The sequence below is a fragment of the Manis pentadactyla genome, chromosome 6 (genome assembly GCF_030020395.1).
Source record: "Manis pentadactyla isolate mManPen7 chromosome 6, mManPen7.hap1, whole genome shotgun sequence".
NCBI classification, from domain to species: Eukaryota; Metazoa; Chordata; class Mammalia; order Pholidota; family Manidae; genus Manis; species Manis pentadactyla.
Genome location: NC_080024.1, coordinates 73237297 through 73305322, shown reverse-complemented (window position 1 = coordinate 73305322; position 68026 = coordinate 73237297).

The window sequence follows — 68026 nt, the reverse complement described above, 5'->3', positions numbered from 1 at the left end:
GTGTGAGAGTGTGTTAGGGTGTTTGTGAGAGTGCAGGTGTGTGAGTGGGAGTGAGTGAGTGAATGTGTATATGTGTGGGTGACTGTGTGTGTGTGCATGTGTGTGCCTGACAGTCTGAATATGTGGGTGTCTCTGTGTGTAGGTGTGTGAGTGTGTGTGTGACATTGTGTGAGTGTGTGTGAGTGCATGAGAATCTGTGTGTGTTGGTGTGTGAGTAGGTGTGCGAGAGCTTGTGGCAGTGTGTGAGTGTGTGTGTTTGTGACATTCGGAGATTGTGTGTTGGTGTCTCTGTCTGTGTAGATGTGTGAGTGCAGCACTGTGTGAGTGTGTGAGTGGGAATGTGTCTGTGAGTGTGTGTGGGTGTGAGTGTGTTTTTTTTGAAATTCTAGTTGTGTGTGTGGGAGTGATTGTGTGTGTGTATATAAGTGTGCGTTTGTGTGTGAGTTTGTGTGATTGTGTGTATGTGTGTGTAACTATATGTGTGTGTGTCTATGTGTAGGTGCGTAATTGTGTGTGTGAGAATGTGGGTGCTTCTGTGTGTAGGTCTGTGAATGTGTGAGTGTGTTTGTGAGAGTGAAGTTGTGTGAGTGTTTGTGTGTGTGTGAGTGTGTATACGGTGTGTGATTGTGTCTGAGTTTTTGTGACTGTGTGTGAGAATGTGAGTGAAGGTGTCTGTGTGTATGTGTGTGAATGTGTGAAACAGTGTCTCAGTCTTCGTGATTTTGTGTGGGTGTGTGAGAGTGTGTGTGAGCGTTTGAGTGTAGGTGTTTCTTTTTGAGGGCTTTTGTGGTTAATATATGTGTGTGTGTGAGTGTGTGTGTGTGTAAGTGTGAGTGTGAGTGAGAGTGGAAGTGTGTGTACAAGTGTGTTATTGTGTGTGATTGTGTTTGTGGGTGAGTTTCTAAGATTTGTGTGCAGGTGTGTGTGTCTGACGGTTTAGTGTGGGTGTGAGTGCATGAGACTGTGAGAGTGTGTGTGTGTAGTTGTGTGAGTGGGAGTGAGTGTGTGAATGTGTTCACGATTCTGTGATTGTGTGTGTGTGTGATTGTGTGTGAGAATGTGTGTGAGTGAGTCTGTGTGTGTAGGTGTGTGATTGTGCCGAAATCTATGTGATTGCGTGTTTTTGTGAGTGTGTGTGACAGTGTGTGTGAGTGTAGGAGTGTCTGAGTGCCTCTGTGATTTCTGTATGTGAGTGTGTGTGTGTTTGATGATGCGTTTGTTAGTGTGTGTGTAGGTGTGTTAGTGGGAGAGGGTGTGTATACGACTGTGTGATTGTGTGTGAGTGTTTTTGTCTGTGAGTGGGTGTGAGTGTGTCTGTGAGTGCAGGTGAGAGTGTGTGACTATTTGTGAGTGTGTGTGTGATTGCATGTGAGCCTGTGTTTGTGTGTTGTTTTGTTTGTGTGTGTAGGTGTGCGAGTGTGTTTGACAGTGTTTGAGTGAGTGTGAGTGCGTGTGTGTCTGTAAGTGTTTGTGTGAGTAGGGGTGTGAGTGTGTGTGACCGGGTGATTGTGAGTGTGAATGCGTGTGAGTCTGTGTGTCTGTGTGTTTGTGGGTGTGTCTACATGTGTGTAGGTGTGTGACTGTTTATGGCACTGTGTCAATGTGCGTGAGTGCTCATGTGTTTGTGTGTGTGTGTGAGTTTGTGAGTGTGTAGGAGTGATTGGAAATGAGTGTGTGAGTGTGTATATGAGTGTGTCATTGTGTTTGTGTGTGTGTGAGTGTGATTTTGTTTAGGTGTGTGTGTGACATTGTGTGAGTCTATGTGGGAGTGTATTTCTGTCTGAGTGTGTGTGTGTCTGTGAGTAAGGGTGAGAGTGTGTTAGGGTGTTTGTGGGAGTGCAGGTGTGTGAGTGGGAGTGAGTGAGTGAATGTGTATATGAGTGGGTGACTGTGTGTGTGTGCATGTGTGTGCCTGACAGTCTGAATATGTGGGTGTCTCTGTGTGTAGGTGTGTGAGTGTGTGTGTGACATTGTGTGAGTGTGTGTGAGTGCATGAGAATCTGTGTGTGTTGGTGTGTGAGTAGGTGTGCGAGAGCTTGTGGCAGTGTGTGAGTGTGTGTGTTTGTGACATTCTGTGATTGTGTGTTGGTGTCTCTGTGTGTGTAGATGTGTGAGTGCAGCAGTGTGTGAGTGTGTGAGTGCGAATGAGTCTGTGAGTGTGTGTGGGTGTGCGTTTCTTTGTGAAATTCTAGTTGTGTGAGTGGGACTGATTGTGTGAGTGTGTATATAAGTGTGCGATTGTGTGTGAGTATGTGTGTGTGTCTATATGTGTGTGTATCTATGTGTAGGTGCGTAATTGTGTGTGTGCAATTGTGTGTGAGAATGTGGTTGTTTCTGTGTGTAGGTGTGTGAATGTGTGAGTGTGTTTGTGAGAGTGTAGTTGTGTGAGTGTTTGTGTGTGTGTGAGTGTGTATACGGATGTGTGATTGTGTCTGAGTTTTTGTGATTGTGTGTGAGAATGTGAGTGAATGTGTCTGTGTGTATGTGTGTGAGTGTGTGAAACAGTGTCTCAGTCTTCGTGATTTTGTGTGGGTGTGTGAGAGTGTGTGAGCGTTTGAGTGTAGGTGTTTCTGTTTGAGGGCATTTGTGGTTATTATATGTGTGTGTGTGAGTGTGTGTGTAAGTGTGAGTGGGAGTGATATTGGGAGTGTGTGTACGTGTGTGTTATTGTGTGTGATTGTGTTTGTGGGTGAGTTTCTGAGCGTCTATGTGTGCAGGTGTGTGTGTCTGACCGTTTTAGTGTGGGTGTGAGTGCATGTGTCTCTGAGAGTGAGTGTGTGTAGTTGTGTGTGTGGAAGTGTGTGTGTGAATGTGTATACGATTGGGTGATTGTGTGTGTGTGTGATTGTGTGTGAGAATGTGTGTGAGTGAGTCTGTGTGTGTAGGTGTTTGATTGTGCTGGAATCTGCGTGATTGCGTGTGTTTGTGAGTGTGTGTGACAGTGTGTGTGAGTGTAGGAGTGTCTGAGTGCCTGTGTGATTTCTGTATGTGAGTGTGTGTGTGTTTGATGATGCGTTTATTTGTGTGTGTGTAGATGTGTTAGTAGGAGAGAGTGTGTATACGAGTGTGTGATTGTGTGTGAGTGTTTTTGTCTGTGAGTGGGTGTGAGTGTGTCTGTGTGTGCAGGTGAGAGTGTGTGACTATTTGTGAGTGTGTTTGTGTTTGCATGTGAGCCTGTGTTTGTGTGTTGGTTTGTGTGAGTAGGTGTGTGAGTGTGTGTGACCGGGTGATTGTGTGTGTGAATGCTTGTGAGTCTGTGTGTCTGTGTGTTTGTGGGTGTGTCTACATGTGTGTAGGTGTGTGACTGTTTATGGCACTGTATCAATGTGCGTGAGTGCTCATGTGTCTGTGTGTGTGAGTTTGTGAGAGTGTAGGTGTGATTGGGAATGAGTGTGTGAGTGTGTATATGAGTGTGTCATTGTGTTTGTGTGTGTGTGAGTGTGTTTTTGTTTAGGTGTGTGTGTGACATTGTGTGAGTCTATGTGGGAGTGCATTTCTGTCTGAGTGTGTGTGTGTCTGTGTGTAAGTGTGAGAGTGTGTTAGGGTGATTGTGAGAGTGCAGGGGTGTGAGTGGGAGTGAGTGAGTGAATGTGTATATGAGTGGGTGACTGTGTGTGTGTGCATGAGTGTGCCTGACTGTCTGAATATGTGGGTGTTTCTGTGTGTAGGGGTGTGAGTGTGTGTGTGACATTGTGTGAGAGTGTGTGTGACATTGTGTGAGTGTGTGTGAGTGCATGTGAATCTGTGTGTGTTGGTGTGTGAGTTGGTATGCGAGAGCTTGTGGCAGTGTGAGAGTGTGTGTGTTTGTGACATTCTGGAATTGTGTGTTGGTGTCTCTGTGTGTGTAGATGTGTGAGTGCAGCAGTGTGTGAGTGTGTGCGTGCGAATGAGTCTGTGAGTGTGTGTGGGTGTGAGTGTGTTTCTTTGTGAAATTTTAGTTGTGTGAGTTGGAGTGATTGTGTGAGTGTGTATATAAGTGTGCGATAGTGTTTGAGTGTGTGTGATTGTGTGTTAGTATTTTTGTATGTCTATATGTGTGTGTGTATATGTGTAGGTGCGTAATTGTGTGTGTGCAATTGTGTGTGAAAATGTGGGTGATTCTGTGTGTACGTTTGTGAATGTGTGTGTTTGTGAGTGTGTAGTTGTGTGAGTGTTTGTGTGTGTGTGAGTGTGTAAACGGGTGTGTGATTGTGTCGGAGCTTTTGTCATTGTGTGTGAGAATGTGAGTGAATGTGTCTGTGTGTATGTGTGTGAGTGTGTGAAACAGTGTCTCAGTCTTCGTGATTTTGTGTGGGTGTGTGAGAGTGTGTGTGAGCGTTTGAGTGTAGGTGTGCCTTTTTGAGTGCCATTGTGGTTATTATATGTGTGTGTGTGTGAAAGTGTGTGTGTAAGTGTGAGTGGGAGTGAGAGAGGGACTGTGTGTACGAGTGTGTTATTGTGTGTGATTGTGTTTATGGGTGAGTGTCCGAGCGTCTTTGTGTGCATGTGTGTGTGTCTGACGGTTTTAGTGTGGGTGTGAGGGCATGTGACTCTGTGAGAGTGTGTGTGTATAGTTGTGTGAGTGGGAGTGAGTGTGTGAATGTGTATACGATTGGGTGACTGTGTGTGAGTGTGTGTGATTGTGTGTGAGATTGTGTGTGAGTGAGTCTGTGTGTGTAGGTGTGTGATTGTGCCGAACCCTGTGTGATTGTGTGTGTTTGTGAGGGTGTGTGACAGTGTGTGTGAGTGTAGGAGTGTCTGAGTGCCTGTGTGATTTCTGTATGTGAGTGTGTGTGTGTTTGATGATGCGTTTGTTTGTGTGTGTGTGTAGGTGTGTTAGTGGGAGTGAGTGTGTATACGAGTGTGTGATTGTGTGTGAGTGTTTTTGTCTGTGAGTGGGTGTGAGTGTGTCTGTGAGTGCAGGTGAGATTGTGTGACTATTTGTGAGTGTGTGTGTGATTGCATGTGAGCCTGTGTTTGCGTGTTGTTTTATTTGTGTGTGTAGGTGTGCGAGTGTGTTTGACAGTGTTTGAGTGAGTGTTAGTGCGTGTGTGTCTGTAAGTGTTTGTGTGAGTAGGTGTGTGAGTGTGTGTGACAGTGTGATTGTGTGTGTGAATGCGTGTGAGTCTGTGTGTCTGTGTGTTTGTGAAGTGTGTCTATATATGTGTAGGTGTGTGAATCTTTATGGCACTGTGACAATGTGCGTGAGTGTGCATGAGTCTGTGTGTGTGTGAGATTGTGAGAGTGTAGGTGTGATTGGGAATGAGTGTGTGAGTGTGTATATGTGTGTGTCATTGTGTTTGTGTGTGTGTGAGTGTGTTTTTGTTTAGTTGTGTGTGTGACATTGTGTGAGTCCATGTTGGAGTGCATTTCTGTCTGAGTGTGTGTGTGTCTGTGTGTGAGTGTGAGAGTGTGTTAGGGTGTTTGTGAGAGTGCAGGTGTGTGAGTGGGAGTGAGTGAGTGTATGTGTATATGAGTGGGTGACTGTGTGTGTGCGCATGTGTGTGCCTGACAGTCTGAATATGTGGGTGTTACTGTGTGTAGGTGTGTGAGTGTGTGTGTGACATTGTGTGAGTGTGTGTGAGTGCATGTGAATCTGTGTGTGTTGGTGTGTGAGTAGGAGTGCGAGAGCTTGTGGCAGTGTGTGAGTGTGTGTGTTTGTGACATTCTGTGAATGTGTGTTGGTGTCTCTGTGTGTGTATATGTGAGAGTGCAGCAGTCTGTGAGTGTGTAGTGCGAATGAGTCTGTGAGTGTGTGTGGGTGTGTGATTCTTTGTGAAATTTCAGTTGTGTGAGTGGGAGTGATTGTGTGAGTGTGCATATAAGTGTGCGATTGTGTGTGAGTGTGTGTGATTGTGTGTTAGTATGTGTGTGTGTCTATATGTGTGTGTGTCTATGTCTAGGTGCGTAATAGTGTGTGAGCAATTGTGTGTGAGTATGTGGGTGTTTCTGTGTGTAGGTGTGTGAATGTGTGAGTGTGTTTGTGAGAGTGTAGTTGTGTGAGTGTTTGTGTGTATGTGAGTGAGTATTAGGGTGTGTGATTGTGTCTTAGTTTGTGTGATTGTGTGTGAGAATGTGAGTGAATGTGTCTGTGTGTATGTGTGTGAGTGTGTGAAACAGTGCCTCAGTCTTCGTGATTTTGTGTGGGTGTGTGAGTGTGTGTGTGAGCGTTTGAGTGTAGGTGTTTCTTTTTGAGGGCCTTTGTGGTTATTATATGTGTGTGTGTGTGAGTGTGTGTGTGTAAGTGTGAGTGGGAGTGAGAGAGGGACTGTGTGTACGAGTGTGTTATTGAGTGTGATTGTGTTTGTGGGTGAGTGTCTGAGCGTCTTTGTGTGCAGGTGTGTGTGTCTGACGGTTTTAGTGTGGGTGTGAGTGCATGTGACTCTGTGAGAGTGTGAGTGTGTAGTTGTGTGAGTGGGAGTGAGTGTGTGAATGTGTGTACGATCGGGTGACTGTGTGTGAGTGTGTGTGATTGTGTGTGAGAATGTGTGTGAGTGAGTCTGTGTGTGTTGGTGTGTGATTGTGCCGAACCCTGTGTGATTGTGTGTGTTTGTGAGCGTGTGTGACAGTGTGTGTGAGTGTAGGAGTGTCTGAGTGCCTGTGTGATTTCTGTATGTGAGTGTGTGTGTGTTTGATGATGCGTTTGTTTGTGTGTGTGTATGTGTGTTAATGGGAGTGAGAGTGTATACGAGTGTGTGATTTGTGTGAGCGTTTTTGTCTGTGAGTGGGTGTGAGTGTGTCTTTGTGTGCAGGTGAGAGTGTGTGACGATTTGTGAGTGTGTGTGTGATTGCATGTGAGCCTGTTTGTGTGTTGGTTTGTTTGTGTGTATAGGTGTGCGAGTGTGTTTGACAGTGTTTCAGTGTTAGTGCGTGTGTGTCTGTAAGTGTTTGTGTGAGTAGGTGTGTGAGTGTGTGTGACCGGGATATTGTGTGTGTGTGAATGCGTGTGAGTCTGTGTGTCTGTGTTTTTGTGGGTGTGTCTACATGTGTGTAGGTGTGTGACTGTTTAAGATACTGTGTCAATGTGCGTGAGTGCTCATGTGTCGGTGTGTGTGTGTTAGTTTGTGAGAGTGTAGGTGTGATTGTTAATGTGTGTATGAGTGTGTATATGAGTGTGTCATTGTGTTTGTGTGTGTGTGTGAGTGTGTTTTTGTTTAGGTGTGTGTGTGACATTGTGTGAGTCTATGTGGGAGTGCATTTCTGTCTGAGTGTGTGTGTGTCTGTGAGTAATGGTGAGAGTGTGTTAGGGTGTTTGTGAGAGTGCAGGTGTGTGAGTGGGAGTGAGTGAGTGAATGTGTATATGAGTGGGTGACTGAGTGTGCGTGCAAGTTTGTGCCTGATAGTTTGAATACGTGGTTGTTTCTGTGTGTAGGTGTGTTAGTGTGTGTGTGACATTGTGTGAGTGTGTGTGTGAGTGCATGTGAATATGTGTGTGTTGGTGTGTGAGTAGGTGTGCGAGAGCTTGTGGCAGTGTGTGAGTGTGTGTGTTTGTGACATTCTGTGAATGTGTGTTGGTGTCTCTGTGTGTGTAGATGTGTGAGTGCAGCAGTGTGTGAGTGAGTGAGTGTGAATGAGTCTGTGAGTGTGTGTGGTTGTGAGTGTGTTTCTTTGTGAAATTCTAGTTGTGTGAGTGTGTGTGACCGGGTTATTGTGTGTGTGAATGCTTGTGAGTCTGTGTGTCTGTATGTGAGTGTGTGTGTGTTTGATGATGCGTTTGTTTGTGTGTGTGGGTGTGTTAGTGGGAGAGAGTGTGTATATGAGTGTGTGATTGTGTGTGAGTGTTTTTGTCTGTGAGTGGGTGTGAGTTTGTCTGTGTGTGCAGGTGAGAGTGTGTCACTATTTGTGAGTGTGTTTGTGATTGCATGTGAGCCTGTGTTTGTGTGTTGGTTTGTTTGTGTGTGTAGGTGTGCGAGTGGGTTTGACAGTGTTTCAGTGTTATTGCGTGTGTGTCTGTAAGTGTTTGTGTGAGTAGGTGTGTGAGTGTGTGTGACCGGGTGATTGTGTGTGTGAATGCTTGTGAGTCTGTGTGTCTGTGTGTTTGTGGGTGTGTCTACATGTGTGTAGGTGTGTGACTTTTTATGGCACTGTGTCAATGTGCGTGAGTGCTCATGTGTCTGTGTGTGTGTGTGAGTTTGTGAGAGTGTAGGTGTGATTGGGAATGAGTGTGTGAGTGTGTATATGAGAGTGTCATTGTGTTTGTGTGTGTGTGAGTGTGTTTTTGTTTAGGTGTGTGTGTGACATTTTGTGAGTCTATGTGGGATTGCATTTCTGTCTGAGTGTGTGTGTCTGTGTGTAAGTGTGAGAGTGTGTTAGGGTGTTTGTGAGAGTGCAGGGGTGTGAGTGGGAGTGAGTGAGTGAATGTGTATATGAGTGGGTGACTGTGTGTGTGTGCATGTGTGTGCCTGACAGTCTGAATATGTTGGTGTTTCTGTGTGTAGGTGTGTGAGTGTGTGTGTGACATTGTGTGAGTGTGTGTGTGACATTGTGTGAGTGTGTGTGAGTGCATGTGAATCTGTGTGTGTTTGTGTGTGAGTAGTTGTGCGAGAGCTTGTGGCAGTGTGTGAGTGTGTGTGTTTGTGACATTCTGTGATTGTGTGTTGGTGTCTCTGTGTGTGTAGATGTGTGAGTGCAGCAGTGTGTGAGTGTGTGAGTGGGAATGTGTCTGTGAGTGTGTGTGGGTGTGAGTGTGTTACTTTTTGAAATTCTAGTTGTGTGAGTGTGAGTGATTGTGTGAGTGTGTATATGAGTGGGCGTTTGTGTGTGAGTGTGTGTGATTGTGTGTGAGTATATGTGTGTGTCTATGTGTAGGTGCGTAATTGTGTGTGTGCAATTGTGTGTGAGAATGTGGTTGTTTCTGTGTGTAGGTGTGTGAATGTGTGAGTGTTTGTGAGTGTGTAGTTGTGTGAGTGTTTGTGTGTGTGTGAGTGTGTAAACGGGTGTGTGATTGTGTCGGAGCTTTTGTCATTGTGTGTGAGAATGTGAGTGAATGTGTCTGTGTGTATGTGTGTGAGTGTGTGAAACTGTGTCTCAGTCTTCGTGATTTTGTGTGGGTGTGTGAGAGTGTGTGTGAGCGTTTGAGTGTAGGTGTTTCTTTTTGAGGGCCTTTGTGGTTAATATATGTGTGTGTGTGTGAGTGTGTGTGTGTGTAAGTGTGAGTGGGAGTGAGAGTGGGAGTGTGTGTACGAGTGTGTTATTGTGTGTGATTGTGTTTGTGGTTGAGTTTCTGAGCGTCTTTGTGTGCATGTGTGTGTGTCTGACTGTTTCAGTGTGGGTGTGAGTGCATGTGACTCTGTGAGTGTGTGTGTGTGTAGTTGTGTGAGTGGGAGTGAGTGTGTGAATGTGTATACGATTGGGTGATTGTGTGTGTGTGATTGTGTGTGAGAATGTGTGTGAGTGAGTCTGTGTGTGTAGGTGTGTGATTGTGCCGAAATCTGTGTGATTGCGTGTGTTTGTGAGTGTGTGTGACAGTGTGTGTGAGTGTAGGAGTGTCTGAGTGCCTCTGTGATTTCTGTATGTGAGTGTGTGTGTGTTTGATGATGCGTTTGTTAGGGTGTGTGTAGGTGTGTTAGTGGGAGAGTGTGTGTATATGAGTGTGTGATTGTGTGTGAGTGATTTTGTCTGTGAATGGGTGTGAGTGTGTCTGTGAGTGCAGGTGAGAGTGTGTGACTATTTGTGAGTGTGTGTGTGATTGCATGTGAGCCTGTGTTTGTGTGTTGTTTTGTTTGTGTGTGTAGGGGTGCGAGTGTGTTTGACAGTGTTTGAGTGAGTGTTAGTGCGTGTGTGTCTGTAAGTGTTTGTGTGAGTAGGTGTGTGAGTGTGTGTGACAGTGTGATTGTGTGTGTGAGTGCGTGTGAGTCTGTGTGTCTGTGTGTTTGTGATGTGTGTCTATATGTGTGTAGGTGTGTGAGTCTTTATGGCACTGTGTCAATGTGCTTGAGTGCTCATGTGTCTGTGTCTGTGTGTGTGTTTGTGAGTGTGTAGGTGTGATTGGGAATGAGTGTGTGAGTGTGTATATGAGTGTGTCATTGTGTTTGTGTGTGTGTGTGAGTGTGTTTTTGTTTAGGTGTGTGTGTGACATTGTGTGAGTCTATGTGGGAGTGCATTTCTGTCTGAGTGTGTGTGTGTCTGTAAGTGTGAGAGTGTGTTAGGGTGTTTGTGAGAGTGCAGGTGTGTGAGTGGGAGTGAGTGAGTGAATGTGTATATGTGTGGGTGACTGTGTGTGTGTGCATGTGTGTGCCTGACAGTCTGAATATGTGGGTGTCTCTGTGTGTAGGTGTGTGAGTGTGTGTGTGACATTGTGTGAGTGTGTGTGAGTGCATGAGAATCTGTGTGTGTTGGTGTGTGAGTAGGTGTGCGAGAGCTTGTGGCAGTGTGTGAGTGTGTGTGTTTGTGACATTCGGAGATTGTGTGTTGGTGTCTCTGTCTGTGTAGATGTGTGAGTGCAGCACTGTGTGAGTGTGTGAGTGGGAATGTGTCTGTGAGTGTGTGTGGGTGTGAGTGTGTTTTTTTTGAAATTCTAGTTGTGTGTGTGGGAGTGATTGTGTGTGTGTATATAAGTGTGCGTTTGTGTGTGAGTTTGTGTGATTGTGTGTATGTGTGTGTAACTATATGTGTGTGTGTCTATGTGTAGGTGCGTAATTGTGTGTGTGAGAATGTGGGTGCTTCTGTGTGTAGGTCTGTGAATGTGTGAGTGTGTTTGTGAGAGTGAAGTTGTGTGAGTGTTTGTGTGTGTGTGAGTGTGTATACGGTGTGTGATTGTGTCTGAGTTTTTGTGACTGTGTGTGAGAATGTGAGTGAAGGTGTCTGTGTGTATGTGTGTGAATGTGTGAAACAGTGTCTCAGTCTTCGTGATTTTGTGTGGGTGTGTGAGAGTGTGTGTGAGCGTTTGAGTGTAGGTGTTTCTTTTTGAGGGCTTTTGTGGTTAATATATGTGTGTGTGTGAGTGTGTGTGTGTGTAAGTGTGAGTGTGAGTGAGAGTGGAAGTGTGTGTACAAGTGTGTTATTGTGTGTGATTGTGTTTGTGGGTGAGTTTCTAAGATTTGTGTGCAGGTGTGTGTGTCTGACGGTTTAGTGTGGGTGTGAGTGCATGAGACTGTGAGAGTGTGTGTGTGTAGTTGTGTGAGTGGGAGTGAGTGTGTGAATGTGTTCACGATTCTGTGATTGTGTGTGTGTGTGATTGTGTGTGAGAATGTGTGTGAGTGAGTCTGTGTGTGTAGGTGTGTGATTGTGCCGAAATCTATGTGATTGCGTGTTTTTGTGAGTGTGTGTGACAGTGTGTGTGAGTGTAGGAGTGTCTGAGTGCCTCTGTGATTTCTGTATGTGAGTGTGTGTGTGTTTGATGATGCGTTTGTTAGTGTGTGTGTAGGTGTGTTAGTGGGAGAGGGTGTGTATACGACTGTGTGATTGTGTGTGAGTGTTTTTGTCTGTGAGTGGGTGTGAGTGTGTCTGTGAGTGCAGGTGAGAGTGTGTGACTATTTGTGAGTGTGTGTGTGATTGCATGTGAGCCTGTGTTTGTGTGTTGTTTTGTTTGTGTGTGTAGGTGTGCGAGTGTGTTTGACAGTGTTTGAGTGAGTGTGAGTGCGTGTGTGTCTGTAAGTGTTTGTGTGAGTAGGGGTGTGAGTGTGTGTGACCGGGTGATTGTGAGTGTGAATGCGTGTGAGTCTGTGTGTCTGTGTGTTTGTGGGTGTGTCTACATGTGTGTAGGTGTGTGACTGTTTATGGCACTGTGTCAATGTGCGTGAGTGCTCATGTGTTTGTGTGTGTGTGTGAGTTTGTGAGTGTGTAGGAGTGATTGGAAATGAGTGTGTGAGTGTGTATATGAGTGTGTCATTGTGTTTGTGTGTGTGTGAGTGTGATTTTGTTTAGGTGTGTGTGTGACATTGTGTGAGTCTATGTGGGAGTGTATTTCTGTCTGAGTGTGTGTGTGTCTGTGAGTAAGGGTGAGAGTGTGTTAGGGTGTTTGTGGGAGTGCAGGTGTGTGAGTGGGAGTGAGTGAGTGAATGTGTATATGAGTGGGTGACTGTGTGTGTGTGCATGTGTGTGCCTGACAGTCTGAATATGTGGGTGTCTCTGTGTGTAGGTGTGTGAGTGTGTGTGTGACATTGTGTGAGTGTGTGTGAGTGCATGAGAATCTGTGTGTGTTGGTGTGTGAGTAGGTGTGCGAGAGCTTGTGGCAGTGTGTGAGTGTGTGTGTTTGTGACATTCTGTGATTGTGTGTTGGTGTCTCTGTGTGTGTAGATGTGTGAGTGCAGCAGTGTGTGAGTGTGTGAGTGCGAATGAGTCTGTGAGTGTGTGTGGGTGTGCGTTTCTTTGTGAAATTCTAGTTGTGTGAGTGGGACTGATTGTGTGAGTGTGTATATAAGTGTGCGATTGTGTGTGAGTATGTGTGTGTGTCTATATGTGTGTGTATCTATGTGTAGGTGCGTAATTGTGTGTGTGCAATTGTGTGTGAGAATGTGGTTGTTTCTGTGTGTAGGTGTGTGAATGTGTGAGTGTGTTTGTGAGAGTGTAGTTGTGTGAGTGTTTGTGTGTGTGTGAGTGTGTATACGGATGTGTGATTGTGTCTGAGTTTTTGTGATTGTGTGTGAGAATGTGAGTGAATGTGTCTGTGTGTATGTGTGTGAGTGTGTGAAACAGTGTCTCAGTCTTCGTGATTTTGTGTGGGTGTGTGAGAGTGTGTGAGCGTTTGAGTGTAGGTGTTTCTGTTTGAGGGCATTTGTGGTTATTATATGTGTGTGTGTGAGTGTGTGTGTAAGTGTGAGTGGGAGTGATATTGGGAGTGTGTGTACGTGTGTGTTATTGTGTGTGATTGTGTTTGTGGGTGAGTTTCTGAGCGTCTATGTGTGCAGGTGTGTGTGTCTGACCGTTTTAGTGTGGGTGTGAGTGCATGTGTCTCTGAGAGTGAGTGTGTGTAGTTGTGTGTGTGGAAGTGTGTGTGTGAATGTGTATACGATTGGGTGATTGTGTGTGTGTGTGATTGTGTGTGAGAATGTGTGTGAGTGAGTCTGTGTGTGTAGGTGTTTGATTGTGCTGGAATCTGCGTGATTGCGTGTGTTTGTGAGTGTGTGTGACAGTGTGTGTGAGTGTAGGAGTGTCTGAGTGCCTGTGTGATTTCTGTATGTGAGTGTGTGTGTGTTTGATGATGCGTTTATTTGTGTGTGTGTAGATGTGTTAGTAGGAGAGAGTGTGTATACGAGTGTGTGATTGTGTGTGAGTGTTTTTGTCTGTGAGTGGGTGTGAGTGTGTCTGTGTGTGCAGGTGAGAGTGTGTGACTATTTGTGAGTGTGTTTGTGTTTGCATGTGAGCCTGTGTTTGTGTGTTGGTTTGTGTGAGTAGGTGTGTGAGTGTGTGTGACCGGGTGATTGTGTGTGTGAATGCTTGTGAGTCTGTGTGTCTGTGTGTTTGTGGGTGTGTCTACATGTGTGTAGGTGTGTGACTGTTTATGGCACTGTATCAATGTGCGTGAGTGCTCATGTGTCTGTGTGTGTGAGTTTGTGAGAGTGTAGGTGTGATTGGGAATGAGTGTGTGAGTGTGTATATGAGTGTGTCATTGTGTTTGTGTGTGTGTGAGTGTGTTTTTGTTTAGGTGTGTGTGTGACATTGTGTGAGTCTATGTGGGAGTGCATTTCTGTCTGAGTGTGTGTGTGTCTGTGTGTAAGTGTGAGAGTGTGTTAGGGTGATTGTGAGAGTGCAGGGGTGTGAGTGGGAGTGAGTGAGTGAATGTGTATATGAGTGGGTGACTGTGTGTGTGTGCATGAGTGTGCCTGACTGTCTGAATATGTGGGTGTTTCTGTGTGTAGGGGTGTGAGTGTGTGTGTGACATTGTGTGAGAGTGTGTGTGACATTGTGTGAGTGTGTGTGAGTGCATGTGAATCTGTGTGTGTTGGTGTGTGAGTTGGTATGCGAGAGCTTGTGGCAGTGTGAGAGTGTGTGTGTTTGTGACATTCTGGAATTGTGTGTTGGTGTCTCTGTGTGTGTAGATGTGTGAGTGCAGCAGTGTGTGAGTGTGTGCGTGCGAATGAGTCTGTGAGTGTGTGTGGGTGTGAGTGTGTTTCTTTGTGAAATTTTAGTTGTGTGAGTTGGAGTGATTGTGTGAGTGTGTATATAAGTGTGCGATAGTGTTTGAGTGTGTGTGATTGTGTGTTAGTATTTTTGTATGTCTATATGTGTGTGTGTATATGTGTAGGTGCGTAATTGTGTGTGTGCAATTGTGTGTGAAAATGTGGGTGATTCTGTGTGTACGTTTGTGAATGTGTGTGTTTGTGAGTGTGTAGTTGTGTGAGTGTTTGTGTGTGTGTGAGTGTGTAAACGGGTGTGTGATTGTGTCGGAGCTTTTGTCATTGTGTGTGAGAATGTGAGTGAATGTGTCTGTGTGTATGTGTGTGAGTGTGTGAAACAGTGTCTCAGTCTTCGTGATTTTGTGTGGGTGTGTGAGAGTGTGTGTGAGCGTTTGAGTGTAGGTGTGCCTTTTTGAGTGCCATTGTGGTTATTATATGTGTGTGTGTGTGAAAGTGTGTGTGTAAGTGTGAGTGGGAGTGAGAGAGGGACTGTGTGTACGAGTGTGTTATTGTGTGTGATTGTGTTTATGGGTGAGTGTCCGAGCGTCTTTGTGTGCATGTGTGTGTGTCTGACGGTTTTAGTGTGGGTGTGAGGGCATGTGACTCTGTGAGAGTGTGTGTGTATAGTTGTGTGAGTGGGAGTGAGTGTGTGAATGTGTATACGATTGGGTGACTGTGTGTGAGTGTGTGTGATTGTGTGTGAGATTGTGTGTGAGTGAGTCTGTGTGTGTAGGTGTGTGATTGTGCCGAACCCTGTGTGATTGTGTGTGTTTGTGAGGGTGTGTGACAGTGTGTGTGAGTGTAGGAGTGTCTGAGTGCCTGTGTGATTTCTGTATGTGAGTGTGTGTGTGTTTGATGATGCGTTTGTTTGTGTGTGTGTGTAGGTGTGTTAGTGGGAGTGAGTGTGTATACGAGTGTGTGATTGTGTGTGAGTGTTTTTGTCTGTGAGTGGGTGTGAGTGTGTCTGTGAGTGCAGGTGAGATTGTGTGACTATTTGTGAGTGTGTGTGTGATTGCATGTGAGCCTGTGTTTGCGTGTTGTTTTATTTGTGTGTGTAGGTGTGCGAGTGTGTTTGACAGTGTTTGAGTGAGTGTTAGTGCGTGTGTGTCTGTAAGTGTTTGTGTGAGTAGGTGTGTGAGTGTGTGTGACAGTGTGATTGTGTGTGTGAATGCGTGTGAGTCTGTGTGTCTGTGTGTTTGTGAAGTGTGTCTATATATGTGTAGGTGTGTGAATCTTTATGGCACTGTGACAATGTGCGTGAGTGTGCATGAGTCTGTGTGTGTGTGAGATTGTGAGAGTGTAGGTGTGATTGGGAATGAGTGTGTGAGTGTGTATATGAGTGTGTCATTGTGTTTGTGTGTGTGTGTGAGTGTGTTTTTGTTTAGGTGTGTGTGTGACATTGTGTGAGTCTATGTGGGAGTGCATTTCTGTCTGAGTGTGTGTGTGTCTGTAAGTGTGAGAGTGTGTTAGGGTGTTTGTGAGAGTGCAGGTGTGTGAGTGGGAGTGAGTGAGTGAATGTGTATATGTGTGGGTGACTGTGTGTGTGTGCATGTGTGTGCCTGACAGTCTGAATATGTGGGTGTCTCTGTGTGTAGGTGTGTGAGTGTGTGTGTGACATTGTGTGAGTGTGTGTGAGTGCATGAGAATCTGTGTGTGTTGGTGTGTGAGTAGGTGTGCGAGAGCTTGTGGCAGTGTGTGAGTGTGTGTGTTTGTGACATTCGGAGATTGTGTGTTGGTGTCTCTGTCTGTGTAGATGTGTGAGTGCAGCACTGTGTGAGTGTGTGAGTGGGAATGTGTCTGTGAGTGTGTGTGGGTGTGAGTGTGTTTTTTTTGAAATTCTAGTTGTGTGTGTGGGAGTGATTGTGTGTGTGTATATAAGTGTGCGTTTGTGTGTGAGTTTGTGTGATTGTGTGTATGTGTGTGTAACTATATGTGTGTGTGTCTATGTGTAGGTGCGTAATTGTGTGTGTGAGAATGTGGGTGCTTCTGTGTGTAGGTCTGTGAATGTGTGAGTGTGTTTGTGAGAGTGAAGTTGTGTGAGTGTTTGTGTGTGTGTGAGTGTGTATACGGTGTGTGATTGTGTCTGAGTTTTTGTGACTGTGTGTGAGAATGTGAGTGAAGGTGTCTGTGTGTATGTGTGTGAATGTGTGAAACAGTGTCTCAGTCTTCGTGATTTTGTGTGGGTGTGTGAGAGTGTGTGTGAGCGTTTGAGTGTAGGTGTTTCTTTTTGAGGGCTTTTGTGATTAATATATGTGTGTGTGTGAGTGTGTGTGTGTGTAAGTGTGAGTGTGAGTGAGAGTGGAAGTGTGTGTACAAGTGTGTTATTGTGTGTGATTGTGTTTGTGGGTGAGTTTCTAAGATTTGTGTGCAGGTGTGTGTGTCTGACGGTTTAGTGTGGGTGTGAGTGCATGAGACTGTGAGAGTGTGTGTGTGTAGTTGTGTGAGTGGGAGTGAGTGTGTGAATGTGTTCACGATTCTGTGATTGTGTGTGTGTGTGATTGTGTGTGAGAATGTGTGTGAGTGAGTCTGTGTGTGTAGGTGTGTGATTGTGCCGAAATCTATGTGATTGCGTGTTTTTGTGAGTGTGTGTGACAGTGTGTGTGAGTGTAGGAGTGTCTGAGTGCCTCTGTGATTTCTGTATGTGAGTGTGTGTGTGTTTGATGATGCGTTTGTTAGTGTGTGTGTAGGTGTGTTAGTGGGAGAGGGTGTGTATACGACTGTGTGATTGTGTGTGAGTGTTTTTGTCTGTGAGTGGGTGTGAGTGTGTCTGTGAGTGCAGGTGAGAGTGTGTGACTATTTGTGAGTGTGTGTGTGATTGCATGTGAGCCTGTGTTTGTGTGTTGTTTTGTTTGTGTGTGTAGGTGTGCGAGTGTGTTTGACAGTGTTTGAGTGAGTGTGAGTGCGTGTGTGTCTGTAAGTGTTTGTGTGAGTAGGGGTGTGAGTGTGTGTGACCGGGTGATTGTGAGTGTGAATGCGTGTGAGTCTGTGTGTCTGTGTGTTTGTGGGTGTGTCTACATGTGTGTAGGTGTGTGACTGTTTATGGCACTGTGTCAATGTGCGTGAGTGCTCATGTGTTTGTGTGTGTGTGTGAGTTTGTGAGTGTGTAGGAGTGATTGGAAATGAGTGTGTGAGTGTGTATATGAGTGTGTCATTGTGTTTGTGTGTGTGTGAGTGTGATTTTGTTTAGGTGTGTGTGTGACATTGTGTGAGTCTATGTGGGAGTGTATTTCTGTCTGAGTGTGTGTGTGTCTGTGAGTAAGGGTGAGAGTGTGTTAGGGTGTTTGTGGGAGTGCAGGTGTGTGAGTGGGAGTGAGTGAGTGAATGTGTATATGAGTGGGTGACTGTGTGTGTGTGCATGTGTGTGCCTGACAGTCTGAATATGTGGGTGTCTCTGTGTGTAGGTGTGTGAGTGTGTGTGTGACATTGTGTGAGTGTGTGTGAGTGCATGAGAATCTGTGTGTGTTGGTGTGTGAGTAGGTGTGCGAGAGCTTGTGGCAGTGTGTGAGTGTGTGTGTTTGTGACATTCTGTGATTGTGTGTTGGTGTCTCTGTGTGTGTAGATGTGTGAGTGCAGCAGTGTGTGAGTGTGTGAGTGCGAATGAGTCTGTGAGTGTGTGTGGGTGTGCGTTTCTTTGTGAAATTCTAGTTGTGTGAGTGGGACTGATTGTGTGAGTGTGTATATAAGTGTGCGATTGTGTGTGAGTATGTGTGTGTGTCTATATGTGTGTGTATCTATGTGTAGGTGCGTAATTGTGTGTGTGCAATTGTGTGTGAGAATGTGGTTGTTTCTGTGTGTAGGTGTGTGAATGTGTGAGTGTGTTTGTGAGAGTGTAGTTGTGTGAGTGTTTGTGTGTGTGTGAGTGTGTATACGGATGTGTGATTGTGTCTGAGTTTTTGTGATTGTGTGTGAGAATGTGAGTGAATGTGTCTGTGTGTATGTGTGTGAGTGTGTGAAACAGTGTCTCAGTCTTCGTGATTTTGTGTGGGTGTGTGAGAGTGTGTGAGCGTTTGAGTGTAGGTGTTTCTGTTTGAGGGCATTTGTGGTTATTATATGTGTGTGTGTGAGTGTGTGTGTAAGTGTGAGTGGGAGTGATATTGGGAGTGTGTGTACGTGTGTGTTATTGTGTGTGATTGTGTTTGTGGGTGAGTTTCTGAGCGTCTATGTGTGCAGGTGTGTGTGTCTGACCGTTTTAGTGTGGGTGTGAGTGCATGTGTCTCTGAGAGTGAGTGTGTGTAGTTGTGTGTGTGGAAGTGTGTGTGTGAATGTGTATACGATTGGGTGATTGTGTGTGTGTGTGATTGTGTGTGAGAATGTGTGTGAGTGAGTCTGTGTGTGTAGGTGTTTGATTGTGCTGGAATCTGCGTGATTGCGTGTGTTTGTGAGTGTGTGTGACAGTGTGTGTGAGTGTAGGAGTGTCTGAGTGCCTGTGTGATTTCTGTATGTGAGTGTGTGTGTGTTTGATGATGCGTTTATTTGTGTGTGTGTAGATGTGTTAGTAGGAGAGAGTGTGTATACGAGTGTGTGATTGTGTGTGAGTGTTTTTGTCTGTGAGTGGGTGTGAGTGTGTCTGTGTGTGCAGGTGAGAGTGTGTGACTATTTGTGAGTGTGTTTGTGTTTGCATGTGAGCCTGTGTTTGTGTGTTGGTTTGTGTGAGTAGGTGTGTGAGTGTGTGTGACCGGGTGATTGTGTGTGTGAATGCTTGTGAGTCTGTGTGTCTGTGTGTTTGTGGGTGTGTCTACATGTGTGTAGGTGTGTGACTGTTTATGGCACTGTATCAATGTGCGTGAGTGCTCATGTGTCTGTGTGTGTGAGTTTGTGAGAGTGTAGGTGTGATTGGGAATGAGTGTGTGAGTGTGTATATGAGTGTGTCATTGTGTTTGTGTGTGTGTGAGTGTGTTTTTGTTTAGGTGTGTGTGTGACATTGTGTGAGTCTATGTGGGAGTGCATTTCTGTCTGAGTGTGTGTGTGTCTGTGTGTAAGTGTGAGAGTGTGTTAGGGTGATTGTGAGAGTGCAGGGGTGTGAGTGGGAGTGAGTGAGTGAATGTGTATATGAGTGGGTGACTGTGTGTGTGTGCATGAGTGTGCCTGACTGTCTGAATATGTGGGTGTTTCTGTGTGTAGGGGTGTGAGTGTGTGTGTGACATTGTGTGAGAGTGTGTGTGACATTGTGTGAGTGTGTGTGAGTGCATGTGAATCTGTGTGTGTTGGTGTGTGAGTTGGTATGCGAGAGCTTGTGGCAGTGTGAGAGTGTGTGTGTTTGTGACATTCTGGAATTGTGTGTTGGTGTCTCTGTGTGTGTAGATGTGTGAGTGCAGCAGTGTGTGAGTGTGTGCGTGCGAATGAGTCTGTGAGTGTGTGTGGGTGTGAGTGTGTTTCTTTGTGAAATTTTAGTTGTGTGAGTTGGAGTGATTGTGTGAGTGTGTATATAAGTGTGCGATAGTGTTTGAGTGTGTGTGATTGTGTGTTAGTATTTTTGTATGTCTATATGTGTGTGTGTATATGTGTAGGTGCGTAATTGTGTGTGTGCAATTGTGTGTGAAAATGTGGGTGATTCTGTGTGTACGTTTGTGAATGTGTGTGTTTGTGAGTGTGTAGTTGTGTGAGTGTTTGTGTGTGTGTGAGTGTGTAAACGGGTGTGTGATTGTGTCGGAGCTTTTGTCATTGTGTGTGAGAATGTGAGTGAATGTGTCTGTGTGTATGTGTGTGAGTGTGTGAAACAGTGTCTCAGTCTTCGTGATTTTGTGTGGGTGTGTGAGAGTGTGTGTGAGCGTTTGAGTGTAGGTGTGCCTTTTTGAGTGCCATTGTGGTTATTATATGTGTGTGTGTGTGAAAGTGTGTGTGTAAGTGTGAGTGGGAGTGAGAGAGGGACTGTGTGTACGAGTGTGTTATTGTGTGTGATTGTGTTTATGGGTGAGTGTCCGAGCGTCTTTGTGTGCATGTGTGTGTGTCTGACGGTTTTAGTGTGGGTGTGAGGGCATGTGACTCTGTGAGAGTGTGTGTGTATAGTTGTGTGAGTGGGAGTGAGTGTGTGAATGTGTATACGATTGGGTGACTGTGTGTGAGTGTGTGTGATTGTGTGTGAGATTGTGTGTGAGTGAGTCTGTGTGTGTAGGTGTGTGATTGTGCCGAACCCTGTGTGATTGTGTGTGTTTGTGAGGGTGTGTGACAGTGTGTGTGAGTGTAGGAGTGTCTGAGTGCCTGTGTGATTTCTGTATGTGAGTGTGTGTGTGTTTGATGATGCGTTTGTTTGTGTGTGTGTGTAGGTGTGTTAGTGGGAGTGAGTGTGTATACGAGTGTGTGATTGTGTGTGAGTGTTTTTGTCTGTGAGTGGGTGTGAGTGTGTCTGTGAGTGCAGGTGAGATTGTGTGACTATTTGTGAGTGTGTGTGTGATTGCATGTGAGCCTGTGTTTGCGTGTTGTTTTATTTGTGTGTGTAGGTGTGCGAGTGTGTTTGACAGTGTTTGAGTGAGTGTTAGTGCGTGTGTGTCTGTAAGTGTTTGTGTGAGTAGGTGTGTGAGTGTGTGTGACAGTGTGATTGTGTGTGTGAATGCGTGTGAGTCTGTGTGTCTGTGTGTTTGTGAAGTGTGTCTATATATGTGTAGGTGTGTGAATCTTTATGGCACTGTGACAATGTGCGTGAGTGTGCATGAGTCTGTGTGTGTGTGAGATTGTGAGAGTGTAGGTGTGATTGGGAATGAGTGTGTGAGTGTGTATATGTGTGTGTCATTGTGTTTGTGTGTGTGTGAGTGTGTTTTTGTTTAGTTGTGTGTGTGACATTGTGTGAGTCCATGTTGGAGTGCATTTCTGTCTGAGTGTGTGTGTGTCTGTGTGTGAGTGTGAGAGTGTGTTAGGGTGTTTGTGAGAGTGCAGGTGTGTGAGTGGGAGTGAGTGAGTGTATGTGTATATGAGTGGGTGACTGTGTGTGTGCGCATGTGTGTGCCTGACAGTCTGAATATGTGGGTGTTACTGTGTGTAGGTGTGTGAGTGTGTGTGTGACATTGTGTGAGTGTGTGTGAGTGCATGTGAATCTGTGTGTGTTGGTGTGTGAGTAGGAGTGCGAGAGCTTGTGGCAGTGTGTGAGTGTGTGTGTTTGTGACATTCTGTGAATGTGTGTTGGTGTCTCTGTGTGTGTATATGTGAGAGTGCAGCAGTCTGTGAGTGTGTAGTGCGAATGAGTCTGTGAGTGTGTGTGGGTGTGTGATTCTTTGTGAAATTTCAGTTGTGTGAGTGGGAGTGATTGTGTGAGTGTGCATATAAGTGTGCGATTGTGTGTGAGTGTGTGTGATTGTGTGTTAGTATGTGTGTGTGTCTATATGTGTGTGTGTCTATGTCTAGGTGCGTAATAGTGTGTGAGCAATTGTGTGTGAGTATGTGGGTGTTTCTGTGTGTAGGTGTGTGAATGTGTGAGTGTGTTTGTGAGAGTGTAGTTGTGTGAGTGTTTGTGTGTATGTGAGTGAGTATTAGGGTGTGTGATTGTGTCTTAGTTTGTGTGATTGTGTGTGAGAATGTGAGTGAATGTGTCTGTGTGTATGTGTGTGAGTGTGTGAAACAGTGCCTCAGTCTTCGTGATTTTGTGTGGGTGTGTGAGTGTGTGTGTGAGCGTTTGAGTGTAGGTGTTTCTTTTTGAGGGCCTTTGTGGTTATTATATGTGTGTGTGTGTGAGTGTGTGTGTGTAAGTGTGAGTGGGAGTGAGAGAGGGACTGTGTGTACGAGTGTGTTATTGAGTGTGATTGTGTTTGTGGGTGAGTGTCTGAGCGTCTTTGTGTGCAGGTGTGTGTGTCTGACGGTTTTAGTGTGGGTGTGAGTGCATGTGACTCTGTGAGAGTGTGAGTGTGTAGTTGTGTGAGTGGGAGTGAGTGTGTGAATGTGTGTACGATCGGGTGACTGTGTGTGAGTGTGTGTGATTGTGTGTGAGAATGTGTGTGAGTGAGTCTGTGTGTGTTGGTGTGTGATTGTGCCGAACCCTGTGTGATTGTGTGTGTTTGTGAGCGTGTGTGACAGTGTGTGTGAGTGTAGGAGTGTCTGAGTGCCTGTGTGATTTCTGTATGTGAGTGTGTGTGTGTTTGATGATGCGTTTGTTTGTGTGTGTGTATGTGTGTTAATGGGAGTGAGAGTGTATACGAGTGTGTGATTTGTGTGAGCGTTTTTGTCTGTGAGTGGGTGTGAGTGTGTCTTTGTGTGCAGGTGAGAGTGTGTGACGATTTGTGAGTGTGTGTGTGATTGCATGTGAGCCTGTTTGTGTGTTGGTTTGTTTGTGTGTATAGGTGTGCGAGTGTGTTTGACAGTGTTTCAGTGTTAGTGCGTGTGTGTCTGTAAGTGTTTGTGTGAGTAGGTGTGTGAGTGTGTGTGACCGGGATATTGTGTGTGTGTGAATGCGTGTGAGTCTGTGTGTCTGTGTTTTTGTGGGTGTGTCTACATGTGTGTAGGTGTGTGACTGTTTAAGATACTGTGTCAATGTGCGTGAGTGCTCATGTGTCGGTGTGTGTGTGTTAGTTTGTGAGAGTGTAGGTGTGATTGTTAATGTGTGTATGAGTGTGTATATGAGTGTGTCATTGTGTTTGTGTGTGTGTGTGAGTGTGTTTTTGTTTAGGTGTGTGTGTGACATTGTGTGAGTCTATGTGGGAGTGCATTTCTGTCTGAGTGTGTGTGTGTCTGTGAGTAATGGTGAGAGTGTGTTAGGGTGTTTGTGAGAGTGCAGGTGTGTGAGTGGGAGTGAGTGAGTGAATGTGTATATGAGTGGGTGACTGAGTGTGCGTGCAAGTTTGTGCCTGATAGTTTGAATACGTGGTTGTTTCTGTGTGTAGGTGTGTTAGTGTGTGTGTGACATTGTGTGAGTGTGTGTGTGAGTGCATGTGAATATGTGTGTGTTGGTGTGTGAGTAGGTGTGCGAGAGCTTGTGGCAGTGTGTGAGTGTGTGTGTTTGTGACATTCTGTGAATGTGTGTTGGTGTCTCTGTGTGTGTAGATGTGTGAGTGCAGCAGTGTGTGAGTGAGTGAGTGTGAATGAGTCTGTGAGTGTGTGTGGTTGTGAGTGTGTTTCTTTGTGAAATTCTAGTTGTGTGAGTGTGTGTGACCGGGTTATTGTGTGTGTGAATGCTTGTGAGTCTGTGTGTCTGTATGTGAGTGTGTGTGTGTTTGATGATGCGTTTGTTTGTGTGTGTGGGTGTGTTAGTGGGAGAGAGTGTGTATATGAGTGTGTGATTGTGTGTGAGTGTTTTTGTCTGTGAGTGGGTGTGAGTTTGTCTGTGTGTGCAGGTGAGAGTGTGTCACTATTTGTGAGTGTGTTTGTGATTGCATGTGAGCCTGTGTTTGTGTGTTGGTTTGTTTGTGTGTGTAGGTGTGCGAGTGGGTTTGACAGTGTTTCAGTGTTATTGCGTGTGTGTCTGTAAGTGTTTGTGTGAGTAGGTGTGTGAGTGTGTGTGACCGGGTGATTGTGTGTGTGAATGCTTGTGAGTCTGTGTGTCTGTGTGTTTGTGGGTGTGTCTACATGTGTGTAGGTGTGTGACTTTTTATGGCACTGTGTCAATGTGCGTGAGTGCTCATGTGTCTGTGTGTGTGTGTGAGTTTGTGAGAGTGTAGGTGTGATTGGGAATGAGTGTGTGAGTGTGTATATGAGAGTGTCATTGTGTTTGTGTGTGTGTGAGTGTGTTTTTGTTTAGGTGTGTGTGTGACATTTTGTGAGTCTATGTGGGATTGCATTTCTGTCTGAGTGTGTGTGTCTGTGTGTAAGTGTGAGAGTGTGTTAGGGTGTTTGTGAGAGTGCAGGGGTGTGAGTGGGAGTGAGTGAGTGAATGTGTATATGAGTGGGTGACTGTGTGTGTGTGCATGTGTGTGCCTGACAGTCTGAATATGTTGGTGTTTCTGTGTGTAGGTGTGTGAGTGTGTGTGTGACATTGTGTGAGTGTGTGTGTGACATTGTGTGAGTGTTTGTGAGTGCATGTGAATCTGTGTGTGTTTGTGTGTTAGTAGGTGTGCGAGAGCTTGTGGCAGTGTGTGAGAGTGTGTGTTTGAGACATTCTGAGAATGTGTGTTGGTGTCTCTGTGTGTGTAGATGAGTGAGTGCAGCAGTGTGTGAGTGTGTGAGTGCGAATGGGTCTGTGAGTGTGTGTGGGTGTGAGTGTGTTTCTTTGTGAAATTTTTGTTGTGTGAGTGGGAGTGAATGTGTGAGTGTGTATATAAGTGTGCGATTGTGTGTGAGTGTGTGTGATTGTGTGTTAGTGTGTGTCTATATGTGTGTGTCTATAAGTAGGTGCGTAACTGTGTGTGTGCAATTGTGTGTGAGAATGTGGTTGTTTCTGTGTGTAGGTGTGTGAATGTGTGAGTGTTTGTGAGAGTGTAGTTGTGTGAGTGTTTGTGTGTGTGTGAGTGTGTATACGGGTGTGTGATTGTGTCTGAGTTTTGTGATTGTGTGTGAGAATGTGAGTGAATGTGTCTGTGTGTACGTGTGTGAGTGTGTGAAACAGTGTCTCAGTCTTCGTGATTTTGTGTGGGTGTGTGAGAGTGTGTGTGAGCGTTTGAGTGTAGGTGTTTCTTTTTGAGGGCTTTGTGGTTAATATAAGTGTGTGTGTGAGTGTGTGTGTGTAAGTGTGAGTGTGAGTGAGAGTGGGAGTGTGTGTACGAGTGTGTTATTGTGTGTGATTGTGTTTGTGGTTGAGTTTCTGTGCGTCTGTGTGCAGGTGTGAGTGTCTGAGTGTTTTAGTGTGGGTGTGAGTGCATGTGACTCTGTGAGAGTGTGTGTGTGTAGTTGTGTGAGTGGGAGTGAGTGTGTGAATGTGTATACGATTGGGTGATTGTGTGTGTGTGTGATTGTGTGTGAGAATGTGTGTGAGTGATTCTGTGTGTGTAGGTGTGTGATTGTGCCGAAATCTGTGTGATTGCGTGTGTTTGTGAGTGTGTGTGACAGTGTGTGTGAATGTAGGAGTGTCTGAGTGCCTGTGTGATTTCTGTATGTGAGTGTGTGTGTGTTTGATGATGCGTTTGTGTGTGTGTAGGTGTGTTAGTGGGAGAGAGTGTGTATACGAGTGTGTGATTGTGTGTGAGTGTTTTTGTCTGTGAGTGGGTGTGAGTGTGTCTGTGTGTGCAGGTGAGAGTGTGTCACTATTTGTGAGTGTGTTTGTGATTGCATGTGAGCCTGTGTTTGTGTGTTGGTTTGTTTGTGTGTGTAGGTGTGCGAGTGTGTTTGACAGTGTTTCAGTGTTATTGCGTGTGTGTCTGTAAGTGTTTGTGTGAGTAGGTGTGTGAGTGTGTGTGACCGGGTGATTGTGAGTGTGAATGCGTGTGAGTCTGTGTGTCTGTGTGTTTGTGGGTGTGTCTACATGTGTGTAGGTGTGTGAATCTTTATGGCACTGTGTCAATGTGCCTGAGTGCTCATGTGTCTGTGTGTGTGTGTGAGTTTGTGAGAGTGTAGGTGTGATTGGGAATGAGTGTGTGAGTATGTATATGAGTGTGTCATTGTGTTTGTGTGTGTGTGAGTGTGTTTTTGTTTAGGTCTGTGTGTGACATTGTGTGAGTCTATGTGGGAGTGCATTTCTGTCTGAGTGTGTGTGTGTCTGTGAGTAACGGTGAGAGTGTGTTAGGGTGTTTGTGAGAGTGCAGGTGTGTTTGTGGGAGTGAGTGAGTGAATGTGTCTATGAGTGGGTGACTGTGTGTGTGTGCATGTTTGTGCCTGACAGTCTGAATATGTTTGTGTTTCTGTGTGTAGGTGTGTGAGTGTGTGTGTGACATTGTGTGAGTGTGTGTGTGAGTGCATGTGAATCTGTGTGTGTTGGTGTGTGAGTAGGTGTGCGAGAGCTTGTGGCAGTGTGTGAGTGTGTGTGTTTGAGACATTCTGAGAATGTGTGTTGGTGTCTCTGTGTGTGTAGATGAGTGAGTGCCGCAGTGTGTGAGTGTGTGAGTACGAAAGGGTCTGTGAGTGTGTGTGGGTGTGAGTGTGTTTCTTTGTGAAATATTTGTTGTGTGAGTGGGAGTGAATGTGTGAGTGTGTATATAAGTGTGCGATTGTGTGTGAGTGTGTGTGATAGTTTGTTAGTGTGTGTGTGTCTATATGTGTGTGTGTCTATGTGTAGGTGCGTAATTGTGTGTATGCAATTGTGTGTGAGAATGTGGTTGTTTCTGTGTGTAGGTGTGTGAATGTGTGAGTGTTTGTGAGAGTGTAGTTGTGTGAGTGTTTGTGTGTGTGTGAGTGAGTATTAGGGTGTGTGATTGTGTCTTAGTTTGTGTGATTGTGTGTGAGAATGTGAGTGAATGTTTCTGTGTGTATGTGTGTGAGTGTGTGAAACAGTGTCTCAGACTTCGTGATTTTGTGTGGGTGTGTGAGAGTGTGTGTGAGCGTTTGAGTGTAGGTGTTTCTTTTTGAGGGCCTTTGTGGTTAATATATGTGTGTGTGTGAGTGTGTGTGTGTGTAAGTTTGAGTGGGAGTGAGAGTGGGAGTGTGTGTACGAGTGTGTTATTGTGTGTGATTGTGTTTGTGGTTGAGTTTCTGAGCGTCTTTTTGTGCAGGTGTGTGTGTCTGACTGTTTTAGTGTGGGTGTGAGTGCATGTGACTCTGTGAGAGTGTGTGTGTGTAGTTGTGTGAGTGGGAGTGAGTGTGTGAATGTGTATACGATTGGGTGACTGTGTGTGTGTGATTGTGTGTGAGAATGTGTGTGAGTGAGTCTGTGTGTGTAGGTGTGTGTTTGTGCCGAAATCTGTGTGATTGCATGTGTTTGTGAGTGTGTGTGACAGTGTGTGTGAGTGTAGGAGTGTCTGAGTGCCTCTGTGATTTCTGTATGTGAGTGTGTGTGTGTTTGATGATGCGTTTGTTAGTGTGTGTGTAGGTGTGTTAGTGGGAGAGGGTGTGTATACGACTGTGTGATTGTGTGTGAGTGTTTTTGTCTGTGAGTGGGTGTGAGTGTGTCTGTGAGTGCAGGTGAGAGTGTGTGACTATTTGTGAGTGTGTGTGTGATTGCATGTGAGCCTGTGTTTGTGTGTTGTTTTGTTTGTGTGTGTAGGTGTGCGAGTGTGTTTGACAGTGTTTGAGTGAGTGTGAGTGCGTGTGTGTCTGTAAGTGTTTGTGTGAGTAGGGGTGTGAGTGTGTGTGACAGTGGGATTGTGTGTGTGAATGCGTGTGAGTCTTTGTGTCTGTGTGTTTGTGAAGTGTGTCTATATGTGTGTAGGTGTGTGACTGTTTATGGCACTGTGTCAATGTGCGTGAGTGCTCATGTGTTTGTGTGTGTGTGTGAGTTTGTGAGTGTGTAGGAGTGATTGGAAATGAGTGTGTGAGTGTGTATATGAGTGTGTCATTGTGTTTGTGTGTGTGTGAGTGTGATTTTGTTTAGGTGTGTGTGTGACATTGTGTGAGTCTATGTGGGAGTGTATTTCTGTCTGAGTGTGTGTGTGTCTGTGAGTAAGGGTGTGAGTGTGTTAGTGTGTTTGTGGGAGTGCAGGTGTGTGAGTGGGAGTGAGTGAGTGAATGTGTATATGAGTGGGTGACTGTGTGTGTGTGCATGTGTGTGCCTGACAGTCTGAATATGTGGGTGTCTCTGTGTGTAGGTGTGTGAGTGTGTGTGTGACATTGTGTGAGTGTGTGTGAGTGCATGAGAATCTGTGTGTGTTGGTGTGTGAGTAGGTGTGCGAGAGCTTGTGGCAGTGTGTGAGTGTGTGTGTTTGTGACATTCTGTGATTGTGTGTTGGTGTCTCTGTGTGTGTAGATGTGTGAGTGCAGCAGTGTGTGAGTGTGTGAGTGCGAATGAGTCTGTGAGTGTGTGTGGGTGTGCGTTTCTTTGTGAAATTCTAGTTGTGTGAGTGGGACTGATTGTGTGAGTGTGTATATAAGTGTGCGATTGTGAGTGAGTATGTGTGTGTGTCTATATGTGTGTGTATCTATGTGTAGGTGCTTAATTGTGTGTGTGCAATTGTGTGTGAGAATGTGGTTGTTTCTGTGTGTAGGTGTGTGAATGTGTGAGTGTGTTTGTGAGAGTGTAGTTGTGTGAGTGTTTGTGTGTGTGTGAGTGTGTATACGGATGTGTGATTCTGTCTGAGTTTTTGTGATTGTGTGTGAGAATGTGAGTGAATGTGTCTGTGTGTATGTGTGTGAGTGTGTGAAACAGTGTCTCAGTCTTCGTGATTTTGTGTGGGTGTGTGAGAGTGTGTGAGCGTTTGAGTGTAGGTGTTTCTGTTTGAGGGCATTTGTGGTTATTATATGTGTGTGTGTGAGTGTGTGTGTAAGTGTGAGTGGGAGTGATAGTGGGAGTGTGTGTACGTGTGTGTTATTGTGTGTGATTGTGTTTGTGGGGGAGTTTCTGAGCGTCTATGTGTGCAGGTGTGTGTGTCTGACCGTTTTAGTGTGGGTGTGAGTGCATGTGACTCTGAGAGTGAGTGTGTGTAGTTGTGTGTGTGGAAGTGTGTGTGTGAATGTGTATACGATTGGGTGATTGTGTGTGTGTGTGATTGTGTGTGAGAATGTGTGTGAGTGAGTCTGTGTGTGTAGGTGTTTGATTGTGCTGAAATCTGCGTGATTGTGTGTGTTTGTGAGTGTGTGTGACAGTGTGTGTGAGTGTAGGAGTGTCTGAGTGCCTGTGTGATTTCTGTATGTGAGTGTGTGTGTGTTTGATGATGCGTTTATTTGTGTGTGTGTAGATGTGTTAGTGGGAGAGAGTGTGTATACGAGTGTGTGATTGTGTGTGAGTGTTTTTGTCTGTGAGTGGGTGTGAGTGTGTCTGTGTGTGCAGGTGAGAGTGTGTGACTATTTGTGAGTGTGTTTGTGTTTGCATGTGAGCATGTGTTTGTGTGTTGGTTTGTGTGAGTAGGTGTGTGAGTGTGTGTGACCGGGTGATTGTGTGTGTGAATGCTTGTGAGTCTGTGTGTCTGTGTGTTTGTGGGTGTGTCTACATGTGTGTAGGTGTGTGACTTTTTATGGCACTGTGTCAATGTGCGTGAGTGCTCATGTGTCTGTGTGTGTGTGTGAGTTTGTGAGAGTGTAGGTGTGATTGGGAATGAGTGTGTGAGTGTGTATATGAGTGTGTCATTGTGTTTGTGTGTGTGTGAGTGTGTTTCTGTTTAGGTGTGTGTGTGACATTGTGTGAGTCTATGTGGGAGTGCATTTCTGTCTGAGTGTGTGTGTGTCTGTGTGTAAGTGTGAGAGTGTGTTAGGGTGTTTGTGAGAGTGCAGGGGTGTGAGTGGGAGTGAGTGAGTGAATGTGTATATGAGTGGGTGACTGTGTGTGTGTGCATGTGTGTGCCTGACTGTCTGAATATGTGGGTGTTTCTGTGTGTAGGTGTGTGAGTGTGTGTGTGACATTGTGTGAGTGTGTGTGTGACATTGTGTGAGTGTGTGTGAGTGCATGTGAATCTGTGTGTGTTGGTGTGTGAGTAGGTGTGCGAGAGCTTGTGGCAGTGTGTGAGTGTGTGTGTTTGTGACATTCTGTGAATGTGTGTTGGTGTCTCTGTGTGTGTAGATGTGTGAGTGCAGCAGTGTGTGAGTGTGTGAGTGCGAATGAGTCTGTGAGTGTGTGCGTGTGTGAGTGTGTTTCTTTGTGAAATTTCAGTTGCGTGAGTTGGAGTGATTGTGTGAGTGTGTATATAAGTGTGCGATAGTGTGTGAGTGTGTGTGATTGTGTGTGAGTATGTGTGTGTGCCTATATGTGTTTGTGTCTATGTGTAGGTGCGTAATTGTGTGTGTGCAATTGTGTGTGAGAATGTGGTTGTTTCTGTGTGTAGGTGTGTGAATGTGTGAGCGTGTTTGTGAGAGTGTAGTTGTGTGAGTGTTTGTGTGTGTGTGAGTGAGTATACGGGTGTGTGATTGTGTCTGAGTTTTTGTGATTGTGTGTGAGAATGTGAGTGAATGTTTCTGTGTATGTGTGTGAGTGTGTGAATCAGTGTCTCAGTCTTCGTGATTTTGTGTGGGTGTGTGAGAGTGTGTGTGAGCGTTTGAGTGTAGGTGTGTCTTTTTGAGTGCCTTTGTGGTTATTATATGTGTGTGTGTGAAAGTGTGTGTGTAAGTGTGAGTGGGAGTGAGAGTGGGACTGTGTACGAGTGTGTTATTGAGTGTGATTGTGTTTGTGGTTGAGTGTCTGAGCGTCTTTGGGTGCAGGTGTGTGTGTCTGACCGTTTTAGTGTGGGTGTGAGTGCATGTGACTCTGAGAGTGAGTGTGTGTAGTTGTGTGTGTGGAAGTGTGTGTGTGAATGTGTATACGATTGGGTGATTGTGTGTGTGTGTGATTGTGTGTGAGAATGTGTGTGAGTGAGTCTGTGTGTGTAGGTGTGTGTTTGTGCCGAAATCTGTGTGATTGCGTGTGTTTGTGAGTGTGTGTGACAGTGTGTGTGAGTGTAGGAGTGTCTGAGTGCCTCTGTGATTTCTGTATGTGAGTGTGTGTGTTTGATGATGCGTTTTTTTTTGTGTGTGTAGGTGAGTTAGTGGGAGAGAGTGTGTATACGAGTGTGTGATTGTGTGTGAGTGTTTATGTCTGTGAGTGGGTGTGAGTGTGTCTGTGTGTGCAGGTGAGAGTGTGTCACTATTTGTGAGTGTGTTTGTGATTGCATGTGAGCCTGTGTTTGTGTTTTTGTTTGTTTGTGTGTGTAGGTGTGCGAGTGTGTTTGAAAGTGTTTCAGTGTTATTGCGTGTGTGTCTGTAAGTGTTTGTGTGAGTAGGTGTGTGAGTGTGTGTGACCGGGTGATTGTGAGTGTGAATGCGTGTGAGTCTTTGTGTCTGTGTGTTTGTGGGTGTGTCTACATGTGTGTAGGTGTGTGACTGTTTATGGCACTGTGTCAATGTGCGTGAGTGCTCATGTGTCTGTGTGTGTGTGAGTTTGTGAGAGTGTAAGTGTAATTGGGAATGAGTGTGTGAGTATGTATATGAGTGTGTCATTGTGTTTGTGTGTGTGTGAGTGTGTTTTTGTTTAGGTCTGTGTGTGACATTGTGTGAGTCTATGTGGGAGTGCATTTCTGTCTGAGTGTGTGTGTGTCTGTGAGTAACGGTGGGAGTGTGTTTGGGTGTTTGTGAGAGTGCAGGTGTGTGAGTGGGAGTGAGTGAGTGAATGTGTATATGAGTGGGTGACAGTGTGTGTGTGCATGTGTGTGCCTGACAGTCTGAATATGTGGGTGTTTCTGTGTGTAGGTGTGTGAGTGTGTGTGTGACATTGTGTGAGTGTGTGTGTGAGTTCATGTGTATCTGTGTGTGTTGGTGCGTGAGTATGTGTGCGAGAGTTGTGGCAGTGTGTGAGAGTGTGTGTTTGAGACATTCTGAGAATGTGTGTTGGTGTCTCTGTGTGTGTAGATGAGTGAGTGCAGCAGTGTGTGAGTGTGTGAGTGTGAATGGGTCTGTGAGTGTGTGTTGGTGTGAGTGTGTATCTTTGTGAAATTTATGTTGTGTGAGTGGGAGTGAATGTGTGAGTGTGTATATAAGTGTGTGATTGTGTGGGAGTGTGTGTGATTGTGTGTGATTATGTGTGTGTGCCTATATGTGTGTGCGTCTATGTGTAGGTGCGTAATTGTGTGTGTGCAATTGTGTGTGAAAATGTGGGTGATTCTGTGTGTACGTTTGTGAATGTGTGTGTTTGTGAGTGTGTAGTTGTGTGAGTGTTTGTGTGTGTGTGAGTGTGTAAACGGGTGTGTGATTGTGTCGGAGCTTTTGTCATTGTGTGTGAGAATGTGAGTGAATGTGTCTGTGTGTATGTGTGTGAGTGTGTGAAACTGTGTCTCAGTCTTCGTGATTTTGTGTGGGTGTGTGAGAGTGTGTGTGAGCGTTTGAGTGTAGGTGTTTCTTTTTGAGGGCCTTTGTGGTTAATATATGTGTGTGTGTGTGAGTGTGTGTGTGTGTAAGTGTGAGTGGGAGTGAGAGTGGGAGTGTGTGTACGAGTGTGTTATTGTGTGTGATTGTGTTTGTGGTTGAGTTTCTGAGCGTCTTTGTGTGCATGTGTGTGTGTCTGACTGTTTCAGTGTGGGTGTGAGTGCATGTGACTCTGTGAGTGTGTGTGTGTGTAGTTGTGTGAGTGGGAGTGAGTGTGTGAATGTGTATACGATTGGGTGATTGTGTGTGTGTGATTGTGTGTGAGAATGTGTGTGAGTGAGTCTGTGTGTGTAGGTGTGTGATTGTGCCGAAATCTGTGTGATTGCGTGTGTTTGTGAGTGTGTGTGACAGTGTGTGTGAGTGTAGGAGTGTCTGAGTGCCTCTGTGATTTCTGTATGTGAGTGTGTGTGTGTTTGATGATGCGTTTGTTAGGGTGTGTGTAGGTGTGTTAGTGGGAGAGTGTGTGTATATGAGTGTGTGATTGTGTGTGAGTGATTTTGTCTGTGAATGGGTGTGAGTGTGTCTGTGAGTGCAGGTGAGAGTGTGTGACTATTTGTGAGTGTGTGTGTGATTGCATGTGAGCCTGTGTTTGTGTGTTGTTTTGTTTGTGTGTGTAGGGGTGCGAGTGTGTTTGACAGTGTTTGAGTGAGTGTTAGTGCGTGTGTGTCTGTAAGTGTTTGTGTGAGTAGGTGTGTGAGTGTGTGTGACAGTGTGATTGTGTGTGTGAGTGCGTGTGAGTCTGTGTGTCTGTGTGTTTGTGATGTGTGTCTATATGTGTGTAGGTGTGTGAGTCTTTATGGCACTGTGTCAATGTGCTTGAGTGCTCATGTGTCTGTGTCTGTGTGTGTGTTTGTGAGTGTGTAGGTGTGATTGGGAATGAGTGTGTGAGTGTGTATATGAGTGTGTCATTGTGTTTGTGTGTGTGTGAGTGTGTTTTTGTTTAGGTGTGTGTGTGACATTGTGTGAGTCTATGTGGGAGTGCATTTCTGTCTGAGTGTGTGTGTGTCTATGTGTAAGTGTGAGAGTGTGTTAGGGTGTTTGTGAGAGTGCAGGTGTGTGAGTGGGTGTGAGTGAGTGAATGTGTATATGAGTGGGTGACTGTGTGTGTGCATGTGTGAGCCTGACAATCTGAATATGTGGGTGTTTCTGTGTGTAGGTGTGTGAGTGTGTGTGTGACATTGTGTGAGTGTGTGTGTGACATTGTGTGAGTGTGTGTGAGTGCATGTGAATCTGTGTGTGTTGGTGTGTGAAAAGGTGTGCGAGAGCTTGTGGCAGTGTGTGAGTGTGTGTGTTTGTGACATTCGGAGATTGTGTGTTGGTGTCTCTGTCTGTGTAGATGTGTGAGTGCAGCACTGTGTGAGTGTGTGAGTGGGAATGTGTCTGTGAGTGTGTGTGGGTGTGAGTGTGTTTTTTTTGAAATTCTAGTTGTGTGTGTGGGAGTGATTGTGTGTGTGTATATAAGTGTGCGTTTGTGTGTGAGTTTGTGTGATTGTGTGTATGTGTGTGTAACTATATGTCTGTGTGTCTATGTGTAGGTGCGTAATTGTGTGTGTGAGAATGTGGGTGCTTCTGTGTGTAGGTCTGTGAATGTGTGAGTGTGTTTGTGAGAGTGAAGTTGTGTGAGTGTTTGTGTGTGTGTGAGTGTGTATACGGTGTGTGATTGTGTCTGAGTTTTTGTGACTGTGTGTGAGAATGTGAGTGAAGGTGTCTGTGTGTATGTGTGTGAATGTGTGAAACAGTGTCTCAGTCTTCGTGATTTTGTGTGGGTGTGTGAGAGTGTGTGTGAGCGTTTGAGTGTAGGTGTTTCTTTTTGAGGGCTTTTGTGGTTAATATATGTGTGTGTGTGAGTGTGTGTGTGTGTAAGTGTGAGTGTGAGTGAGAGTGGAAGTGTGTGTACAAGTGTGTTATTGTGTGTGATTGTGTTTGTGGGTGAGTTTCTAAGATTTGTGTGCAGGTGTGTGTGTCTGACGGTTTAGTGTGGGTGTGAGTGCATGAGACTGTGAGAGTGTGTGTGTGTAGTTGTGTGAGTGGGAGTGAGTGTGTGAATGTGTTCACGATTCTGTGATTGTGTGTGTGTGTGATTGTGTGTGAGAATGTGTGTGAGTGAGTCTGTGTGTGTAGGTGTGTGATTGTGCCGAAATCTATGTGATTGCGTGTTTTTGTGAGTGTGTGTGACAGTGTGTGTGAGTGTAGGAGTGTCTGAGTGCCTCTGTGATTTCTGTATGTGAGTGTGTGTGTGTTTGATGATGCGTTTGTTAGTGTGTGTATAGGTGTGTTAGTGGGAGAGGGTGTGTATACGACTGTGTGATTGTGTGTGAGTGTTTTTGTCTGTGAGTGGGTGTGAGTGTGTCTGTGAGTGCAGGTGAGAGTGTGTGACTATTTGTGAGTGTGTGTGTGATTGCATGTGAGCCTGTGTTTGTGTGTTGTTTTGTTTGTGTGTGTAGGTGTGCGAGTGTGTTTGACAGTGTTTGAGTGAGTGTGAGTGCGTGTGTGTCTGTAAGTGTTTGTGTGAGTAGGGGTGTGAGTGTGTGTGACCGGGTGATTGTGAGTGTGAATGCGTGTGAGTCTGTGTGTCTGTGTGTTTGTGGGTGTGTCTACATGTGTGTAGGTGTGTGACTGTTTATGGCACTGTGTCAATGTGCGTGAGTGCTCATGTGTTTGTGTGTGTGTGTGAGTTTGTGAGTGTGTAGGAGTGATTGGAAATGAGTGTGTGAGTGTGTATATGAGTGTGTCATTGTGTTTGTGTGTGTGAGTGTGATTTTGTTTAGGTGTGTGTGTGACATTGTGTGAGTCTATGTGGGAGTGTATTTCTGTCTGAGTGTGTGTGTGTCTGTGAGTAAGGGTGAGAGTGTGTTAGGGTGTTTGTGGGAGTGCAGGTGTGTGAGTGGGAGTGAGAGAGTGAATGTGTATATGAGTGGGTGACTGTGTGTGTGTGCATGTGTGTGCCTGACAGTCTGAATATGTGGGTGTTTCTGTGTGTAGGTGTGTGAGTGTGTGTGTGACATTGTGTGAGTGTGTGTGTGAGTGCAAGTGAATCTGTGTGTGTTGGTGTGTGAGTAGGTGTGCGAGAGCTTGTGGCAGTGTGTGAGAGTGTGTGTTTGAGACATTCTGAGAATGTGTGTTGGTGTCTCTGTGTGTGTAGTTGAGTGAGTGCAGCAGTGTGTGAGTGTGTGCGTGCGAATGAGTCTGTGAGTGTGTGTGGGTGTGAGTGTGTTTCTTTGTGAAATTTTAGTTGTGTGAGTGGGAGTGATTGTGTGAGTGTGTATATAAGTGTGCGATAGTGTTTGAGTGTGTGTGATTGTGTGTTAGTATTTTTGTATGTCTATATGTGTGTGTGTATATGTGTAGGTGCGTAATTGTGTGTGTGCAATTGTGTGTGAGAATGTGGTTTTTTCTGTGTGTAGGTGTGTGAATGTGTGAGTGTGTTTGTGAGAGTGTAGTTGTGTGAGTGTTTCTGTGTGTGTGAGTGAGTATACGGGTGTGTGATTGTGTCTGAGTTTTTGTGATTGTGTGTGAGAATGTGAGTGAATGTGTCTGTGTGTATGTGTGTGAGTGTGTGAAACAGTGTCTCAGTCTTCGTGATTTTGTGTGGGTGTGTGAGAGTGTGTGTGAGCGTTTGAGTGTAGGTGTGTCTTTTTGAGTGCCTTTGTGGTTATTATATGTGTGTGTGTGTGAAAGTGTGTGTGTAAGTGTGAGTGGGAGTGAGAGTGGGACTGTGTGTACGAGTGTGTTATTGTGTGTGATTGTGTTTATGGGTGAGTGTCCGAGCGTCTTTGTGTGCATGTGTGTGTGTCTGACGGTTTTAGTGTGGGTGTGAGGGCATGTGACTCTGTGAGAGTGTGTGTGTATAGTTGTGTGAGTGGGAGTGAGTGTGTGAATGTGTATACGATTGGGTGACTGTGTGTGAGTGTGTGTGATTGTGTGTGAGATTGTGTGTGAGTGAGTCTGTGTGTGTAGGTGTGTGATTGTGCCGAACCCTGTGTGATTGTGTGTGTTTGTGAGGGTGTGTGACAGTGTGTGTGAGTGTAGGAGTGTCTGAGTGCCTGTGTGATTTCTGTATGTGAGTGTGTGTGTGTTTGATGATGCGTTTGTTTGTGTGTGTGTGTAGGTGTGTTAGTGGGAGTGAGTGTGTATACGAGTGTGTGATTGTGTGTGAGTGTTTTTGTCTGTGAGTGGGTGTGAGTGTGTCTGTGAGTGCAGGTGAGATTGTGTGACTATTTGTGAGTGTGTGTGTGATTGCATGTGAGCCTGTGTTTGCGTGTTGTTTTATTTGTGTGTGTAGGTGTGCGAGTGTGTTTGACAGTGTTTGAGTGAGTGTTAGTGCGTGTGTGTCTGTAAGTGTTTGTGTGAGTAGGTGTGTGAGTGTGTGTGACAGTGTGATTGTGTGTGTGAATGCGTGTGAGTCTGTGTGTCTGTGTGTTTGTGAAGTGTGTCTATATATGTGTAGGTGTGTGAATCTTTATGGCACTGTGACAATGTGCGTGAGTGTGCATGAGTCTGTGTGTGTGTGAGATTGTGAGAGTGTAGGTGTGATTGGGAATGAGTGTGTGAGTGTGTATATGTGTGTGTCATTGTGTTTGTGTGTGTGTGAGTGTGTTTTTGTTTAGTTGTGTGTGTGACATTGTGTGAGTCCATGTTGGAGTGCATTTCTGTCTGAGTGTGTGTGTGTCTGTGTGTGAGTGTGAGAGTGTGTTAGGGTGTTTGTGAGAGTGCAGGTGTGTGAGTGGGAGTGAGTGAGTGTATGTGTATATGAGTGGGTGACTGTGTGTGTGCGCATGTGTGTGCCTGACAGTCTGAATATGTGGGTGTTACTGTGTGTAGGTGTGTGAGTGTGTGTGTGACATTGTGTGAGTGTGTGTGAGTGCATGTGAATCTGTGTGTGTTGGTGTGTGAGTAGGAGTGCGAGAGCTTGTGGCAGTGTGTGAGTGTGTGTGTTTGTGACATTCTGTGAATGTGTGTTGGTGTCTCTGTGTGTGTATATGTGAGAGTGCAGCAGTCTGTGAGTGTGTAGTGCGAATGAGTCTGTGAGTGTGTGTGGGTGTGTGATTCTTTGTGAAATTTCAGTTGTGTGAGTGGGAGTGATTGTGTGAGTGTGCATATAAGTGTGCGATTGTGTGTGAGTGTGTGTGATTGTGTGTTAGTATGTGTGTGTGTCTATATGTGTGTGTGTCTATGTCTAGGTGCGTAATAGTGTGTGAGCAATTGTGTGTGAGTATGTGGGTGTTTCTGTGTGTAGGTGTGTGAATGTGTGAGTGTGTTTGTGAGAGTGTAGTTGTGTGAGTGTTTGTGTGTATGTGAGTGAGTATTAGGGTGTGTGATTGTGTCTTAGTTTGTGTGATTGTGTGTGAGAATGTGAGTGAATGTGTCTGTGTGTATGTGTGTGAGTGTGTGAAACAGTGCCTCAGTCTTCGTGATTTTGTGTGGGTGTGTGAGTGTGTGTGTGAGCGTTTGAGTGTAGGTGTTTCTTTTTGAGGGCCTTTGTGGTTATTATATGTGTGTGTGTGTGAGTGTGTGTGTGTAAGTGTGAGTGGGAGTGAGAGAGGGACTGTGTGTACGAGTGTGTTATTGAGTGTGATTGTGTTTGTGGGTGAGTGTCTGAGCGTCTTTGTGTGCAGGTGTGTGTGTCTGACGGTTTTAGTGTGGGTGTGAGTGCATGTGACTCTGTGAGAGTGTGAGTGTGTAGTTGTGTGAGTGGGAGTGAGTGTGTGAATGTGTGTACGATCGGGTGACTGTGTGTGAGTGTGTGTGATTGTGTGTGAGAATGTGTGTGAGTGAGTCTGTGTGTGTTGGTGTGTGATTGTGCCGAACCCTGTGTGATTGTGTGTGTTTGTGAGCGTGTGTGACAGTGTGTGTGAGTGTAGGAGTGTCTGAGTGCCTGTGTGATTTCTGTATGTGAGTGTGTGTGTGTTTGATGATGCGTTTGTTTGTGTGTGTGTATGTGTGTTAATGGGAGTGAGAGTGTATACGAGTGTGTGATTTGTGTGAGCGTTTTTGTCTGTGAGTGGGTGTGAGTGTGTCTTTGTGTGCAGGTGAGAGTGTGTGACGATTTGTGAGTGTGTGTGTGATTGCATGTGAGCCTGTTTGTGTGTTGGTTTGTTTGTGTGTATAGGTGTGCGAGTGTGTTTGACAGTGTTTCAGTGTTAGTGCGTGTGTGTCTGTAAGTGTTTGTGTGAGTAGGTGTGTGAGTGTGTGTGACCGGGATATTGTGTGTGTGTGAATGCGTGTGAGTCTGTGTGTCTGTGTTTTTGTGGGTGTGTCTACATGTGTGTAGGTGTGTGACTGTTTAAGATACTGTGTCAATGTGCGTGAGTGCTCATGTGTCGGTGTGTGTGTGTTAGTTTGTGAGAGTGTAGGTGTGATTGTTAATGTGTGTATGAGTGTGTATATGAGTGTGTCATTGTGTTTGTGTGTGTGTGTGAGTGTGTTTTTGCTTAGGTGTGTGTGTGACATTGTGTGAGTCTATGTGGGAGTGCATTTCCGTCTGAGTGTGTGTGTGTCTGTGAGTAATGGTGAGAGTGTGTTAGGGTGTTTGTGAGAGTGCAGGTGTGTGAGTGGGAGTGAGTGAGTGAATGTGTATATGAGTGGGTGACTGAGTGTGCGTGCAAGTTTGTGCCTGATAGTTTGAATACGTGGTTGTTTCTGTGTGTAGGTGTGTTAGTGTGTGTGTGACATTGTGTGAGTGTGTGTGTGAGTGCATGTGAATATGTGTGTGTTGGTGTGTGAGTAGGTGTGCGAGAGCTTGTGGCAGTGTGTGAGTGTGTGTGTTTGTGACATTCTGTGAATGTGTGTTGGTGTCTCTGTGTGTGTAGATGTGTGAGTGCAGCAGTGTGTGAGTGAGTGAGTGTGAATGAGTCTGTGAGTGTGTGTGGTTGTGAGTGTGTTTCTTTGTGAAATTCTAGTTGTGTGAGTGTGTGTGACCGGGTTATTGTGTGTGTGAATGCTTGTGAGTCTGTGTGTCTGTATGTGAGTGTGTGTGTGTTTGATGATGCGTTTGTTTGTGTGTGTGGGTGTGTTAGTGGGAGAGAGTGTGTATATGAGTGTGTGATTGTGTGTGAGTGTTTTTGTCTGTGAGTGGGTGTGAGTTTGTCTGTGTGTGCAGGTGAGAGTGTGTCACTATTTGTGAGTGTGTTTGTGATTGCATGTGAGCCTGTGTTTGTGTGTTGGTTTGTTTGTGTGTGTAGGTGTGCGAGTGGGTTTGACAGTGTTTCAGTGTTATTGCGTGTGTGTCTGTAAGTGTTTGTGTGAGTAGGTGTGTGAGTGTGTGTGACCGGGTGATTGTGTGTGTGAATGCTTGTGAGTCTGTGTGTCTGTGTGTTTGTGGGTGTGTCTACATGTGTGTAGGTGTGTGACTTTTTATGGCACTGTGTCAATGTGCGTGAGTGCTCATGTGTCTGTGTGTGTGTGTGAGTTTGTGAGAGTGTAGGTGTGATTGGGAATGAGTGTGTGAGTGTGTATATGAGAGTGTCATTGTGTTTGTGTGTGTGTGAGTGTGTTTTTGTTTAGGTGTGTGTGTGACATTTTGTGAGTCTATGTGGGATTGCATTTCTGTCTGAGTGTGTGTGTCTGTGTGTAAGTGTGAGAGTGTGTTAGGGTGTTTGTGAGAGTGCAGGGGTGTGAGTGGGAGTGAGTGAGTGAATGTGTATATGAGTGGGTGACTGTGTGTGTGTGCATGTGTGTGCCTGACAGTCTGAATATGTTGGTGTTTCTGTGTGTAGGTGTGTGAGTGTGTGTGTGACATTGTGTGAGTGTGTGTGTGACATTGTGTGAGTGTTTGTGAGTGCATGTGAATCTGTGTGTGTTTGTGTGTTAGTAGGTGTGCGAGAGCTTGTGGCAGTGTGTGAGAGTGTGTGTTTGAGACATTCTGAGAATGTGTGTTGGTGTCTCTGTGTGTGTAGATGAGTGAGTGCAGCAGTGTGTGAGTGTGTGAGTGCGAATGGGTCTGTGAGTGTGTGTGGGTGTGAGTGTGTTTCTTTGTGAAATTTTTGTTGTGTGAGTGGGAGTGAATGTGTGAGTGTGTATATAAGTGTGCGATTGTGTGTGAGTGTGTGTGATTGTGTGTTAGTGTGTGTCTATATGTGTGTGTCTATATGTAGGTGCGTAATTGTGTGTGTGCAATTGTGTGTGAGAATGTGGTTGTTTCTGTGTGTAGGTGTGTGAATGTGTGAGTGTTTGTGAGAGTGTAGTTGTGTGAGTGTTTGTGTGTGTGTGAGTGTGTATACGGGTGTGTGATTGTGTCTGAGTTTTGTGATTGTGTGTGAGAATGTGAGTGAATGTGTCTGTGTGTACGTGTGTGAGTGTGTGAAACAGTGTCTCAGTCTTCGTGATTTTGTGTGGGTGTGTGAGAGTGTGTGTGAGCGTTTGAGTGTAGGTGTTTCTTTTTGAGGGCTTTGTGGTTAATATATGTGTGTGTGTGAGTGTGTGTGTGTAAGTGTGAGTGTGAGTGAGAGTGGGAGTGTGTGTACGAGTGTGTTATTGTGTGTGATTGTGTTTGTGGTTGAGTTTCTGTGCGTCTGTGTGCAGGTGTGAGTGTCTGAGTGTTTTAGTGTGGGTGTGAGTGCATGTGACTCTGTGAGAGTGTGTGTGTGTAGTTGTGTGAGTGGGAGTGAGTGTGTGAATGTGTATACGATTGGGTGATTGTGTGTGTGTGTGATTGTGTGTGAGAATGTGTGTGAGTGATTCTGTGTGTGTAGGTGTGTGATTGTGCCGAAATCTGTGTGATTGCGTGTGTTTGTGAGTGTGTGTGACAGTGTGTGTGAATGTAGGAGTGTCTGAGTGCCTGTGTGATTTCTGTATGTGAGTGTGTGTGTGTTTGATGATGCGTTTGTGTGTGTGTAGGTGTGTTAGTGGGAGAGAGTGTGTATACGAGTGTGTGATTGTGTGTGAGTGTTTTTGTCTGTGAGTGGGTGTGAGTGTGTCTGTGTGTGCAGGTGAGAGTGTGTCACTATTTGTGAGTGTGTTTGTGATTGCATGTGAGCCTGTGTTTGTGTGTTGGTTTGTTTGTGTGTGTAGGTGTGCGAGTGTGTTTGACAGTGTTTCAGTGTTATTGCGTGTGTGTCTGTAAGTGTTTGTGTGAGTAGGTGTGTGAGTGTGTGTGACCGGGTGATTGTGAGTGTGAATGCGTGTGAGTCTGTGTGTCTGTGTGTTTGTGGGTGTGTCTACATGTGTGTAGGTGTGTGAATCTTTATGGCACTGTGTCAATGTGCCTGAGTGCTCATGTGTCTGTGTGTGTGTGTGAGTTTGTGAGAGTGTAGGTGTGATTGGGAATGAGTGTGTGAGTATGTATATGAGTGTGTCATTGTGTTTGTGTGTGTGTGAGTGTGTTTTTGTTTAGGTCTGTGTGTGACATTGTGTGAGTCTATGTGGGAGTGCATTTCTGTCTGAGTGTGTGTGTGTCTGTGAGTAACGGTGAGAGTGTGTTAGGGTGTTTGTGAGAGTGCAGGTGTGTTTGTGGGAGTGAGTGAGTGAATGTGTCTATGAGTGGGTGACTGTGTGTGTGTGCATGTTTGTGCCTGACAGTCTGAATATGTTTGTGTTTCTGTGTGTAGGTGTGTGAGTGTGTGTGTGACATTGTGTGAGTGTGTGTGTGAGTGCATGTGAATCTGTGTGTGTTGGTGTGTGAGTAGGTGTGCGAGAGCTTGTGGCAGTGTGTGAGAGTGTGTGTTTGAGACATTCTGAGAATGTGTGTTGGTGTCTCTGTGTGTGTAGATGAGTGAGTGCCGCAGTGTGTGAGTGTGTGAGTACGAAAGGGTCTGTGAGTGTGTGTGGGTGTGAGTGTGTTTCTTTGTGAAATATTTGTTGTGTGAGTGGGAGTGAATGTGTGAGTGTGTATATAAGTGTGCGATTGTGTGTGAGTGTGTGTGATAGTTTGTTAGTGTGTGTGTGTCTATATGTGTGTGTGTCTATGTGTAGGTGCGTAATTGTGTGTATGCAATTGTGTGTGAGAATGTGGTTGTTTCTGTGTGTAGGTGTGTGAATGTGTGAGTGTTTGTGAGAGTGTAGTTGTGTGAGTGTTTGTGTGTGTGTGAGTGAGTATTAGGGTGTGTGATTGTGTCTTAGTTTGGGTGATTGTGTGTGAGAATGTGAGTGAATGTTTCTGTGTGTATGTGTGTGAGTGTGTGAAACAGTGTCTCAGACTTCGTGATTTTGTGTGGGTGTGTGAGAGTGTGTGTGAGCGTTTGAGTGTAGGTGTTTCTTTTTGAGGGCCTTTGTGGTTAATATATGTGTGTGTGTGAGTGTGTGTGTGTGTAAGTTTGAGTGGGAGTGAGAGTGGGAGTGTGTGTACGAGTGTGTTATTGTGTGTGATTGTGTTTGTGGTTGAGTTTCTGAGCGTCTTTTTGTGCAGGTGTGTGTGTCTGACTGTTTTAGTGTGGGTGTGAGTGCATGTGACTCTGTGAGAGTGTGTGTGTGTAGTTGTGTGAGTGGGAGTGAGTGTGTGAATGTGTATACGATTGGGTGACTGTGTGTGTGTGATTGTGTGTGAGAATGTGTGTGAGTGAGTCTGTGTGTGTAGTTGTGTGTTTGTGCCGAAATCTGTGTGATTGCATGTGTTTGTGAGTGTGTGTGACAGTGTGTGTGAGTGTAGGAGTGTCTGAGTGCCTCTGTGATTTCTGTATGTGAGTGTGTGTGTGTTTGATGATGCGTTTGTTAGTGTGTGTGTAGGTGTGTTAGTGGGAGAGGGTGTGTATACGACTGTGTGATTGTGTGTGAGTGTTTTTGTCTGTGAGTGGGTGTGAGTGTGTCTGTGAGTGCAGGTGAGAGTGTGTGACTATTTGTGAGTGTGTGTGTGATTGCATGTGAGCCTGTGTTTGTGTGTTGTTTTGTTTGTGTGTGTAGGTGTGCGAGTGTGTTTGACAGTGTTTGAGTGAGTGTGAGTGCGTGTGTGTTTGTAAGTGTTTGTGTGAGTAGGGGTGTGAGTGTGTGTGACAGTGGGATTGTGTGTGTGAATGCGTGTGAGTCTTTGTGTCTGTGTGTTTGTGAAGTGTGTCTATATGTGTGTAGGTGTGTGACTGTTTATGGCACTGTGTCAATGTGCGTGAGTGCTCATGTGTTTGTGTGTGTGTGTGAGTTTGTGAGTGTGTAGGAGTGATTGGAAATGAGTGTGTGAGTGTGTATATGAGTGTGTCATTGTGTTTGTGTGTGTGTGAGTGTGATTTTGTTTAGGTGTGTGTGTGACATTGTGTGAGTCTATGTGGGAGTGTATTTCTGTCTGAGTGTGTGTGTGTCTGTGAGTAAGGGTGTGAGTGTGTTAGTGTGTTTGTGGGAGTGCAGGTGTGTGAGTGGGAGTGAGTGAGTGAATGTGTATATGAGTGGGTGACTGTGTGTGTGTGCATGTGTGTGCCTGACAGTCTGAATATGTGGGTGTCTCTGTGTGTAGGTGTGTGAGTGTGTGTGTGACATTGTGTGAGTGTGTGTGAGTGCATGAGAATCTGTGTGTGTTGGTGTGTGAGTAGGTGTGCGAGAGCTTGTGGCAGTGTGTGAGTGTGTGTGTTTGTGACATTCTGTGATTGTGTGTTGGTGTCTCTGTGTGTGTAGATGTGTGAGTGCAGCAGTGTGTGAGTGTGTGAGTGCGAATGAGTCTGTGAGTGTGTGTGGGTGTGCGTTTCTTTGTGAAATTCTAGTTGTGTGAGTAGGACTGATTGTGTGAGTGTGTATATAAGTGTGCGATTGTGTGTGAGTATGTGTGTGTGTCTATATGTGTGTGTATCTATGTGTAGGTGCGTAATTGTGTGTGTGCAATTGTGTGTGAGAATGTGGTTGTTTCTGTGTGTAGGTGTGTGAATGTGTGAGTGTGTTTGTGAGAGTGTAGTTGTGTGAGTGTTTGTGTGTGTGAGTGTGTATACGGGTGTGTGATTGTGTCTGAGTTTTTGTGATTGTTTGTGAGAATGTGAGTGAATGTGTCTGTGTGTACGTGTGTGAGTGTGTGAAACAGTGTCTCAGTCTTCGTGATTTTGTGTGGGTGTGTGAGAGTGTGTGTGAGCGTTTGAGTGTAGGTGTTTCTTTTTGAGGGCTTTGTGGTTAATATATGTGTGTGTGTGAGTGTGTGTGTGTAAGTGTGAGTGTGAGTGAGAGTGGGAGTGTGTGTACGAGTGTGTTATTGTGTGTGATTGTGTTTGTGGTTGAGTTTCTGTGCGTCTGTGTGCAGGTGTGAGTGTCTGAGTGTTTTAGTGTGGGTGTGAGTGCATGTGACTCTGTGAGAGTGTGTGTGTGTAGTTGTGTGAGTGGGAGTGAGTGTGTGAATGTGTATACGATTGGGTGATTGTGTGTGTGTGTGATTGTGTGTGAGAATGTGTGTGAGTGATTCTGTGTGTGTAGGTGTGTGATTGTGCCGAAATCTGTGTGATTGCGTGTGTTTGTGAGTGTGTGTGACAGTGTGTGTGAGTGTAGGAGTGTCTGAGTGCCTGTGTGATTTCTGTATGTGAGTGTGTGTGTGTTTGATGATGCGTTTGTGTGTGTGTAGGTGTGTTGGTGGGAGAGAGTGTGTATACGAGTGTGTGATTGTGTGTGAGTGTTTTTGTCTGTGAGTGTGTCTGTGTGTGCAGGTGAGAGTGTGTCACTATTTGTGAGTGTGTTTGTGATTGCATGTGAGCCTGTGTTTGTGTGTTTGTTTGTGTGTGTAGGTGTGCGAGTGTGTTTGACAGTGTTTCAGTGTTAGTGCGTGTGTGTCTGTAAGTGTTTGTGTGCGTAGGTGTGTGAGTGTGTGTGACCGGGTGATTGTGAGTGTGAATGCGTGTGAGTCTGTGTGTCTGTGTGTTTGTGGGTGTGTCTACATGTGTGTAGGTGTGTGACTGTTTATGGCACTGTGTCAATGTGCCTGAGTGCTCATGTGTCTGTGTGTGCGTGTGAGTTTGTGAGAGTGTAGGTGTGATTGGGAATGAGTGTGTGAGTATGTATATGAGTGTGTCATTGTGTTTGTGTGTGTGTGAGTGTGTTTTTGTTTAGGTCTGTGTGTGACATTGTGTGAGTCTATGTGGGAGTGCATTTCTGTCTGAGTGTGTGTGTGTCTGTGAGTAACGGTGAGAGTGTGTTAGGGTGTTTGTGAGAGTGCAGGTGTGTTTGTGGGAGTGAGTGAGTGAATGTGTCTATGAGTGGGTGACTGTGTGTGTGTGCATGTTTGTGCCTGACAGTCTGAATATGTGGGTGTTTCTGTGTGTAGGTGTGTGAGTGTGTGTGTGACATTGTGTGAGTGTGTGTGTGAGTGCATGTGAATCTGTGTGTGTTGGTGTGTGAGTAGGTGTGCGAGAGCTTGTGGCAGTGTGTGAGAGTGTGTGTTTGAGACATTCTGAGAATGTGTGTTGGTGTCTCTGTGTGTGTAGATGAGTGAGTGCCGCAGTGTGTGAGTGTGTGAGTACGAAAGGGTCTGTGAGTGTGTGTGGGTGTGAGTGTGTTTCTTTGTGAAATATTTGTTGTGTGAGTGGGAGTGAATGTTTGAGTGTGTATCTAAGTGTGCGATTGTGTGTGAGTGTGTGTGATTGTGTGTTAGTGTGTGTGTGTCTATATGTGTGTGTGTCTATGTGTAGGTGCGTAATTGTGTGTATGCAATTGTGTGTGAGAATGTGGTTGTCTCTGTGTGTAGGTGTGTGAATGTGTGAGTGTTTGTGAGAGTGTAGTTGTGTGAGTGTTTGTGTGTGTGTGAGTGAGTATTAGGGTGTGTGATTGTGTCTTAGTTTGTGTGATTGTGTGTGAGAATGTGAGTGAATGTTTCTGTGTGTATGTGTGTGAGTGTGTGAAACAGTGTCTCAGTCTTCGTGATTTTGTGTGGGTGTGTGAGAGTGTGTGTGAGCGTTTGAGTGTAGGTGTTTCTTTTTGAGGGCCTTTGTGGTTAATATATGTGTGTGTGTGAGTGTGTGTGTGTGTAAGTTTGAGTGGGAGTGAGAGTGGGAGTGTGTGTACGAGTGTGTTATTGTGTGTGATTGTGTTTGTGGTTGAGTTTCTGAGCGTCTTTGTGTGCAGGTGTGTGTGTCTGACTGTTTTAGTGTGGGTGTGAGTGCATGTGACTCTGTGAGTGTGTGTGTGTGTAGTTGTGTGAGTGGGAGTGAGTGTGTGAATGTGTATACGATTGGGTGATTGTGTGTGTGTGATTGTGTGTGAGAATGTGTGTGAGTGAGTCTGTGTGTGTAGGTGTGTGTTTGTGCCGAAATCTGTGTGATTGCATGTGTTTGTGAGTGTGTGTGACAGTGTGTGTGAGTGTAGGAGTGTCTGAGTGCCTCTGTGATTTCTGTATGTGAGTGTGTGTGTGTTTGATGATGCGTTTGTTAGTGTGTGTGTAGGTGTGTTAGTGGGAGAGGGTGAGTGTAGGAGTGTCTGAGTGCCTCTGTGATTTCTGTATGTGAGTGTGTGTGTGTTTGATGATGCGTTTGTTAGTGTGTGTGTAGGTGTGTTAGTGGGAGAGGGTGTGTATACGACTGTGTGATTGTGTGTGAGTGTTTTTGTCTGTGAGTGGGTGTGAGTGTGTCTGTGAGTGCAGGTGAGAGTGTGTGACTATTTGTGAGTGTGTGTGTGATTGCATGTGAGCCTGTGTTTGTGTGTTGTTTTGTTTGTGTGTGTAGGTGTGCGAGTGTGTTTGACAGTGTTTGAGTGAGTGTGAGTGCGTGTGTGTCTGTAAGTGTTTGTGTGAGAAGGGGTGTGAGTGTGTGTGACCGGGTGATTGTGAGTGTGAATGCGTGTGAGTCTGTGTGTCTGTGTGTTTGTGGGTGTGTCTACATGTGTGTAGGTGTGTGACTGTTTATGGCACTGTGTCAATGTGCGTGAGTGCTCATGTGTTTGTGTGTGTGTGTGAGTTTGTGAGTGTGTAGGAGTGATTGGAAATGAGTGTGTGAGTGTGTATATGAGTGTGTCATTGTGTTTGTGTGTGTGTGAGTGTGATTTTGTTTAGGTGTGTGTGTGACATTGTGTGAGTCTATGTGGGAGTGTATTTCTGTCTGAGTGTGTGTGTGTCTGTGAGTAAGGGTGAGAGTGTGTTAGGGTGTTTGTGGGAGTGCAGGTGTGTGAGTGGGAGTGAGTGAGTGAATGTGTATATGAGTGGGTGACTGTGTGTGTGTGCATGTGTGTGCCTGACAGTCTGAATATGTGGGTGTCTCTGTGTGTAGGTGTGTGAGTGTGTGTGTGACATTGTGTGAGTGTGTGTGAGTGCATGAGAATCTGTGTGTGTTGGTGTGTGAGTAGGTGTGCGAGAGCTTGTGGCAGTGTGTGAGTGTGTGTGTTTGTGACATTCTGTGATTGTGTGTTGGTGTCTCTGTGTGTGTAGATGTGTGAGTGCAGCAGTGTGTGAGTGTGTGAGTGCGAATGAGTCTGTGAGTGTGTGTGGGTGTGCGTTTCTTTGTGAAATTCTAGTTGTGTGAGTGGGACTGATTGTGTGAGTGTGTATATAAGTGTGCGATTGTGTGTGAGTATGTGTGTGTGTCTATATGTGTGTGTATCTATGTGTAGGTGCGTAATTGTGTGTGTGCAATTGTGTGTGAGAATGTGGTTGTTTCTGTGTGTAGGTGTGTGAATGTGTGAGTGTGTTTGTGAGAGTGTAGTTGTGTGAGTGTTTGTGTGTGTGTGAGTGTGTATACGGATGTGTGATTGTGTCTGAGTTTTTGTGATTGTTTGTGAGAATGTGAGTGAATGTGTCTGTGTGTATGTGTGTGAGTGTGTGAAACAGTGTCTCAGTCTTCGTGATTTTGTGTGGGTGTGTGAGAGTGTGTGAGCGTTTGAGTGTAGGTGTTTCTGTTTGAGGGCATTTGTGGTTATTATATGTGTGTGTGTGAGTGTGTGTGTAAGTGTGAGTGGGAGTGATATTGGGAGTGTGTGTACGTGTGTGTTATTGTATGTGATTGTGTTTGTGGGTGAGTTTCTGAGCGTCTATGTGTGCAGGTGTGTGTGTCTGACCGTTTTAGTGTGGGTGTGAGTGCATGTGTCTCTGAGAGTGAGTGTGTGTAGTTGTGTGTGTGGAAGTGTGTGTGTGAATGTGTATACGATTGGGTGATTGTGTGTGTGTGTGATTGTGTGTGAGAATGTGTGTGAGTGAGTCTGTGTGTGTAGGTGTTTGATTGTGCTGGAATCTGCGTGATTGTGTGTGTTTGTGAGTGTGTGTGACAGTGTGTGTGAGTGTAGGAGTGTCTGAGTGCCTGTGTGATTTCTGTATGTGAGTGTGTGTGTGTTTGATGATGCGTTTATTTGTGTGTGTGTAGATGTGTTAGTAGGAGAGAGTGTGTATACGAGTGTGTGATTGTGTGTGAGTGTTTTTGTCTGTGAGTGGGTGTGAGTGTGTCTGTGTGTGCAGGTGAGAGTGTGTGACTATTTGTGAGTGTGTTTGTGTTTGCATGTGAGCCTGTGTTTGTGTGTTGGTTTGTGTGAGTAGGTGTGTGAGTGTGTGTGACCGGGTGATTGTGTGTGTGAATGCTTGTGAGTCTGTGTGTCTGTGTGTTTGTGGGTGTGTCTACATGTGTGTAGGTGTGTGACTGTTTATGGCACTGTATCAATGTGCGTGAGTGCTCATGTGTCTGTGTGTGTGAGTTTGTGAGAGTGTAGGTGTGATTGGGAATGAGTGTGTGAGTGTGTATATGAGTGTGTCATTGTGTTTGTGTGTGTGTGAGTGTGTTTTTGTTTAGGTGTGTGTGTGACATTGTGTGAGTCTATGTGGGAGTGCATTTCTGTCTGAGTGTGTGTGTGTCTCTGAGTAAGGGTGAGAGTGTGTTAGGGTGTTTGTGAGAGTGCAGGGGTGTGAGTGGGAGTGAGTGAGTGAATGTGTATATGAGTGGGTGACTGTGTGTGTGTGCATGTGTGTGCCTGACAGTCTGAATATGTGGGTGTCTCTGTGTGTAGGTGTGTGAGTGTGTGTGTGACATTGTGTGAGTGTGTGTGAGTGCATGAGAATCTGTGTGTGTTGGTGTGTGAGTAGGTGTGCGAGAGCTTGTGGCAGTGTGTGAGTGTGTGTGTTTGTGACATTCTGTGATTGTGTGTTGGTGTCTCTGTGTGTGTAGATGTGTGAGTGCAGCAGTGTGTGAGTGTGTGAGTGCGAATGAGTCTGTGAGTGTGTGTGGGTGTGCGTTTCTTTGTGAAATTCTAGTTGTGTGAGTGGGACTGATTGTGTGAGTGTGTATATAAGTGTGCGATTGTGTGTGAGTATGTGTGTGTGTCTATATGTGTGTGTATCTATGTGTAGGTGCGTAATTGTGTGTGTGCAATTGTGTGTGAGAATGTGGTTGTTTCTGTGTGTAGGTGTGTGAATGTGTGAGTGTGTTTGTGAGAGTGTAGTTGTGTGAGTGTTTGTGTGTGTGTGAGTGTGTATACGGGTGTGTGATTGTGTCTGCGTTTTTGTGATTGTTTGTGAGAATGTGAGTGAATGTGTCTGTGTGTACGTGTGTGAGTGTGTGAAACAGTGTCTCAGTCTTCGTGATTTTGTGTGGGTGTGTGAGAGTGTGTGTGAGCGTTTGAGTGTAGGTGTTTCTTTTTGAGGGCTTTGTGGTTAATATATGTGTGTGTGTGAGTGTGTGTATGTAAGTGTGAGTGTGAGTGAGAGTGGGAGTGTGTGTACGAGTGTGTTATTGTGTGTGATTGTGTTTGTGGTTGAGTTTCTGTGCGTCTGTGTGCAGGTGTGAGTGTCTGAGTGTTTTAGTGTGGGTGTGAGTGCATGTGACTCTGTGAGAGTGTGTGTGTGTAGTTGTGTGAGTGGGAGTGAGTGTGTGAATGTGTATACGATTGGGTGATTGTGTGTGTGTGTGATTGTGTGTGAGAATGTGTGTGAGTGATTCTGTGTGTGTAGGTGTGTGATTGTGCCGAAATCTGTGTGATTGCGTGTGTTTGTGAGTGTGTGTGACAGTGTGTGTGAGTGTAGGAGTGTCTGAGTGCCTGTGTGATTTCTGTATGTGAGTGTGTGTGTGTTTGATGATGCGTTTGTGTGTGTGTAGGTGTGTTGGTGGGAGAGAGTGTGTATACGAGTGTGTGATTGTGTGTGAGTGTTTTTGTCTGAGTGGGTGTGAGTGTGTCTGTGTGTGCAGGTGAGAGTGTGTCACTATTTGTGAGTGTGTTTGTGATTGCATGTGAGCCTGTGTTTGTGTGTTGGTTTGTTTGTGTGTGTAGGTGTGCGAGTGTGTTTGACAGTGTTTCAGTGTTAGTGCGTGTGTGTCTGTAAGTGTTTGTGTGCGTAGGTGTGTGAGTGTGTGTGACCGGGTGATTGTGAGTGTGAATGCGTGTGAGTCTGTGTGTCTGTGTGTTTGTGGGTGTGTCTACATGTGTGTAGGTGTGTGACTGTTTATGGCACTGTGTCAATGTGCCTGAGTGCTCATGTGTCTGTGTGTGTGTGTGAGTTTGTGAGAGTGTAGGTGTGATTGGGAATGAGTGTGTGAGTATGTATATGAGTGTGTCATTGTGTTTGTGTGTGTGTGAGTGTGTTTTTGTTTAGGTCTGTGTGTGACATTGTGTGAGTCTATGTGGGAGTGCATTTCTGTCTGAGTGTGTGTGTGTCTGTGAGTAACGGTGAGAGTGTGTTAGGGTGTTTGTGAGAGTGCAGGTGTGTTTGTGGGAGTGAGTGAGTGAATGTGTCTATGAGTGGGTGACTGTGTGTGTGTGCATGTTTGTGCCTGACAGTCTGAATATGTGGGTGTTTCTGTGTGTAGGTGTGTGAGTGTGTGTGTGACATTGTGTGAGTGTGTGTGTGAGTGCATGTGAATCTGTGTGTGTTGGTGTGTGAGTAGGTGTGCGAGAGCTTGTGGCAGTGTGTGAGAGTGTGTGTTTGAGACATTCTGAGAATGTGTGTTGGTGTCTCTGTGTGTGTAGATGAGTGAGTGCCGCAGTGTGTGTGTGTGAGTACGAAAGGGTCTGTGAGTGTGTGTGGGTGTGAGTGTGTTTCTTTGTGAAATATTTGTTGTGTGAGTGGGAGTGAATGTGTGAGTGTGTATATAAGTGTGCGATTGTGTGTGAGTGTGTGTGATAGTTTGTTAGTGTGTGTGTGTCTATATGTGTGTGTGTCTATGTGTAGGTGCGTAATTGTGTGTATGCAATTGTGTGTGAGAATGTGGTTGTTTCTGTGTGTAGGTGTGTGAATGTGTGAGTGTTTGTGAGAGTGTAGTTGTGTGAGTGTTTGTGTGTGTGTGAGTGAGTATTAGGGTGTGTGATTGTGTCTTAGTTTGTGTGATTGTGTGTGAGAATGTGAGTGAATGTTTCTGTGTGTATGTGTGTGAGTGTGTGAAACAGTGTCTCAGTCTTCGTGATTTTGTGTGGGTGTGTGAGAGTGTGTGTGAGCGTTTGAGTGTAGGTGTTTCTTTTTGAGGGCCTTTGTGGTTAATATATGTGTGTGTGTGAGTGTGTGTGTGTGTAAGTTTGAGTGGGAGTGAGAGTGGGAGTGTGTGTACGAGTGTGTTATTGTGTGTGATTGTGTTTGTGGTTGAGTTTCTGAGCGTCTTTGTGTGCAGGTGTGTGTGTCTGACTGTTTTAGTGTGGGTGTGAGTGCATGTGACTCTGTGAGTGTGTGTGTGTGTAGTTGTGTGAGTGGGAGTGAGTGTGTGAATGTGTATACGATTGGGTGATTGTGTGTGTGTGATTGTGTGTGAGAATGTGTGTGAGTGAGTCTGTGTGTGTAGGTGTGTGTTTGTGCCGAAATCTGTGTGATTGCATGTGTTTGTGAGTGTGTGTGACAGTGTGTGTGAGTGTAGGAGTGTCTGAGTGCCTGTGTGATTTCTGTATGTGAGTGTGTGTGTGTTTGATGATGCGTTTGTTAGTGTGTGTGTAGGTGTGTTAGTGGGAGAGGGTGTGTATACGACTGTGTGATTGTGTGTGAGTGTTTTTGTCTGTGAGTGGGTGTGAGTGTGTCTGTGAGTGCAGGTGAGAGTGTGTGACTATTTGTGAGTGTGTGTGTGATTGCATGTGAGCCTGTGTTTGTGTGTTGTTTTGTTTGTGTGTGTAGGTGTGCGAGTGTGTTTGACAGTGTTTGAGTGAGTGTGAGTGCGTGTGTGTCTGTAAGTGTTTGTGTGAGTAGGGGTGTGAGTGTGTGTGACAGTGGGATTGTGTGTGTGAATGCGTGTGAGTCTTTGTGTCTGTGTGTTTGTGAAGTGTGTCTATATGTGTGTAGGTGTGTGACTGTTTATGGCACTGTGTCAATGTGCGTGAGTGCTCATGTGTTTGTGTGTGTGTGTGAGTTTGTGAGTGTGTAGGAGTGATTGGAAATGAGTGTGTGAGTGTGTATATGAGTGTGTCATTGTGTTTGTGTGTGTGTGAGTGTGATTTTGTTTAGGTGTGTGTGTGACATTGTGTGAGTCTATGTGGGAGTGTATTTCTGTCTGAGTGTGTGTGTGTCTGTGAGTAAGGGTGAGAGTGTGTTAGGGTGTTTGTGGGAGTGCAGGTGTGTGAGTGGGAGTGAGTGAGTGAATGTGTATATGAGTGGGTGACTGTGTGTGTGTGCATGTGTGTGCCTGACAGTCTGAATATGTGGGTGTCTCTGTGTGTAGGTGTGTGAGTGTGTGTGTGACATTGTGTGAGTGTGTGTGAGTGCATGAGAATCTGTGTGTGTTGGTGTGTGAGTAGGTGTGCGAGAGCTTGTGGCAGTGTGTGAGTGTGTGTGTTTGTGACATTCTGTGATTGTGTGTTGGTGTCTCTGTGTGTGTAGATGTGTGAGTGCAGCAGTGTGTGAGTGTGTGAGTGCGAATGAGTCTGTGAGTGTGTGTGGGTGTGCGTTTCTTTGTGAAATTCTAGTTGTGTGAGTGGGACTGATTGTGTGAGTGTGTATATAAGTGTGCGATTGTGAGTGAGTATGTGTGTGTGTCTATATGTGTGTGTATCTATGTGTAGGTGCTTAATTGTGTGTGTGCAATTGTGTGTGAGAATGTGGTTGTTTCTGTGTGTAGGTGTGTGAATGTGTGAGTGTGTTTGTGAGAGTGTAGTTGTGTGAGTGTTTGTGTGTGTGTGAGTGTGTATACGGATGTGTGATTCTGTCTGAGTTTTTGTGATTGTGTGTGAGAATGTGAGTGAATGTGTCTGTGTGTATGTGTGTGAGTGTGTGAAACAGTGTCTCAGTCTTCGTGATTTTGTGTGGGTGTGTGAGAGTGTGTGAGCGTTTGAGTGTAGGTGTTTCTGTTTGAGGGCATTTGTGGTTATTATATGTGTGTGTGTGAGTGTGTGTGTAAGTGTGAGTGGGAGTGATAGTGGGAGTGTGTGTACGTGTGTGTTATTGTGTGTGATTGTGTTTGTGGGGGAGTTTCTGAGCGTCTATGTGTGCAGGTGTGTGTGTCTGACCGTTTTAGTGTGGGTGTGAGTGCATGTGACTCTGAGAGTGAGTGTGTGTAGTTGTGTGTGTGGAAGTGTGTGTGTGAATGTGTATACGATTGGGTGATTGTGTGTGTGTGTGATTGTGTGTGAGAATGTGTGTGAGTGATTCTGTGTGTGTAGGTGTTTGATTGTGCTGAAATCTGCGTGATTGTGTGTGTTTGTGAGTGTGTGTGACAGTGTGTGTGAGTGTAGGAGTGTCTGAGTGCCTGTGTGATTTCTGTATGTGAGTGTGTGTGTGTTTGATGATGCGTTTATTTGTGTGTGTGTAGATGTGTTAGTGGGAGAGAGTGTGTATACGAGTGTGTGATTGTGTGTGAGTGTTTTTGTCTGTGAGTGGGTGTGAGTGTGTCTGTGTGTGCAGGTGAGAGTGTGTGACTATTTGTGAGTGTGTTTGTGTTTGCATGTGAGCATGTGTTTGTGTGTTGGTTTGTGTGAGTAGGTGTGTGAGTGTGTGTGACCGGGTGATTGTGTGTGTGAATGCTTGTGAGTCTGTGTGTCTGTGTGTTTGTGGGTGTGTCTACATGTGTGTAGGTGTGTGACTTTTTATGGCACTGTGTCAATGTGCGTGAGTGCTCATGTGTCTGTGTGGGTGTGTGAGTTTGTGAGAGTGTAGGTGTGATTGGGAATGAGTGTGTGAGTGTGTATATGAGTGTGTCATTGTGTTTGTGTGTGTGTGAGTGTGTTTCTGTTTAGGTGTGTGTGTGACATTGTGTGAGTCTATGTGGGAGTGCATTTCTGTCTGAGTGTGTGTGTGTCTGTGTGTAAGTGTGAGAGTGTGTTAGGGTGTTTGTGAGAGTGCAGGGGTGTGAGTGGGAGTGAGTGAGTGAATGTGTATATGAGTGGGTGACTGTGTGTGTGTGCATGTGTGTGCCTGACTGTCTGAATATGTGGGTGTTTCTGTGTGTAGGTGTGTGAGTGTGTGTGTGACATTGTGTGAGTGTGTGTGTGACATTGTGTGAGTGTGTGTGAGTGCATGTGAATCTGTGTGTGTTGGTGTGTGAGTAGGTGTGCGAGAGCTTGTGGCAGTGTGTGAGTGTGTCTGTTTGTGACATTCTGTGAATGTGTGTTGGTGTCTCTGTGTGTGTAGATGTGTGAGTGCAGCAGTGTGTGAGTGTGTGAGTGCGAATGGGTCTGTGAGTGTGTGCGTGTGTGAGTGTGTTTCTTTGTGAAATTTCAGTTGCGTGAGTTGGAGTGATTGTGTGAGTGTGTATATAAGTGTGCGATAGTGTGTGAGTGTGTGTGATTGTGTGTGAGTATGTGTGTGTGCCTATATGTGTTTGTGTCTATGTGTAGGTGCGTAATTGTGTGTGTGCAATTGTGTGTGAGAATGTGGTTGTTTCTGTGTGTAGGTGTGTGAATGTGTGAGCGTGTTTGTGAGAGTGTAGTTGTGTGAGTGTTTGTGTGTGTGTGAGTGAGTATACGGGTGTGTGATTGTGTCTGAGTTTTTGTGATTGTGTGTGAGAATGTGAGTGAATGTTTCTGTGTATGTGTGTGAGTGTGTGAAACAGTGTCTCAGTCTTCGTGATTTTGTGTGGGTGTGTGAGAGTGTGTGTGAGCGTTTGAGTGTAGGTGTGTCTTTTTGAGTGACTTTGTGGTTATTATATGTGTGTGTGTGAAAGTGTGTGTGTAAGTGTGAGTGGGAGTGAGAGTGGGACTGTGTGTACGAGTGTGTTATTGAGTGTGATTGTGTTTGTGGTTGAGTGTCTGAGCGTCTTTGGGTGCAGGTGTGTGTGTCTGACCGTTTTAGTGTGGGTGTGAGTGCATGTGACTCTGAGAGTGAGTGTGTGTAGTTGTGTGTGTGGAAGTGTGTGTGTGAATGTGTATACGATTGGGTGATTGTGTGTGTGTGTGATTGTGTGTGAGAATGTGTGTGAGTGAGTCTGTGTGTGTAGGTGTGTGTTTGTGCCGAAATCTGTGTGATTGCGTGTGTTTGTGAGTGTGTGTGACAGTGTGTGTGAGTGTAGGAGTGTCTGAGTGCCTCTGTGATTTCTGTATGTGAGTGTGTGTGTTTGATGATGCGTTTTTTTGTGTGTGTGTAGGTGAGTTAGTGGGAGAGAGTGTGTATACGAGTGTGTGATTGTGTGTGAGTGTTTATGTCTGTGAGTGGGTGTGAGTGTGTCTGTGTGTGCAGGTGAGAGTGTGTCACTATTTGTGAGTGTGCTTGTGATTGCATGTGAGCCTGTGTTTGTGTTTTTGTTTGTTTGTGTGTGTAGGTGTGCGAGTGTGTTTGAAAGTGTTTCAGTGTTATTGCGTGTGTGTCTGTAAGTGTTTGTGTGAGTAGGTGTGTGAGTGTGTGTGACCGGGTGATTGTGAGTGTGAATGCATGTGAGTCTTTGTGTCTGTGTGTTTGTGGGTGTGTCTACATGTGTGTAGGTGTGTGACTGTTTATGGCACTGTGTCAATGTGCGTGAGTGCTCATGTGTCTGTGTGTGTGTGTGAGTTTGTGAGAGTGTAAGTGTAATTGGGAATGAGTGTGTGAGTATGTATATGAGTGTGTCATTGTGTTTGTGTGTGTGTGAGTGTGTTTTTGTTTAGGTCTGTGTGTGACATTGTGTGAGTCTATGTGGGAGTGCATTTCTGTCTGAGTGTGTGTGTGTCTGTGAGTAACGGTGGGAGTGTGTTTGGGTGTTTGTGAGAGTGCAGGTGTGTGAGTGGGAGTGAGTGAGTGAATGTGTATATGAGTGGGTGACAGTGTGTGTGTGCATGTGTGTGCCTGACAGTCTGAATATGTGGGTGTTTCTGTGTGTAGGTGTGTGAGTGTGTGTGTGACATTGTGTGAGTGTGTGTGTGAGTGCATGTGTATCTGTGTGTGTTGGTGCGTGAGTATGTGTGCGAGAGTTGTGGCAGTGTGTGAGAGTGTGTGTTTGAGACATTCTGAGAATGTGTGTTGGTGTCTCTGTGTGTGTAGATGAGTGAGTGCAGCAGTGTGTGAGTGTGTGAGTGCGAATGGGTCTGTGAGTGTGTGTTGGTGTGAGTGTGTATCTTTGTGAAATTTATGTTGTGTGAGTGGGAGTGAATGTGTGAGTGTGTATATAAGTGTGTGATTGTGTGGGAGTGTGTGTGATTGTGTGTGATTATGTGTGTGTGCCTATATGTGTGTGCGTCTATGTGTAGGTGCGTAATTGTGTGTGTGCAATTGTGTGTGAAAATGTGGGTGATTCTGTGTGTACGTTTGTGAATGTGTGTGTTTGTGAGTGTGTAGTTGTGTGAGTGTTTGTGTGTGTGTGAGTGTGTAAACGGGTGTGTGATTGTGTCGGAGCTTTTGTCATTGTGTGTGAGAATGTGAGTGAATGTGTCTGTGTGTATGTGTGTGAGTGTGTGAAACTGTGTATCAGTCTTCGTGATTTTGTGTGGGTGTGTGAGAGTGTGTGTGAGCGTTTGAGTGTAGGTGTTTCTTTTTGAGGGCCTTTGTGGTTAATATATGTGTGTGTGTGTGAGTGTGTGTGTGTGTAAGTGTGAGTGGGAGTGAGAGTGGGAGTGTGTGTACGAGTGTGTTATTGTGTGTGATTGTGTTTGTGGTTGAGTTTCTGAGCGTCTTTGTGTGCATGTGTGTGTGTCTGACTGTTTCAGTGTGGGTGTGAGTGCATGTGACTCTGTGAGTGTGTGTGTGTGTAGTTGTGTGAGTGGGAGTGAGTGTGTGAATGTGTATACGATTGGGTGATTGTGTGTGTGTGATTGTGTGTGAGAATGTGTGTGAGTGAGTCTGTGTGTGTAGGTGTGTGATTGTGCCGAAATCTGTGTGATTGCGTGTGTTTGTGAGTGTGTGTGACAGTGTGTGTGAGTGTAGGAGTGTCTGAGTGCCTCTGTGATTTCTGTATGTGAGTGTGTGTGTGTTTGATGATGCGTTTGTTAGGGTGTGTGTAGGTGTGTTAGTGGGAGAGTGTGTGTATATGAGTGTGTGATTGTGTGTGAGTGATTTTGTCTGTGAATGGGTGTGAGTGTGTCTGTGAGTGCAGGTGAGAGTGTGTGACTATTTGTGAGTGTGTGTGTGATTGCATGTGAGCCTGTGTTTGTGTGTTGTTTTGTTTGTGTGTGTAGGGGTGCGAGTGTGTTTGACAGTGTTTGAGTGAGTGTTAGTGCGTGTGTGTCTGTAAGTGTTTGTGTGAGTAGGTGTGTGAGTGTGTGTGACAGTGTGATTGTGTGTGTGAGTGTGTGTGAGTCTGTGTGTCTGTGTGTTTGTGATGTGTGTCTATATGTGTGTAGGTGTGTGAGTCTTTATGGCACTGTGTCAATGTGCTTGAGTGCTCATGTGTCTGTGTCTGTGTGTGTGTTTGTGAGTGTGTAGGTGTGATTGGGAATGAGTGTGTGAGTGTGTATATGAGTGTGTCATTGTGTTTGTGTGTGTGTGTGAGTGTGTTTTTGTTTAGGTGTGTGTGTGACATTGTGTGAGTCTATGTGGGAGTGCATTTCTGTCTGAGTGTGTGTGTGTCTATGTGTAAGTGTGAGAGTGTGTTAGGGTGTTTGTGAGAGTGCAGGTGTGTGAGTGGGTGTGAGTGAGTGAATGTGTATATGAGTGGGTGACTGTGTGTGTGCATGTGTGAGCCTGACAATCTGAATATGTGGGTGTTTCTGTGTGTAGGTGTGTGAGTGTGTGTGTGACATTGTGTGAGTGTGTGTGTGACATTGTGTGAGTGTGTGTGAGTGCATGTGAATCTGTGTGTGTTGGTGTGTGAAAAGGTGTGCGAGAGCTTGTGGCAGTGTGTGAGTGTGTGTGTTTGTGACATTCGGAGATTGTGTGTTGGTGTCTCTGTGTGTGTAGATGTGTGAGTGCAGCACTGTGTGAGTGTGTGAGTGGGAATGTGTCTGTGAGTGTGTGTGGGTGTGAGTGTGTTTTTTTTGAAATTCTAGTTGTGTGTGTGGGAGTGATTGTGTGTGTGTATATAAGTGTGCGTTTGTGTGTGAGTTTGTGTGATTGTGTGTATGTGTGTGTAACTATATGTGTGTGTGTCTATGTGTAGGTGCGTAATTGTGTGTGTGAGAATGTGGGTGCTTCTGTGTGTAGGTCTGTGAATGTGTGAGTGTGTTTGTGAGAGTGAAGTTGTGTGAGTGTTTGTGTGTGTGTGAGTGTGTATACGGTGTGTGATTGTGTCTGAGTTTTTGTGACTGTGTGTGAGAATGTGAGTGAAGGTGTCTGTGTGTATGTGTGTGAATGTGTGAAACAGTGTCTCAGTCTTCGTGATTTTGTGTGGGTGTGTGAGAGTGTGTGTGAGCGTTTGAGTGTAGGTGTTTCTTTTTGAGGGCTTTTGTGGTTAATATATGTGTGTGTGTGAGTGTGTGTGTGTGTAAGTGTGAGTGTGAGTGAGAGTGGAAGTGTGTGTACAAGTGTGTTATTGTGTGTGATTGTGTTTGTGGGTGAGTTTCTGAGATTTGTGTGCAGGTGTGTGTGTCTGACGGTTTAGTGTGGGTGTGAGTGCATGAGACTGTGAGAGTGTGTGTGTAGTTGTGTGAGTGGGAGTGAGTGTGTGAATGTGTATACGATTGGGTGATCGTGTGTGTGTGTGACTGTGTGTGAGAATGTGTGTGAGTGAGTCTGTGTGTGTAGGTGTGTGATTGTGCCGAAATCTATGTGATTGCGTGTTTTTGTGAGTGTGTGTGACAGTGTGTGTGAGTGTAGGAGTGTCTGAGTGCCTGTGTGATTTCTGTATGTGAGTGTGTGTGTGTTTGATGATGCGTTTTTTTTGTGTGTGTAGGTGTGTTAGTGGGAGAGTGTGTGTATACGAGTGTGTGAATGTGTGTGAGTGTTTATGTCTGTGAGTGGGTGTGAGTGTGTCTGTGTGTGCAGGTGTGAGTGTGTCAGTATTTGTGAGTGTGTTTGTGATTGAATGTGAGCCTGTGTTTGTGTGTTGGTTTGTTTGTGTGTGTAGGTGTGCGAGTGTGTTTGACAGGGTTTAAGTGTGAGTGCGTGTGTGTCTGTAAGTGTTTGTGTGAGTAGGTGAGTGAGTGTGTGTGACCGGGTGATTGTGTGAGTGAATGAGGGTGAGTCTGTGTGTCTGTGTGTTTGTGGGTGTGTCTACATGTGTGCAGGTGTGTGACTGTTTATGGCACTGTGTCAATGCGCGTGAGTGCTCATGTGTCTGTGTGTGTGTGTGTGAGTTGGTGAGAGTGTCAGTGTGATTGGGAATGAGTGTGTGAGTATGTATATGAGTGTGTCATTGTGTTTGTGTGTGTGTGAGTGTGTTTTTGTTTAGGTCTGAGTGTGACATTGTGTGAGTCTATGTGGGAGTGCATTTCTGTCTGAGTGTGTGTGTGTCTGTGTGTAAGTGTGAGAGTGTGTTAGGGTGTTTGTGAGAGTGCAGGTGTGTGAGTGGGAGTGAGTGAGTGAATGTGTATATGAGTGGGTGACTGTGTGTGTGTGCATGTGTGTTGCCTGACAGTCTGAATATGTGGGTGTTTCTGTGTGTAGGTGTGTGAGTGTGTGTGTGACATTGTGTGAGTGTGTGTGAGTGCATATGAATCTGTGTGTGTTGGTGTGTGAGTAGGTGTGCGAGAGCTTGTGGCAGTGTGTGAGTGTGTGTGTTTGTGACATTCTCTGATTGTGTGTTGGTGTCTCGGTGTGTGTAGATGTGTGAGTGCAGCAGTGTGTGAGTGTGTGAGTGGGAATGTGTCTGTGAGTGTGTGTGGGTGTGAGTGTGTTACTTTTTGAAATTCTAGTTGTGTGAGTGGGAGTGATTGTGTGAGTGTGTATATAAGTGGGCGTTTGTGTGTGAGTGTGTGTGATTGTGTGTGAGTATGTGTGTGTGTCTATGTGTAGGTGCGTAATTGTGTGTGTACAAATGTGTGTGAGAATGTGGGGGCTTCTGTGTGTAGGTGTGTGAATGTGTGAGTGCGTTTGTGAGAGTGTAGTTGTGTGAGTGTTTGTGTGTGTGTGAGTGTGTATACGGGTGTGTGATTGTGTCTGAGTTTTTGTGATTGTGTGTGAGAATGTGAGTGAATGTGTCTGTGTGTATGTGTGTGAGTGTGTGAAACAGTGTCTCAGTCTTCGTGATTTTGTGTGGGTTTGTGAGAGTGTGTGTGAGCGTTTGAGTGTAGGTGTTTCTTTTTGAGGGCCTTTGTGGTTAATATATGTGTGTGTGTGAGTGTGTGTGTGTGTAAGTGTGAGTGTGAGTGAGAGTGGGAGTGTGTGTACGAGTGTGTTATTGTGTGTGATTGTGTTTGTGGTTGAGTTTCTGAGCGTCTGTGTGCAGGTGTGTGTGTCTGACAGTTTTAGTGTGGGTGTGAGTGCATGTGACTGTGAGAGTGTGTGTGTGTAGTTGTGTGAGTGGGAGTGAGTGTGTGAATGTGTATACGATTGGGTGATTGTGTGTGTGTGTGATTGTGTGTGAGAATGTGTGTGAGTGAGTCTGTGTGTGTAGGTTTGTGATTGTGCCAATATCTGTGTGATTGCGTGTGTTTGTGAGTGTGTGTGACAGTGTGTGTGAGTGTAGGATTGTCTGAGTGCCTGTGTGATTTCTGTATGTGAGTGTGTGTGTTTGATGATGCGTTTTTTTGTGTGTGTAAGTGTGTTAGTGGGAGAGAGTGTGTATACGAGTGTGTGATTGTGTGTGAGTGTTTTTGTCTGTGAGTGGGTGTGAGTGTGTCTGTGAGTGCAGGTGAGTGTGTGACTATTTGTGAGTGTGTTTGTGATTGCATGTGAGACTGTGTTTGTGTGCTGTTTTGTTTGTGTGTTGGTGTGCGAGTGGGTTTGACAGTGTTTGAGTGTTAGTGCGTGTGTGTCTGTAAGTGTTTGTGTGATTAGGTGTGTGTGTGTGTGACAGTGTGATTGTGTGTGTGAATGCGTGTGACTCTGTGTGTCTGTGTGTTTGTGGGTGTGTCTATATGTGTGTAGGTGTGTGACTGTTTATAGCACTGTGTCAATGTGCGTGATTGCGCATGTGTCTGCGTGTGTGTGAGTTTGTGAGAGTGTAGGTGAGATTGGGAATGAGTGTGTGAGTGTGTATATGAGTGTGTCATTGTGTTTGTGTGTGTGAGTGTGTTTTTGTTTAGGTGTGTGTGTGACATTGTGTGAGTCTATGTGGGAGTGCATTTCTGTCTGAGTGTGTGTGTGTCTGTGTGTAAGTGTGAGACTGTGTTAGGGTGTTTGTGAGAGTGCAGGTGTGTGAGTGGGAGTGAGTGAGTGAATGTGTATATGAGTGGGTGACAGTGTGTTTGCATGTGTGTTGCCTGACAGTCTGAATATGTGGGTGTTTCTGTGTGTAGGTGTGTGAGTGTGTGTGTGACATTGTGTGAGTGTGTGTGAGTGCATGTGAATCTGTGAGTGTTGGTGTGTGAGTAGGTGTGCGAGAGCTTGTGGCAGTGTGTGAGTGTGTGTGTTTGTGACATTCTGTGATTGTGTGTTGGTGGCTCTGTGTGTGTAGATGTGTGAGTGCAGCAGTGTGTGAGTGTGTGAGTGGGAATGTGTGTGGGTGTGAGTGTGTTTCTTTGTGAAATTCTAGCTGTGTGAGTGGGACTGATTGTGTGAGTGTGTATATAAGTGTGCGATTGTGTGTGAGTACGTGTGTGTGTCTATATGTGTGTGTATCTATGTGTAGTTGCGTAATTGTGTGTGTGCAATTGTGTGTGAAAATGTGGGTGATTCTGTGTGTAGGTGTGTGAATGTGTGAGTGTGTATGGAGAGTGTAGTTGTGTGAGTGTTTGTGTGTGTGTGAGTGTGTATACGGGTGTGTGATTGTGTCTGAGTTTTTGTGATTGGGTGTGAGAATGGGAGTGAATGTGTCTGTGTGTACGTGTGTGAGTGTGTTAAACAGTGTCTCAGTCTTCGTGATTTAGTGTGGGTTTGTGAGAGTGTGTGTGAGCGTTTGAGTGTAGGTATTTCTTTTTGAGGGACTTTGTGGTTAATATATGTGTGTGTGTGAGTGTGTGTGTGTGTAAGTATGAGTGGGAGTGAGAGTGGGAGTGTGTGTACAAGTGTGTTATTGTGTGTGATTGTGTTTGTGGTTGAGTTTCTGAGCTTTGTGTGCAGGTGTGTGTGTCTGACAGTTTTAGTGTGGGTGTGAGTGCATGTGACTGTGAGAGTGTGTGTGTGTAGTTGTGTGAGTGGGAGTGAGTGTGTGAATGTGTATACGATTGGGTGATTGTGTGTGTGTGTGATTGTGTGTGAGAATGTGTGTGAGTGAGTCTGTGTGTGTAGGTGTGTGATTGTGCCGAAATCTGTGTGATTGCGTGTGTTTGTGAGTGTGTGTGACAGTGTGTGTGAGTGTAGGAGTGTCTGAGTGCCTGTGTGATTTCTGCATGTGAGTGTATGTGTGTTTGATGATGCGTTTGTTTGTGTGTGTGTAGGTGTGTTAGTGGGAGAGAGTGTGTATACGAGTGTGTGATTGTGTGTGAGTGTTTTTGTCTGAGTGGGTGTGAGTGTGTCTGTGTGTGCAGGTGAGAGTGTGTGACTATTTGTGAGTGTGTTTGTGATTGCATGTGAGCCTGTGTTTGTGTGTTGGTTTGTTTGAGTGTGTAGGAGTGCGAGTGTGTTTGACAGTGTTTCAGAGTTAGTGCGTGTGTGTCTGTGTTTGTGTGAGTAGGTGTGTGAGTGTGTGTGACCGGGTGATTGTGAGTGTGAATGCGTGTGAGTCTGTGTGTCTGTGTGTTTGTGGGTGTGTCTACATGTGTGTAGGTGTGTGACTCTTTATGGCACTGTGTCAATGTGCGTGAGTGCTCATGTGTCTGTGTGTGTGTGTGAGTTTGTGAGAGTGTAAGTGTGATTGGGAATGAGTGTGTGAATATGTATATGTGTGTGTGTCATTGTGTTTGTGTGTGTGTGAGTGTGTTTTTGTTTAGGTCTGTGTGTGACATTGTGTGGGTCTATGTGGGAGTGCATTTCTGTCTGAGTGTGTGTGTGTCTGTGAGTAAGGGTGAGAGTGTGTTAGGGTGTTTGTGAGAGTGCAGGTGTGTGAGTGGGAGTGAGTGAGTGAATGTGTATATGAGTGGGTGACTGTGTGTGTGTGCATGTTTGTGCCTGACAGTGTGAATATGTGGGTGTTTCTGTGTGTAGGTGTGTGAGTGTGTGTGTGACATTGTGTGAGTGTGTGTGTGAGTGCATGTGAATCTGTGTGTGTTGGTGTGTGAGTAGGTGTGCGAGAGCTTGTGGCAGTGTGTGAGAGTGTGTGTTTGAGACATTCTGAGAATGTGTGTTGGTGTCTCTGTGTGTGTAGTTGAGTGAGTGCAGCAGTGTGTGAGTGTGTGAGTGCGAATGAGTCTGTGAGTGTGTGTGGGTGTGAGTGTGTTTCTTTGTGAAATTTCATTTGTGTGAGTGGGAGTGATTGTGTGAGTGTGTATATAAGTGTGCGATTGTGTGTGAGTGTGTGTGATTGTGTGTGAGTATGATTGTGTGCCTATATGTGTGTGTCTATGTGTAGGAGCGTAATTGTGTGTGTGCAATTGTTTGTGTGAATGTGGTTGTTTCTGTGTGTAGGTGTGTGAATGTGTGAGTGTGTTTGTGAGAGTGTAGTTGTGTGAGTGTTTGTGTGTGTGAGTGAGAATACGGGTGTGTGATTGTGTCTGAGATTTTGTGATTGTGAGAATGTGAGTGAACGTGTCTGTGTGTATGTGTGTGAGTGTGTGAAACAGTGTCTCAGTCTTCGTGAATTTGTGTGGGTGTGTGAGAGTGTGTGTGAGCGTTTGAGTGTAGGTGTTTCTTTTTGAGGGCTATTGTGGTTAATATATGTGTGTGTGTGAGTGTGTGTGTGTGTAAGTGGGAGTGGGAGTGAGAGTGGGAGTGTGTGTACGAGTGTGTTATTGTGTGTGATTGTGTTTGTGGGTTTGTTTCTGAGCGTCTTTGTGTGCAGGTGTGTGTGTCTGACGGTTTTAGTGTGGGTGTGAGTGCATGTGACTCTGTGAGAGTGTGTGTGTGTAGTTGTGTGAGTGGGAGTGAGTGTGTGAATGTGTATACGATTGGGTGATTGTGTGTGAGTGAGTGAGTGTGAATGAGTCTGTGAGTGTGTGTGGTTGTGAGTGTGTTTCTTTGTGAAATTCTAGTTGTGTGAGTGTGTGTGACCGGGTTATTGTGTGTGTGAATGCGTGTGAGTCTGTGTGTATGTGTGTTTGTGGGTGTGTCTACATGTGTGTAGGTGTGTGACAGTTTATGGCACTGTGTTAATATGCGTGAGTGCTCATGTGTCTGTGTGTGTGTGTTTGTGAGAGTGTAGGTGTGATTGGGAATGAGTGTGTGAGTGTGTATATGAGAGTGTCATTGTGTTTGTGTGTGTGTGAGTGTGTTTTTGTTTAGATGTGTGTGTGACATTGTGTGAGTCTATGTGGGATTGCATTTCTGTCTGAGAGTGTGTGTCTGTGTGTAAGTGTGAGAGTGTGTTAGGGTGTTTGTGAGAGTGCAGGGGTGTGAGTGGGAGTGAGTGAGTGAATGTGTATATGAGTGGGTGACTGTGTGTGTGTGCATGTGTGTGCCTGACAGTCTGAATATGTTGGTGTTTCTGTGTGTAGGTGTGTGAGTGTGTGTGTGACATTGTGTGAGTGTGTGTGTGACATTGTGTGAGTGTTTGTGAGTGCATGTGAATCTGTGTGTGTTTGTGTGTTAGTAGGTGTGCGAGAGCTTGTGGCAGTGTGTGAGAGTGTGTGTTTGAGACATTCTGAGAATGTGTGTTGGTGTCTCTGTGTGTGTAGATGAGTGAGTGCAGCAGTGTGTGAGTGTGTGAGTGCGAATGGGTCTGTGAGTGTGTGTGGGTGTGAGTGTGTTTCTTTGTGAAATTCTAGATGTGTGAGTGGGAGTGAATGTGTGAGTGTGTATATAAGTGTGCGATTGTGTGTGAGTGTGTGTGATTGTGTGTTAGTGTGTGTCTATATGTGTGTGTCTATATGTAGGTGCGTAATTGTGTGTGTGCAATTGTGTGTGAGAATGTGGTTGTTTCTGTGTGTAGGTGTGTGAATGTGTGAGTGTTTGTGAGAGTGTAGTTGTGTGAGTGTTTGTGTGTGTGTGAGTGTGTATACGGGTGTGTGATTGTGTCTGAGTTTTGTGATTGTGTGTGAGAATGTGAGTGAATGTGTCTGTGTGTACGTGTGTGAGTGTGTGAAACAGTGTCTCAGTCTTCGTGATTTTGTGTGGGTGTGTGAGAGTGTGTGTGAGCGTTTGAGTGTAGGTGTTTCTTTTTGAGGGCTTTGTGGTTAATATATGTGTGTGTGTGAGTGTGTGTGTGTAAGTGTGAGTGTGAGTGAGAGTGGGAGTGTGTGTACGAGTGTGTTATTGTGTGTGATTGTGTTTGTGGTTGAGTTTCTGTGCGTCTGTGTGCAGGTGTGAGAGTCTGAGTGTTTTAGTGTGGGTGTGAGTGCATGTGACTCTGTGAGAGTGTGTGTGTGTAGTTGTGTGAGTGGGAGTGAGTGTGTGAATGTGTATACGATTGGGTGATTGTGTGTGTGTGTGATTGTGTGTGAGAATGTGTGTGAGTGATTCTGTGTGTGTAGGTGTGTGATTGTGCCGAAATCTGTGTGATTGCGTGTGTTTGTGAGTGTGTGTGACAGTGTGTGTGAATGTAGGAGTGTCTGAGTGCCTGTGTGATTTCTGTATGTGAGTGTGTGTGTGTTTGATGATGCGTTTGTGTGTGTGTAGGTGTGTTAGTGGGAGTGAGTGTGTATACTAGTGTTTGATTGTGTGTGAGTGTTTTTGTCTGTGAGTGGGTGTGAGTGTGTCTGTGAGTGCAGGTGAGTGTGTGACTATTTGTGAGTGTGTTTGTGATTGCATGTGAGACTGTGTTTGTGTGCTGTTTTGTTTGTGTGTTGGTGTGCGAGTGGGTTTGACAGTGTTTGAGTGTTAGTGCGTGTGTGTCTGTAAGTGTTTGTGTGATTAGGTGTGTGTGTGTGTGACAGTGTGATTGTGTGTGTGAATGCGTGTGACTCTGTGTGTCTGTGTGTTTGTGGGTGTGTCTATATGTGTGTAGGTGTGTGACTGTTTATAGCACTGTGTCAATGTGCGTGATTGCGCATGTGTCTGCGTGTGTGTGAGTTTGTGAGAGTGTAGGTGAGATTGGGAATGAGTGTGTGAGTGTGTATATGAGTGTGTCATTGTGTTTGTGTGTGTGAGTGTGTTTTTGTTTAGGTGTGTGTGTGACATTGTGTGAGTCTATGTGGGAGTGCATTTCTGTCTGAGTGTGTGTGTGTCTGTGTGTAAGTGTGAGACTGTGTTAGGGTGTTTGTGAGAGTGCAGGTGTGTGAGTGGGAGTGAGTGAGTGAATGTGTATATGAGTGGGTGACAGTGTGTTTGCATGTGTGTTGCCTGACAGTCTGAATATGTGGGTGTTTCTGTGTGTAGGTGTGTGAGTGTGTGTGTGACATTGTGTGAGTGTGTGTGAGTGCATGTGAATCTGTGAGTGTTGGTGTGTGAGTAGGTGTGCGAGAGCTTGTGGCAGTGTGTGAGTGTGTGTGTTTGTGACATTCTGTGATTGTGTGTTGGTGGCTCTGTGTGTGTAGATGTGTGAGTGCAGCAGTGTGTGAGTGTGTGAGTGGGAATGTGTGTGGGTGTGAGTGTGTTTCTTTGTGAAATTCTAGCTGTGTGAGTGGGACTGATTGTGTGAGTGTGTATATAAGTGTGCGATTGTGTGTGAGTACGTGTGTGTGTCTATATGTGTGTGTATCTATGTGTAGTTGCGTAATTGTGTGTGTGCAATTGTGTGTGAAAATGTGGGTGATTCTGTGTGTAGGTGTGTGAATGTGTGAGTGTGTATGGAGAGTGTAGTTGTGTGAGTGTTTGTGTGTGTGTGAGTGTGTATACGGGTTTGTGATTGTGTCTGAGTTTTTGTGATTGTGTGTGAGAATGGGAGTGAATGTGTCTGTGTGTACGTGTGTGAGTGTGTTAAACAGTGTCTCAGTCTTCGTGATTTAGTGTGGGTTTGTGAGAGTGTGTGTGAGCGTTTGAGTGTAGGTGTTTCTTTTTGAGGGCCTTTGTGGTTAATATATGTGTGTGTGTGAGTGTGTGTGTGTGTGTAAGTGTGAGTGTGAGTGAGAGTGGGAGTGTGTGTACGAGTGTGTTATTGTGTGTGATTGTGTTTGTGGTTGAGTTTCTGAGCGTCTGTGTGCAGGTGTGAGTGTCTGAGAGTTTTAGTGTGGGTGTGAGTGCATGTGACTCTGTGAGAGTGTGTGTGTGTAGGTGTGTGAGTGGGAGTGAGTGTGTGAATGTGTATACGATTGGGTGATTGTGTGTGTGTGTGATTGTGTGTGAGAATGTGTGTGAGTGAGTCTGTGTGTGTAGGTGTGTGTTTGTGCCGAAATCTGTGTGATTGCGTGTGTTTGTGAGTGTGTGTGACAGTGTGTGTGAGTGTAGGAGTGTCTGAGTGCCTCTGTGATTTCTGTATGTGAGTGTGTGTGTTTGATGATGCGTTTTTTTTTGTGTGTGTAGGTGAGTTAGTGGGAGAGAGTGTGTATACGAGTGTGTGATTGTGTGTGAGTGTTTATGTCTGTGAGTGGGTGTGAGTGTGTCTGTGTGTGCAGGTGAGAGTGTGTCACTATTTGTGAGTGTGCTTGTGATTGCATGTGAGCCTGTGTTTGTGTTTTTGTTTGTTTGTGTGTGTAGGTGTGCGAGTGTGTTTGAAAGTGTTTCAGTGTTATTGCGTGTGTGTCTGTAAGTGTTTGTGTGAGTAGGTGTGTGAGTGTGTGTGACCGGGTGATTGTGAGTGTGAATGCGTGTGAGTCTTTGTGTCTGTGTGTTTGTGGGTGTGTCTACATGTGTGTAGGTGTGTGACTGTTTATGGCACTGTGTCAATGTGCGTGAGTGCTCATGTGTCTGTGTGTGTGTGAGTTTGTGAGAGTGTAAGTGTAATTGGGAATGAGTGTGTGAGTATGTATATGAGTGTGTCATTGTGTTTGTGTGTGTGTGAGTGTGTTTTTGTTTAGGTCTGTGTGTGACATTGTGTGAGTCTATGTGGGAGTGCATTTCTGTCTGAGTGTGTGTGTGTCTGTGAGTAACGGTGGGAGTGTGTTTGGGTGTTTGTGAGAGTGCAGGTGTGTGAGTGGGAGTGAGTGAGTGAATGTGTATATGAGTGGGTGACAGTGTG